The sequence below is a fragment of the Mirounga leonina genome, unplaced genomic scaffold, assembly GCF_011800145.1.
Source record: "Mirounga leonina isolate KUSES-001 unplaced genomic scaffold, KU_Mleo_1.0 Mir_201, whole genome shotgun sequence".
NCBI classification, from domain to species: domain Eukaryota; kingdom Metazoa; phylum Chordata; class Mammalia; order Carnivora; family Phocidae; genus Mirounga; species Mirounga leonina.
This window is the reverse complement of record NW_023270504.1, coordinates 25,220,847-25,292,041: the sequence shown is the minus strand read 5'-3', so window position 1 is coordinate 25,292,041 and position 71,195 is coordinate 25,220,847. Positions and strand designations below refer to the sequence as shown.

At 49.8% G+C, this 71,195-nt stretch overlaps 1 protein-coding gene across 1 annotated transcript; it reads left to right on the top strand.

Moving 5' to 3' along the window:
- Positions 1–36,641: 36,641 nt before the first annotated feature.
- On the top strand, positions 36,642–69,761 carry CD9 (CD9 molecule). Its single transcript, XM_035028417.1, has 8 exons — positions 36,642–36,880; positions 57,771–57,873; positions 64,071–64,168; positions 65,110–65,184; positions 67,002–67,100; positions 67,235–67,324; positions 67,972–68,055; positions 69,195–69,761. Exons 1-8 carry the CDS (start codon positions 36,815–36,817, stop codon positions 69,258–69,260), a joined length of 681 nt encoding a protein of 226 aa, XP_034884308.1. The 5' UTR covers positions 36,642–36,814; the 3' UTR covers positions 69,261–69,761.
- Positions 69,762–71,195: the final 1,434 nt, after the last annotated feature.

The following is a 71,195-nucleotide window of genomic DNA, read 5'->3' as shown; positions in this document are numbered from 1 at the left end:
AGTCAGTTGAGCAGCCGACTCTTGATTTCAGCTCAAGTCATAATCTCAGGGTCGTGAGATCGAGCCCTGTGCTGGGCTCCCCACTGGGCATGGAGCCTGTTTAAGATTCTCTCTCTCCCTCTGCCCCTAACCCTCATGCTCTCTTTCGCTCTCAAAAAAAAAAAAAAAAAAAAAAAAGCTGAGTTTCAAGGAAACAAGAGACCATATTTCTTTGTGGATGCTGAGAAATATTCCTCTGCATTTGGCTAGCTTCTCTTGGGGGTTCTAGCTCAGGGTCTCTCAGATGCTGTCTGGGACCCCAGTCATCTGAAGGCTTGACTGGGGCTGGAGAGTCTGCTTCCCAGGTGGCTCACCCACAAGGCTAGTAAGTTGATGCTGTTTGTTGTCTGGAGGTCTGGTACCTTGTTGTGTTAACCTCTCCATAGGGATGCTTAAATGTCCTCATGATATGGTGATTGGCTTCCTCCAGAGCAAGTGATCCAAGGGAAAGCAAAATGAAAGACACACTGTCTTTTATGACCTAACATAATAACTTTGTGATTTCCACGATATCCTAGTCACACAGGTCAGCCCCCATTCAGTGGTGTAGACTACATAAAGTGAATACTGGGGGAGAAGACTCATAAGGGGTCTATCTTGGAAGCTGGATACCACATAATTCTATGATGTTTATGAGAGACATACCTAAAATAAGGACATGGAAATATTTGAAGTTGGGGTGGCTGTATTAATATCAGACAAAATGGACCTTTGAAAAAAAAGCATTATTACAGATAGGGAATGAGATTAAATAATGATAAAAAGTTCAGTTTATTAAGAAGATATGATTATTATTAACCTAGCAAAGTAAATAATAAAATAGGTCCAAAATATATAAAATAAAAAATTAATAGAACTCAGGGAGAGATTGACAAATTCATCATCATGGGGAGATGTCAACATACCTCTCTCTATTACTGTTAGATCAAAGAGACAAAAAAAAGGGGGGGGAACCTCAGGAAATTTGAATAATACAATCAATAAGTTTGATTTATTGGACATATATAGAATTCTATACCCAACAATTAGGGATGACACATTTAGAACATTTATATAAATTGACCAAGTACTAAACTACAAAACAGGTCTCAACAAATTTTGAAAAATCAATATCAAGGTGTTTCTCAGAATAATACAATTAATTAGAAGTAAATAACAAAATATAATTATTTTTAAATTCCCATATGCCTGGAAAAATTTAAGCACACTACCAACTCATGGGTCAAAGAAGAAATCATCATGAAAAATGCAAAGTTCAGTCTATTATGCTTCAATCCATGTTAATTCATTTATTATTATTATTATTAGTTTAATACAAAAGTTGCATTGGTTCATATATTTAGGAGGAAGGTGTCTTACCACTAAAAAAAAAGTCTTTAAAGATCTTCGTAAAAGCTAAAAATGTTTCATAACTCACATCTTTTCACATGAATAATTGCTGGTTTAGTAACTTCAAGAACTGATCTTTTTTCCCCACTATGTTAAGGTATCTAGGGAAGCTGCAAATGTATATCAAGAAGCAGTGGAGATATTTATCTAGTCCTACGCTAATGTAGAAAAATACATATTAAGAAGTCTATATGCTAGGTCATGCATTTAGTTTTAATGAAACTAGTCACTATTAGAAACAAATGCCCTCAAGGACCTCAATGCAGGACATAAATCCCAGTGATCAAGGCTATAGAGAAGTGACTTACTATGGGTGTCAGTAAAGAAATAGTGACAATACTTAATCACATGGGGGACTATGAGGGAAGTTGGGAAATATAATCTTTAGTTATGTGGCCAGCTAGAAGTTGGTGCTCTGTTCAAGGACTCAATAACTACTAGAGAATCATCAGCAGACTGTTCCATGAGGAAAAGTGTCCCCATTCAGACTATGAATCTAATACGACCTTGATACCAAAACCAGACGTGAGAAATGAAAAATGAGAAAAGAAAATCACTGGCCAGATTACTCATGAACATAGCGTAAAAAGTCCTAAACAAAATATTAGCAACTGAATCCAACAGTATATAAAAAATATAATATATTATGACCAAGTTTTTTTTATTCCAGAAATTTAGGAGTGGTTTAGCATTAAAAAAAAAAATCTATAATTATGACACACCACACTAGCAACCTAAGGGATAAAAATAATAAAAGTTCTGTAACTATGTATGGTGACAGATGTTAACTAGGCTTATTGTGGTGATCATTTCACAATACATATATATATTGAATCATTTATTTTGTATACCTGAAACTAATATAATGTTGTATGTCAATTATATCTCAATATAAAATAATGAATTAATTAATTAAGATGAGCAGCTTGATTGATGCAGAAAAAGCATTTGGCAAATTTACTCAGCAAATTGGGAATAGAAGAAAATGCTTTAAGTATTTAAGTATAAATAAAGTAAAGAAAATAAGTTAACTAAGAGTAATGAAAACCTCATCATTCTAATGAGAACGTTAAGAAGTGTAAAATCGTTCCCATGAAAATAACAAACAAGATAGAATGCCCACTCTAACCACTTCTGTTTAAACTACATTGGAAATCCTGGCCAATGCAACAAAACAAGGAAAATAAATTCAAGTCATAAAGAGCAGAAATAAAGAAACAAACCTATCATTAATCACATATGATGTAATGGTCTCAAAAGTATCTAAAGACAAACTATTACAAATCAACAGAAATCTTTTGCAAGGCAACCAAATATGAGATCAATATTTGAAAATCTGCATTTATATATAGTAGCAACAGAAAATACAATTGTAAAAAAAGAAGCTCATTTAATATAATTCAGTACTATAAGAACATAATCATAGTTTCAATACATGTATGGAAAAATAACAAAATATTATTAGAAGACATTAATTAAGATCTAAATAATTTGAAAGTTATGTCATGAATATTTAGATTCAATATCACAACACTGTTAGTTCTCCCCAGTTGAGATGTAGACACAATACAATGCCAATCAAAATCTCAACAAGCTCTTTGAGAACCTCAACAAGCTGACCTATCTATCAATTGATCGATAGAGTGCAATGGGCCAAAAGTAACCAACATACTCCTCAAGAAAAAGAATAGGATGGGAGGACTTACACTACAAGATATCAAGACTAATCAATCATAAATCTATAGCATGTTAGACTGAATGGTATTAGTGTGGGTATAGCAAACTGATCAGAGGACTTAGGTTAAGAGGCAAGAAACAGACCCACAGATACATAGAAATTTTATATTTGACAAAGGTGGCATCATAGATCAATTGGGTGAAGTTGGACTGTTCAATAAATAATACTGGAATAATCAGTTATGCATGTGGGAGAGAAAATGAAATTGGATCCCTACCTCACACCATACTCAATAATCAATTCCCAGTGCATTAGGAGATTAAATAGGATAGGTGAAACTTTAAAATTTTCAGAGTAGATTTATTAAGCAAGTAAAAATACTAATCATAAGACAATTGATGTATTTAGCTACATTAAAATTTAAAATTTTTGTTTATCAAAAAAAGCAAGATAAAAACTAGGACAACATATCTGTAAAACAAATAACCAATACAGAAATGGTACCCAGAATATATGAAGACCTTCTACAAATCATTAAGATAAATAACCCAATTGCATAATGGCCAAAAGATAAGAAGTAGGTGTTTCAAAGAAAAGAAAACCCAACTGATGAATGGGAAAGATGCTCAGTTTTATTGATGATCAAGAAAATGAACTAAGTCCACAGTAAAATACCCTTTTACATTAACTAGTTTGGCAAAAAATTTAAGTCTACTATTACTAAGTGGTTGTTAGAATGTAGACAAATGTGGGGCACCTGGGTGGCTCAGTCGTTAAGCGTCTGCCTTCGGCTCAGGTCATGATCCCAGGGTCCTGGGATCGAGCCCCGCATCGGGCTCCCTGCTCAATGGGAAGCCTGCTTCTCCCTCTCCCACTCCCCCTGCTTGTGTTCCCTCTCTCGCTGTGTCTCTCTCTGTCAAATAAATAAAATCTTTAAAAAAAAAAAAAAGAATGTAGACAAATGTGAATTCATATATACTGCTTGTAGGATTGTTATTTGGCATAATCACTTCAAACACCATTTTATTTGATGAACAGCATTATTATTTATAACAGCAAAATATCTACATACAATATGACTCCATTTTTATAAGTTTCAAAAATAAGCAAAAGTAATAAGTTTGTGGATATACACATATGTGATGAACTACTCTTAAAAACAAGGAAATAATAGATGCAAAAATTCAGGATGGTGAGAGGTAGGCAGAAGCAACCATATTGATCATGTTCTAATTCTTGGATGAGGCAGTGTGTTCAAAGATGTTCATCTCATTAATATGTTTCATAACATGTATTTTATATTAATTTTTTTATACATAAAATTTTAAAACCAAAAAATTCCTTCAAAGAGAACAGCCACCACTTTCTTAAGGAACAGATAATGCCTTGTTACAAAAGGTGAAAGACTTAAGTTCTTGAAGCAAAAATCTCTAGCCAAATTTGACATGGGCTGCTAGAATGGGCTAGAAGCCTGGCCTGGCAAGACATGCAGGTGAATCAAGTCAGAGGGTGGAGGATCATTCTGTACCCTGGGAAGTGGCAAAGGCTGGAGCGAAGTTGGTGCCACACGGCTCACTGATGGAGACTCAGGGCTCAGGGACCAACAGGCAACATGTGAGGAGCTGAGAGGGAAGACATGATGAGTGACATGTAGCACCGGGCTGTCCAGCCAGGGGAGGCTTGGGCTGCAGCCAGTTCTGGACTGCATCCCAAGACGGTTCACAGTCTGATTCCTGCTAGAGCAAAGGAACAGGGACCAGCCAGAGCCACCGCACAAGTCCAGCCGAGCCTCAGGCAGGAACCAACTAGAACGTCCATCATCTTTGGAGATCAGGGTTCCTGGAAATACAGGAGCCAGGGATTAGACCTGGAGAAAAAAAGGATGGAGAGAAAACTCTCATGATAGGATGGTTGTGAAGGTTATATCCTGTGCACCAGGCACTCTGGCCTCTGGGGTTCTCTTCTCATCCCACCCTATGAAACTAAGGCTGACAGTACCACCTCATGTGTTTTATGATGCTGTTCTCGGGCCCTGGACAAATGGACACTTCCCCACTTGTTGGTCAATGCCTCTCTAATGCTACTTAGTTTCTTAATTAAGGTTTTCTCTCTCCTTCTATGTTCTTACAGCACCAAAGCTGCTGGTAACTGTCCTGTCTCGATCACAATATAGTGATATAATTAAAAATACATATTTTGTCTTCGTCCCAGTTCCTGGCAAAATCCTCAAACCCTTCTAATTTCCTGAGTGAGAGGATGATAGGAACACCTTTTGTTATAATACTTGGTCCCAGTTCTTGGTTCCTGACACAAGAGTTTCTAAGACCCTTGGATTCTCCAGAGCCTTTTGTATGCTAATGAGATGATTGTGGCTGGGGTTCCTACATAGTGGGATGGGGGGGTTGGTTACAGAAAGACCCGGGTTTGATTAGAGGGTTAGAACTTTCAGTCCCACCCCTCCACCCCCGCCCCCAGGGAGGAGAGAGGGGTCAGAGACTGACTTAACGACCAATGGTTAATGATTTAATCAGTCGTGCTCGTGTAATGGAACTTCCAAAAAAATTCTAAACAGTAGAGGTGAGAGAACCTCTGGGTTGGCGAACAAACATGTCAGGTTGTGTGGGTGGCATGCCCAGAGAGGGCATGGAAGCTCCCCCATACCTTGCCCTATGCATCTCTTCCATTTAGCTGTTCCTGAGTTATATCTTTTATAACAAATTGATAAATGCAAGGAAAGTGTTTTCCTCGATTCTGTGAAGCATTCTAGCAAATTATCAAGCCAGAGGGCAGGATTGGTCATGGGAACCTCCAATTGGTCAGAAGTACCAAAAGCCTGGGACTTGGAATTGGCATCTGAAGTAGGTCCTTTTTTGTGAGGCTGAGTCCTTTAACTTGTGAGATCTCTTGCAAACTCCATGTCAGAGTCAAATTAAACTGTAGGACACCCAAAAAAAAAAAAAAAAATTGCAGGACACTCAGCTGGTGTCAGAGAATTGGTTAATGTGGGAGGTAAAAAACCCACCTACTTGGTGTCAGACGTGTTCCCTGAGTAGAAATAGATCATAGTATATGTTCTACCTCATTTCATGATTATACATCCCCAGATTGCATTCCCTTTGCTGGGCCATCCACATTTTAAGGTTGGGCTATATCTAACTTCGTCATATTCCCTGTCAGCTTGCTTATAAACTTATGCATAAATATCTCAAGAAATATTGATAAATATTAACTAAACTTTTTAAATCTGGGGAAGAAGGCAGACACTTTAAGCTATTATTTTCAGCCTCTAACACTTTAGTATAAATTAGTTTTCAGGATTTTTTTTTTTAAAGGTAGATTTTGTTGAAGGAATTGAGACCAAGTTAAAGGGAAAAGATTTAATTAAGAGGTTTCTTGAAGCAGAAGGGGAAAACAATATGTGTCCATTCAGAGAGATGATTAAAAAAAAAAAAACACCGTTATGATTCACTCATGCACTAAACTACTGTAGAGACCTTAAAAATAACTTGATCTGTATAGACTGACATGGAAAGCTATCAGATATATTAAGTGAAAAAAAAAACTTGCAAAACCATTTAAAATGTGACTCTATTTTTATTCAAAAACAAAACAAAAAATTACATGCATCTGTTTAGAGCAACGAAACTATTCTGTATGATGCTGCAATGGAAGATACATGTTATTATAAATGTGCCCAAACCCATAGAATGTGCATACCAAGAGTGAAGCTTAATATAAATTATGGACTCTGGGTGATAATGATGTGTCAGCAGTTCATCGGTCATAACAAATGTACCACTCTGCTGGGGGATGTTGATACTGGGGAAGGCTATACCTGTGTGGGGACAGGAACTCTGTGGGAAATCTCTGTACCTCCTACTCAGTTTTGCTGTGAACCTGAAATTGCTCTAAAAAATAATGTCCATTTTAAAAAAATGTTTAAAGAAAGAGCCAGGGGCACCTGGGTGGCTCAGTCAGTTAAGCGTTTGCCTTTGGCTCGGGTCATGATCGCAGGGTCCTGGGATCAAGCCCAGCCTTAGGCTCCCTGCTCAGGGGTGAGTCTGCTTCTCCCTTTCCCTCTGCCCCTTCCCCCCTTCATGCTCTCTCTCTCTGTCTCAAATAAATAAATAAAATCTTTAAAAAGAAGAAGAAGAAAAGAAAGAGCCAGAAAAACCTCATAGAAAATTATATGCATCCTTGTTGTGAAGAAGTTCTAAAAGATACAAAATTCTAAACAGTGATTACCTCTAGGGCCACAGTTCTCAAAAAAATGTACACAAATTACCTGAGGACATTGTTAAAAGTGTTAAAATTCCTATTGTGATTCCGTCGATCTGGTGTGACATCTAAGATTTGGCATCTCGGACAAGCTCCCAGGCAGTGATAAACTGACTTACAAGAGCTGATTGTTACATTTTCGGGAATTTTGTGACTCAATTATTAAATACAGTCATTATTTAAAATTAAATTACATAAGCTTATAATTAAATTGTATTTAACACAGAGACAATAACTACTCGAAACTTGCTCCCTAATCATATTCTGGATTTTACTATTATCTGGGCTCTTGAGGTCACACAGACAGACGACGGTATCTGCATGGCAGATTTGCTATATAATCTCCTCTGGGCTACTCTGCCCAATTTTGCATTCAGTGACATCACATTGTAATTCGGTGACATCACACCAGCAACACAAAAATGTAGCCATGTGTAGCCATGGTGGGAGTATTTAGTATTTATACCATGTTAATCAACCACAGATCAGGGCTTTCTTTCCAGAGAGTCAGATGTTTTTGTTTGTTTGTTTGTTTAAGATTTTATTTATTTATTTGACAGAGAGAGACACAGCGAGAGAGGGAACACAAGCGGGGGGAGTGGGAGAGGGAGAAGCAGGCTTCCCATGCGGGGCTCGATCCCAGGACCCTGGGACCATGACCCTAGTGGAAGGCAGACACTTAACAACTGAGCCACCCAGGTGCCCCTGGAGAGTCAAATGTTAAACATTGATCAGCATACCATTGCTCCCAGGCATACAGCACTAGTCTAGGGCATGGAATTGATGTGGGGAGAAGTTTCAAGAGCGAGAGGAGGAAAAAGTACAGAACAAGGAGGCCGTGAACATTGCATACAAATTTTGGCACACTAAGGTTTCTGTATCCCCAGCCTGATGGTGGCATTTAGTGCTCACTGAGGGTTGCCAGCTACAGGAAGGAATGAATGCCATGAAGAAGGGTTTCCACTGGAAAACACGGGATGACCCACTTCGCTTCTCACAGGGCCAGGGGTGAATGAGTTGGGTGTGTGCCCCTCAGGGCCTCTGGCAGGGGAAGCCCACAAGTGGTCCTCCCACTCCCTCCCGCCTCAACATTTCCTGTATGATTTTAGTTCCCGTATCTGAGAGCCAGTATTTACTTAACTCTGCCTCTGAAGTTCAGCAATAACTATTCAGCAAGGAAAGGCCAAGGCTGCCCAAAGTACCGGCCAAGTAAACACCCAGCCAGGCCTGGAAGCGGACAGCAGGCGCCAGGGCGCACTCCAGCAGCCATGGTCCAGACAAGGCGGGCCCACGGCCCCATCCCTTCAGCCGGCCCACCCACCACCACCCCTGCCCCCCCTCTCTAATCCCAGCTATCCCTCCTGCCCCTACCTGACCCCTCCGACCACCCTGACTAATGGAATTATCTATCCCTCCAACTCCTGCCTGATGGCTCCCTCGTCACCAAACCGAACTCTCCAGAATCGAGGTCAGAGCAGTGGCCTGGCTGGCCTGGCGGGCCATCTGAGCAGACTCAGGCCGAGCACTCCCTCCTTGTCACCCTCCAAGGCCCAGGTCCAGTCACATTCTCTGGACCCCTGGAGGAGGGAGCTCTGCTTCTGTGCCCTGTTAGAGCAGTTCACCCCCCACTCTGACTCCCCATCCGGTGACCGTGCTGAGCCCCGACTATGCACTGGCATCATTGCAGGAGATGGAGATCCGGAGTGCTAGACAATCCTCTCAAAGAGCTTATACCGAGTGGCGGGAGGAAGTCAATGAACAAGGGCCATGGACTGAATGTTTGTAGGCTAACACTCATATGTTGAAACCCTAACGCTTAATGTGGTGGCATAGCCAGGAAGATAGCCCTCCCCAGGAACTCCATCTGCTGGCACCTGAAACAAATATAAGTTGGTAATAAATGCTAAGAAGCAAATAAAGTAGGGTAAGGCAGGTGGCAAGTGATGGGGCAAGTGACATTTACGGAGGGTCATCAGGAGGTCCTCTCTGAGAAGGTGATGTGGAAGCAGAGGGCTGTGTGAGGGACAAGTCTTGGACTATCCAGGAAAAAATAGCCAAGGCCAAGAGAGCTGCACACAAATGCCCCCAGGTGGAAGCAAGCCAGCTATGCTCATGGCAGCCCCATGTGAAGTGAGCAAGGGACAGCAAGGCCAGAGACTTGAGGGCCCAACCACAATAGCGTTGTATGGACCCCTGAAAGGAATGTGAAGTTTACTCGGGAAAAGATGAGCAACTACTGGAAACCTTTGAGCAGAGCAGTGACACGATCTGATTTATTGTCTAAGAGGGTCCTTCTGGATGCTCTGTTGAGAACAGACTATGGGTAAGAGGGTGAGGGTAAAAAGCATAGAAACCCCTAGGGAGCCTCGGGTGGTGACTTAGACTGGGAGAATAGGAATGCAAGGGTGGATTCTGGGTATATTTTGAGAGTTGGTCTGACAAGACGTGCTGTACAGGGTGTGAGAGAGAAGGGTTGAGGCTGACCCTGAGGTTTGTGACTTAAGTGGCTGGAGTCTGCCTCATATTATGTCTTGAAGGCAGAACTGTCTTATTCTTCCTCACTGTAGTCTCAAGGATATAGAGTGGGTACAATGCATGGCCCGTGATAAGGGAGAGAGGAAAGGAGGCAGGAAGAGAGGGAGTCTTGAGGGAATGGGTAGACGGAGGAAGAGTATTTATGCCATTGATATCTCTAAAGTCCTATCAGATGGTCGACAATTCCCAGAATGACCCAAAGATGTCTGGCAGCTTGCTGCCCCCTTCTCAAGAGTATTCTTTTTTTTTTTTTTAATAAAGATTTTATTTATTTATTTGACAGAGAGAGAGAGCACAAGCAAGGGGAGCAGGAGAGGGAAAAGCAGATTCCCGCTGAGCAGGGAGCCCAATGGAGGGCTCGATCCCAGGACCCTGAGATCATGACCTAGCGGAAGGCAGACACTTAACCAACTGAGCCACCCCTCAAGGGTATTCTTTTAGCCACCTGCCCTCCCGAACTCCCTCTTTAAACAAAAGCAATGCTTTGGCAACTAGCCTGTTGAGAACTGGTTTACCATTTTGACTTCACCATCGGGTTCACCTTCACATGGTTAAGCTACAGATCTGACTGCTATAACAAGCAATCCAAATAACCATGCTGAAAATGAGAGAACAATCCTTTCTCCCTCATGCACAACTCTGTACATAGCAGTCCAGGCCACTACAGCAGTTTAGCACGGCAGCAGAGACTCGGCACCATCCATGTTTGCTCCGCCATCCCCGGACTGGGCGGGGCGTGAGGGGGGTGGCTGGCAATATCTCATGGTCTCAGACAGCTGGTCACCACATCTGGCTCTGGAAGGAGGAGGAAGGAAGGAGCAGGATGGGGGAGGAGTGTAGAAGAGAGAGTCCTGCCCTTTAAGGACATATCCAGAAGTTGCACCCAACACTTCTTTTTTTCTTTTTTTTTCTTTTTTTAAATAAAGATTGATTGATTGATTATAGAGAAAGAGTGCCAGCAGGGGGAGGGACAGAGGGAGAAGGAGAGAGAGAACCCTCTAACAGACTCCCCGCTGAGCACGGAGCCCCTTGGGGGCTCGATCCCAAGACCTTGAGGTCATGACCTGAGACGAAACCAAGAGCCAGCTACTCAACCGGCTGAGAGAACCCAGATGCCCACATCCACCACTTCTGCTCATATCCCATTGGCCGGAACTTGGCTGAGTGGCCAAAGGGGTCTGGGCAACAAAGACTTTATTCTGGGAAGTCATGTTTCCAACTAAAATCTAATGACTGTGGAAGAAGGGAAGGAGAATGTGGGGCCAAAGGGCAGTTCTGCCGCATAAGTTATCCAAAGCAGTTCCATCTGACCTAAATGTCAAGCTCCCGCTCCCCACATGAGCCTCCTGGGATAGGATCCAGCTCAATTCTTTTCATTTTATGGACAGAATTTTTCAACATATGACCCGTGTTCACCTGTAAAACTGTACTCCATCTTTACAACACCCCGTGAGGTGTGTGGTTTTATCTGACTTTACCTATAAGAGAACTGGACTCAGAAAGGTAGGAGTATTTGCACCCAGGCATGGGCTGATGGACATCTGGGATTTGAATTCAGACCTTCTCTCCAGATTCCTGGCCCTCACTTCTCACTAACAGGGCATTTAATGGGTAATCATTGTGATGTGAGGGAGAGGTGAGCCCCGCCACTAATACCTCCACCACTAGAATTTTCCAGGAAAGGCACCTGCTAAAGATTCATGTGACTTGAGAGAACCCAAGCAATGGTACCGTTCTTGTTGAAGAAGAAAAATCCGCCCAGCTCTGCACATCCGTGTATGTGACAAGAGGAAGAGGAGGTAGAACTGAGTAGCCAGGACTGCCCCTGGGGCCCCGGCAGGATTCAGCCAGCATCCCCAGTGTGGACAGCCTCCTTGTCTACAGCAGCAACTGGGAATAATGGTTGGTGGCTGTGCTCAGAGGTTGTTGAGTATTTTTAACATCACTCTTCATGAGCTCTGTTCTTGGTCCATCCCAAGATGTCCTGTCATCTTGGAGAGCTCTCTCAGCTTCAGGTCACATTTCTATGAAAGAGAATGAGCCTATCGTAGCCCTCCCAGCCACCCCCTGTCAGTGAGGGGACAGCTCTGAAGACATTGGGACAAGGTGGGTGACAGCCAAGTTTCTCCCCAGGCTCTTCTGCGACACCACCTGAGCCCACAGCATCTTCCACCTGAGCATGCTTCTTCCCGTGCCCACAGCCTCTGCATCCCAACTTTCACTCCTGAAGCTACAGCTCCCCACTCCCTGGGCTGCAGACCCAACCCACTCCCACGATGCGGGGCAAGCTTGGAGGAACAGGCAGAAATCACAGGCCTTAGAGTATCAGAGCAGAAGGGCCTTCAGAGACCATCTAACCCCGGGGCCCCGAGTAGCAGAGCCTTGATGAGGGCACACGATGTGTGGGGCGCCGCCTCAGGCTCTCAGCACATTGCTTGAGCCGACTCAGAAGGCGTCAGCTGGCTTTGACGCCAACCCTGCCACACAGCCGGATGGCCTCAGCCAAACCGGGCAGCCTCTCTGTGCCTCCGGGGTCTCGGTGGCAAAACACTGCTTATGAGAGCTCTAGGAGCATCGTGGTGATGATGAAATGAGTTACCACAGCTCATTCTTGGTATTCAGGACCGTGCTGTTCTGTGAAGTTGCTGCACACCGAATTAGCAAAGATTAAGCGTTGCCCCTGGGGAAAAACAGGAAGGGTTAGGCTCCCCGGAGGAGTCACACTTCCATCGGCCCGGCAGTACAGAACCTGGCTTTAGGTGTGAACACACTTGATTTTACACCAATTGTAGATTCCTTCGCCTGACCTCATGGCTGACAGCACGAGACTCGCGCCCGGATGAAGCTTCTCCAACACACCTGCTCTCCCCATCAGGCACATTACAGCCTTCTGGAGCTTCTGAGCACTCGGTGGCACTTTAGTGCTATACTTGGGGGACGTTTTTGTTGTTCTTTATTGTATTGAAGTGTAATTGGCATACACTGTTATTAGTTTCGGGTTGTACTGCATATTAATTCCACAATTCCATACATAACTCAAGGCGCACCGCAAGAAGTGTGGTCACCGTGTGTCACCATACAGTGTCATTGCAACATTGTTGACTCGATTCCTTATGCTGGACTTTTCATCTCCGTGACGTTTATTTTATAACAGGAAGTTTGTACCTCTTAATCCCTCTTCTCTAGGTCACCCATCCCCCCACCCCCCTCCCCTCTGGCAAACACCACTTTGTATTTAAGAGTTTGTTTGCTTGTTCATTTGTTTTGTTTCTTAGATTCCACATAGAAGTGAAATCATGTCATATTTGTCTTCCTCTGTATGACTTAGTTCACTTAGCATCATACCCTCTAGGTCCATCCATGTTGTTGCAAACGGCAAGATCCCATTTTTTATGGCTGAGTAATATTCCATTGTATATACACACCACCTCTTTATCCATTCATCTGTCGATGGACTCTTGGGTGGCTTCCATAGCTTGGTTACTGTAAATAAAGCTGCAATGAACATAGGAGTGTATATATCCTTTGGAATTAGTGTTTTCATTTTCTTTGGGTAAATACCCAGGAGTGGAATCATTAGATCATAGGGTATTTCTATTTTTAACTTTTTAAGGAAACTCCATACTGTTTTCCACAGTGGCTGCACCAATCTACATTCCCGAACAACAGTGCTTGAGGGTTCCCCTTTCTCCACATCCTCACCAACACTGTTGTTTCTTGTCTTTTTTATTCTAGCCATTCTGACAGGTGTGAGGTGATATCTTATTATGGTTTTGGTTTGCATTTCCCTGATGCTAAGTGATAGTGAGCATCTTTTCATGTGTCTGCTGGTCATCTGGATGTCTTCTTTGAAAAATGTAGGTCCTCTGCCCATTTTTAAACCAAATTGTTTGGGATTTTGTGTGTGTGTGAGTGGATGTTGAGTTTTGTAAGTTCTTTATATATTATGGATTTTAACCCCCTTATTGGCTACATCATTTGCAAATATTTTCTCCCATTCAGCAGGTTGTCTTTTAGTTTTGTTGATTGTTTCCTGCACTGTGTGAAACCTTTTTATTTTGTAGTTTATTTGTGTTTTTGTCTCCTTTGTCTGTGAAGACCCATCTAGGAAAATGTTGCTATGGCTAATGTCAAAGGGATTAGTGCCTAAGCTTTCTTTCAAGAGTTTTATGGTTTCATGTCTCACAGTTAGGTATTTAATTCCTTTTGAGTCTATTTTTGTTTATGGTGTAAGATGGTGGTCGAGTTTCATTCTTTTGCATGTAGCTGTTCAGTTTTCCCAACATGGAGGGGCATGTGAAACCATGAAATCACCGACAAAAAGCACAAAAACAAGAACAACATGGTACCAAATAGGCCGCGAAAAGGACAGCAGGAGCTGAAACAAGAAGGCAGAACGTCACCTTGTTGGACCTCAGCTGGGAACACGCACATCAGGCAGCTCAAATGTCTCACCACCGCTGCATACATGTTCTAGAATGTCTGGGAAAACATGACGAGTATTGATTTCGGGGTTACACCTAAAATGTGAGTAAGTAGGCGAATTTGCAAATATGGAATCTACACACAGTGAGGATCAACTACATAGAGAAAGCCTTCAGAATGGTTCCTGGTGTGTAGGAAGCATTTCATAAACAGTGTTACTTTGTACGCCTTACAATGCAGATATTACTCCTCCCATTTCATAGATGAGGAGAAGAAGTGTCTGAGAGGCCGAAGGACTGGACCCAAGCCACGTAGTTGGCCAATGATGGACCCAGGTGTAGGCCCGGCCTAACTATTTTCTATGCTGCCTAGAACCCGTGACCCCTATTCCTTCCCCCCCCCACCCCCCGCCAGCCTCTGCACAAGCACAGAGACACTGACTGAATACGATACACATGCAAGGCAGGCCCCCCACACACAAACAGACCCCCCCACCGTGTTTGCACAAGAGCTTCCTTTCCCAAACCTCCTTAACTCTGAGACACCTTAGGAACAAAGAGGTTGCCAGGCTTCCTGCCCCAGGGCCCGGCATTCCTCCCTTCTGGCTGTGACTCTCCTCCTTCTGCCTCAGCACCGCCCAGCCCATGCCAGCCACCAAGGCGGCTTGGCAGAAAGGCTTGGGGACCAGCAGCTGATGACAGATCTTCTCAGCTGGCCTTACCTGACCAAGAACAGAAGTCCCAGGAGAAAGGAAAGCAAGGCAGGGTGGTGTGGAGGTGGAGAGGCCTGGGCCCAGGAACCGCTACGAGGCTCTCCACAGAATAGGGAGCAGAGGCGAGGCTGGGCAGGCAGAGGGGCAGGGGTGAGGGGCACGACTGTCCTGCAGAACAGGCAATGAGAAAGGCCCCAGAGCCTACATCCCAGTGGGTCTTCAGCAAACCATCACCCATCTGGACCAGTCAGGTAACCCCACGCTCCAGGGCCCAGGATTCTCTGAGTGGGTTTCAGATCCCCCTCTGAAACCTGGGAGGGCAAACTACTCTGCGTTTCCATCTACCTGTTACCAGGGGTCGGGAAGGCATGGCCTGTAGGCCAAATCTAGCTGGTGGCTTATTCGTGTACCACTCACAAGCTAAGAACAGTTTTTACACTCTTCAAGGGTTGAAGAGACAGGGAGGAGGAAGAGGACAGGACACCATATGTCACCCACAAAGCCTAAAATATTTACTTTTTGTAAGAGAAGTTTGCCAGCCCCAAACCCGATCGACCTGGCCGTGGAGGCCCCACACCCACCCGTCGCTAGCAAGTGGCCTTGGGTATGTTATCTCACCTCTGTAAAGCTCAGTTTCCCCCACTATATGGTGGAGGCAGTAACCCTACGTTCCAGGGCTGTGAGAATTCAATCAGGCATTATCTGTGCTATGCCCTCAGCCCAGAGTCCCCAGGCTCCCACACACGACCATGGCAGTGGTGGTGTGTGGCAAGGTGTGGTGGGAAAATGAGGGAAAGTGTCCCATCCTGACCGACGGACCATCCTCATGTCACAGACAAGTGGAGAAACTAGAGCATGGGAGAGTGACTCATCTGAGGTCAAACAGCTATAAATAGGATGTCACCAGGACAGCTTTCCACAGACTCATGAATGTCCCCAGGGCCTCCCTTCCACTGCCCTGTGTCTCCCCACCCACTGCCCCTTGCAGCCCTGCCTCCCACCTTTCTCTAGACTTCTGCCCTGGGTCCCTCTCTCACAGGACTCCACTCTTCACAGGAAGCTGGTTGACCTCTTCCTCTGCCATATTAGCTGCCCAGAGTCCCAGTGATTTCATGTTCTAGGGGTATTTTCATGTAACAGGTAACTCCTAGACCCCCAAATATCCACAGATATTTATCTCTAATCATGTAATATCAGCACAGTGACAGGCATTTAGAGCTATGCTGAAAATTATAGATGGCCACTTCCATGCAAAGCATCCTTTTATTTTCCCACTTTCCTCCCAACATCAAGATGAAAATCTGGCCAGCCAGGGCCTTGCCTCCCAGATCAACTATCCAAATTCAGTCTCACATGTTTAGCTCACGATCTGGAACAGACAGATGAATGTAAGCTTGTGACATGGCCACAGAGTTTGGTGCAGCTCTGGTCCAGCTCGCCCTCCGAGGCCTCTGAGCATGGGGCTCACTTCTCCCCAGGCCCTGGTGTTTGAAGGAGGCACGGTCTCTCCAGGGTCCCATGAGGGGGCCCAGACCAAGCTGTCTTTTGAGATTACCAGTACCTATATTTTATAAAACGAGGAAGTGCCCAAACAAGGTTATGAAATTTGTGATCTATTTAAATATTTACACTGCAAAATTTACACTTTCATCCCGAATAATGCAACCTCATGGTGCTAATGTACAAAATAATATTGTAAACAAATATTTACTTATCCCAAACTCTTACACAAAATGGTCCAATGGTAAGCTAGATGGCAGTTTAAAGTTGAACAGCATGTACCTTTTGTTGTTGTTGTTCTGTCGCTGTGTCTCTGCGTCTGATTATAGCATCACTTATTGAGAGATGAGGTCCATGAAAATGAGACCCAGGCCACCCAAGCTCTTGCCTGTTTCTCCAGGAAATGCCTAGGTGGCTCTCCTACCACTGGGCCGTGCTGAGTGACTGCTCCAGGCCTGATCCCAGACCCCGACTCCGCTCTTGCATCAAGCCTGCCTCAGAGGCCACCAGCTTCTCCTCCTGGCCAGGTGCAAATTCTTCTTCTGATGCAGGACACCTGCCATCACCCTGCTTTGCCCTCCCTCCCCTCCGCCTGCTTCTAGGAGGGTCACCAGCTTCATCTCCTCTTAGTGGAGATGAAAGTAAATCTTGAGTACAGTATTGGAAAGGGAGAGTCAGTTTACAAAGGACAAACATTACCTCAGCCAGATGACTAAGATCAACACCATAGGTCAGGTTGATAGTATATACCCTTGATATGTAATAAACCAACAGTGACAGGTCATGTTGGTTGTATGTATTCTTGATACATAATGCAAATGGCACTTTACCCCTGTGATCTTCCTCCCCAAAAGCCATAACCCCAGCCCCATCGTGAGAAAAATATCAGACAAATTCTAATCGAGGAACATTCTACAAAATTCCTGACCATACTCTTCAACGTTGTCGAGGTCATCAAAAACAAGGAAAGTCTAAGAAACAGTCACAGCCAAAAGGAGCCTAAGGAGACATGACAACTGAATGTAATGTGGCATCCTAGAGCAGAAAAGGGACGTTAGGTAAAAAATAAAGAAAGCTGAATAAACTACGGACTTTACTTAGATAATGTATGGATATTCGTTTTTGAATAGTGTGTATGTGCCCTCCTAATGCAGGAGGTCTGTAACAGAGGAAACTGGACACAGGGTACGCACACTATCTCTGCACAACAGTTTTAGAAATCTAAAAATATTCTAAAATAAAAAGCTTTAAAAAAAAAAAGACCCCTCTATGCTTCAGTTGCCTTCCTAGGAACAGGAAGGGGGCGATTGGGGTGCCTGGGTGGCTCAGCCGTTAAGCATCTGCCTTTGGCTCAGGTCATGATCCCAGGGTGCTGGGATCGAGCCCCGCATCGCATCGGGCTCCCTGCTCGGCGGGAAGCCTGCTTCTCCCTCTCCCACTCCCCCTGCTTCTGTTCCTGCTCTCGCTAACTCTCTCTCTGTCAAATAAATAAAATCTTTAAAAAAAAAAAAAAAAAAGGAAGGGGGCGATAACCAGAACATCTACTTCATGGAACCGTTGACAAAATCAGTATGTAAAGCTCTTAAGCAGAGCCTAAATCAGAAAATATTTGCTGTGATGTTAGTATTTTGTGTAGCCGGGAGATGATGTCTGGAAGGAGGGCTGCCCAACATGGGGGGAGCTGCGTGGTCAAAGGCCCTCCCACCCCCCACCCCCTCACCCCCCCCACTCCCCCACCCCCAGATCACGATGGCCATCGAGTCCTGAAGAGGATGGAGGCCCGGAGAGGAAGAGGAAGCAGGTGTCTGGGAGACCTCCCATCAGTGACCACACTCAGGAGCCTCCTTGGAATGCGGGAAGTACAGGGTGTTGCTGTGACTTCTACAAAGGCATCCTGGTCTCTGTGTTCATGACCCGGGGCACTGGTGAGCACAATGGCCGGAAGAGCTATTCACCGCCCGGCAAACAGACAGTGTCTGCCGCCTCCCCTCGTCGCCCAGGAGAGCTGCTCAACAAATCCTGCTGAAGCAACCCCACCTCCACCAGGAACGGTGGACGCGGCGGGCCCCCCAGATAAACCACCGGGTAGCCTGGGCCTCCAGCGTCCCCAGCAGCCAGGCTGTCGCAAGGCCATCCCACAGTGGCCAGACCCCCCACAAGGGACTTGCAACAAGCTGGCTTCCTCTGAGCCTTCCCTCAGCACTGATGAGCTCCACCGGTGATCAAGTCTCTAAGGGGCATGGCCTTCCCGACAGGTGACACAGAGGCCTGTGCCAGGCCTGAACCGAAAGTCACAAGAGTGGATGTGAATTCTGCCAGATCTCCGATTCGCTATCACCCAACTTCTCAGTGCCTCGGCTTCTGCTCTGTCGCTGGAAGAAACACCACCTGTCAGGGATGTCTCAGAGCCCCAGGAAAAGCACAGGAAACCGTGCAGATGAAGGTGCGCAGTGAGCCCCAAAGCACACAGCTCTCTTGCTCCCGAGGCACCTGCCAAGCAGGACCTGCAGCTTCCAAGGTCAGGCATTTTGTACTTCAAAGGACTTGCACCTAGGGGGCGCTCGGCTGGTTATGTCGGGAGAGCATGTGACTCTCAGTCTTGGGGTTATGAGCTTGAGCCCCACATTGGGTACGGAGATGACTTAAAATCTTTAAAAACAAACCAAAACACAAAAACAGAGGACTTGTACCTAGAACTCACGGAGGCTTACACGTGAGGACTGACCCTATGTGAAGGCTCACGAAATGGAAACCCAGGACTTGATTCACCCAAAGTCACCCCCCCAGGCTAGTGACACAGCGGCCACGGGACCCACTCCTCCTCCGGTGTCGTGTCGCCTCCTCTCAGAGGGATGGAGCTTCACTGTTGGCCTCAGCTGAGTTCGGAGACAGGATTCCCAAGTCTGTTCCTGGCATATGGCTTCATCATTTGTCTTTCTGTGACTCCATTTTTCCTCACCTATAGTCTTCAGAGAATAAGCAGGAAGAACATTCAGTGCCATTCAAACAAAGCCTCCGAGCCTTACCGGCCACCTGCTCTGTGTGAGGCTTCAGCAGTCTCTGTGGTATGTATAAAAACAGAAAGCACTTTAGTGCCTGCCCACAAGGAACGTATAATAAAATAGCAGTAATTAAAATTTTGAAAGCACCTTACAGTTTTTCTTTCCCTTTCTCACTTAACCTTCAAAACAGGCAGGTATGACCGGCACTATTTCACAAACATGGACCTGAGATGGAAGGAGCTCGTCCAAGTGGGGAATTGTGATGGTCTCATTACACTTGCCACAAGGCACTGTCTCAATTTTTTTTAAGATTTTATTTATTTATTTATTTGACAGAGAGAGACACAGCGAGAGAGGGAACACAAGCTGGGGGAGTGGGAGAGGGAGAAGCAGGCTTCCTGCTGAGCAGGGAGCCCGATGCGGGACTCAATCCCAGGACCCCAGGACCATGACCTGAGCCGAAGGCAGATGCTTAACAATTGAGCCACCTAGGCGCCCCTCAATTTTTTTTTAAGTAGGCTCCATGCCCAGTGTGGAGTCCAATGTGGGGCTTGAATGCATGACCCTGAGATCAAGACCTGAGCTGAGATCAAGAGCCACACGCTTCACTGTCTGAGCCGCCCAAGCGCCCCTGAGGCACTGTCTCTAAATAACTCGAATCTAAGACAAAATTTGATGATGACTACCGTTTCTTCTAGGACTCCCTCAGCTGCAAGTGACCAAAAAAGAAAAAGAAAAAGGCAGAAACCAAATATGAGCTCACAAACTGAAAAGTCCAGCAGCAGGGCTGGGCTGTTTCCAGTGTAGCCTGACTGGGGTTTACATGACCACAAAACCCTGGTTTCTCTCCGTCTCAGCTCAGCTTTGATCTCCTCCCTGAGCTGGCATCTCAGGCCCCCTATGACAAAATGGAGACAGCGCTTGCAGTGTTTATGCTTCCAGGCTCAAGGCTGTGGGGGAGGAGTCCCCACCTCTCTTCCAGAAAGTCTCATTGGCTCTGGTTGGAGCCCAGGCCCCTCCCACACTCATCACTGTGGCCTTGAAGACAGACCATGGCTTTGGCCAATCGGGCTGACTCACAGAATGGGGATCAATCCCACCCAAAGCATAAGTGCCAGAATGGGGAGGGGCTGGTTCTTAAAGCACAGGGAGGTGCTCTTTTACCCTTGAAGGGTGAATGGATGCTCAGTGGCCTGACAATGAAGGGTGAATGGATGCTCAGTGGCCTGACGATGCACATGCATAAAAGTGAACAATACATGTCATCCACCTTAACTTGACTCAGTGGCTTTGTCTCTGGTTCTTCGAACCACCTCTGGTTGGATAACAATTTTGTCCTCTTGGTATCTAAACCACAGCCTCTGAGGTACTTAGGTGTTTTCAAGACAGGAGAGGTTAAGCAAAAACTTCACAGTCCTGCATTCGGATTGGAAATAGCAGATTTTATGGCTGGTTGTGCAGCAGTTGTGGACCAATATTTTCTGTCTTCCAAGCAGGTCCTGGGGGTCCATCCTTCCCTTCTGCTCACCTCCCCCATGTACCCAGTCAGTCACCAAAACTTGACAGTTCCAATTCAGAAATGCCTCCCAGCTCTAGCCCCTTCTCTCCATCCCACGGCCACTGCCACAGTGCCAGCCCCTCATCTCTCACCCCGACATTAAAAGTGTCTTAACCAGGGGCACCTGGGTGGCTCAGTCAGGGGAGCATCCGGCTCTTGATTTTGGCTCAGGTCATGATCTCAGGGTTGTGGGATCAAGCCCCACATTGGGCTCCATGCTGAGTGTGGAGCCTGCTTGGGATTCTCTCTCTCTCCCTCTGCCCCTCCCCTCTCACACACACACGTGTGTGGGTGTGTGGGTGTGTGTGTGTGTGCACGTGCTCTCTCTCTCAAGAAAAAAGTGTCTTAACCAGCACCCTTGAGATCGTCTCTCCCCAACCCAGTCTACACCATCAGGGCTGTTTTCCCCACCAAATGCTGGCTAAGCCACACCCCATCAGGCAGGCTGCTGGAGAGAAACAGAGGGAACACCTGCAAGGGTTTTCTAAAGTGAACAGACCAGGGATGGAGATGCACCTGGGGACTAGCCCCATGGGAAGCCTCCACCTTCCTAGGCCTGAGACACAGAGAGAGGAAGCCAAGTTACCAGAGCCAAGGAAAACCAGAGGTATGGTGGCAGAGGGACGCCGCCGCTGCCTGGAATGTGACAAGGCAGCAGGGGGATAACCCCAACCCATCTCTCCTCCTGCCTTCCAACAGGGGTCAGGGAGCGTAGATGAAGCAGCCTATAGAGAAGTTGAGAAGAGGGTAGAGAGTGGGTGGGCTAGCAGGAAGCAGGGCAAAGAGAAAATAACCAGCCCACATAGTTACACGCATGCATGCACGCGCGCACAGCCAGATTTCACTCCCTCTCGCTCTCAGGAGCAAGCCCAAGTTCATGAGTCCAGTACACTCTGGCCACACTCTCTCCCTAAAACAGGGATTCCCATTAGTGCCGCCCACCACCACCACTCCCAAGCCCACTACCCCAGACCTACAAGGCCCTCTCCTGCCTTCCCGCCTTGTCAGGTGCTATTCCCTCTGCTTACATTATGCCTTCCCTACTCCCCAAGCTCTCCCCTTCTTTCCACATCAAAGTCCCATTCATCCTTCAGGGCCTTTCTCAGATGGCACCTCCTTTGTGCAGCCTTGACCAAGTCCCACACTCAGAGCATTTCCTGGGCTCCCACAGCCTCCTTCATAGACTCCATCCTAGCAGCTGTGGCCTTGTTCTGGGACGGTTTGCTGGTCTACCTCCCTGTTCGGGCTCTGAGCTCCTCGAGGTTGGGGATTGACTCTCTTCATCTCTCCATCTTTGGTCTAAACACAGTATCAGGCACATTGTCAGTCCATAAATATTCATCGAATCTATGAATCGAAGATGAAGAGAGGACTTTGGTTTCCTTCTAATTCTTGCCCCCACCCCTATTTTTTTGTTCCCACAGCAGAGAAGCAGAGCGGGGCAGGAGTAAGAAAGAGAAAGGGGAATGTGTAGTCCAACATCCACCCAGTGTTTTTCTCTCCCAATCCGGTTCCAGACTCTGCTTGACATAACACGGGAAGCCTTTCTCCTTGGCCTTCTATTACTGGACAAGTCCAGGTTTGAGTTGAGTGGACCTAAGGAAACAGCTTTGTCCATGAGGTCCCTGGCTTGCCCTCATCACTTTCTGTGGTAGCATCCTCCCCACCCAGGAGAGGTCCCAACCATCTGGCATGGTCATGAGGGGGACTCTACTGTCCCTGCTTATTATAAGCACAGACATTTTGTCAAAGCATGTCTGACTGGGCCAGGGGTGGGGGGTGGCGTGGTGGTGGGGAGACAAGACTCATTCCTTCCCCTTCTACAGAATTCATTCATTTATAATGTAAACTGAGTGCTCCAAAGGACCAGGCACTGAGGACACAGCCCTGAATGAGCACAAATGGTCCCTGCCTCCCAGACCTACAGTCTAGTGAGAGAGAAGATGCTGAACAAGTAACTGTTCACATATTGTGTGGGGACTATAGAGAAGGGGGAGGAGGCGGCAGAGGGAAGGAGCAACCAAGAGAATAGATGGAATGAAAGAAAGCCAAAAACCGAAGAATCTTCACAAACCAGCTCCTCTTCTCATTTCTGCTTAAATTCCAGAACTCGAGGGACCGGGAGAGGAAGAATTACCGGCCAGGAGAGGTACTGTATCCGTTTCCTGGGGCTGCCAGAACCTACCACAGACCAGGGGGCTGAACAACAGGAACGTATTATGTCATGGTCCCAGGGACCAGGAGTCTGAGAGGAAGATGTGTGCAGGGTTGTTTCTTGCAGAGGCTGTGAGGGACAGCATCTCATGCCTGTCCCCCAGCTTCTGGTGGTTGGTGGACCATCACTGGTGTTCCTTGGCTTATAGATGGTGTTCTCCCTGTGTCTTCACAATGTCTTCCCTTTATCCATGTCTCTTTCTCTTCACAGGGCCTTCGTGTGTGTGTGTGTGTGTGTAACATACATAACAAAAAATTTTACCATCTCAACCATTTTGAAGCAGAGTTCAGTGGCATTAAGCACATTTACTATGTTGGGCAACCATCACCACCGTCTATCTCCAGAACTTTTGCATCTTCCCAGACTGAAATTCTGTCCCCATTCAACACTAACTCCCCATTCCCCACTCTCCTAGCCTCTGGGAGCCCCTACTCTGTGTGCTGTCTCTATGAGTCTGACTATTCTATCCTGAGTGGAATCGTATATTTGTCCTTTTGTGTCTGGCTGATTGCACTTAGCATGATGTCTTCAAAATTCCTCCTTATCTGCATAGCATTCTTTTTATGAGGACACAATCATATTGGATTAGGGGACTGCTCTACTCCAGTATGATCTTATTTGAACTTGACTGATTAGATCTGCAATGACCTGATTGCCAAATGCAATCACATTCTGAGGTACTAGGAGGTGGGGACCTCAACATATGAATTCGGGGGCAACAATTCAACCCATACCAGATAGACACTGATCAAGACAGAGATGGGAAATACAGAAAAGGCACCTCCGATGGGCAGAGTGGGAGGGGTAGATGAGCAAGCTCTTGTTTTGTTGACCCCTAACCCTGCTATACTCCTGACAGGGGCCACTTCCCTGGCGCACTTCCCCGGGCTGGCTGACTCACTGCACAGGAAGGGACAGGCAGGAATGGCTGGCTGCTGAGCCAGGGACCCCTCACCTCTGGCCAGGCCTAGCATGGCTTCCTGGGGAGTCGCACTCACCGGCCCTCCCCACTCTGTGTCCTGCCTGGATAGTGGGTGACCACTTAGCCCTCAGAGGGAGGCCAAGGGGGGCCCCTTCTCCCTTGACAATGTCCTTATCCAGGGGCCCAGCTGTCCCAGCCCAGAGGCTTCCGCTGCAAGTCACATCCATCCACACATATGAAGCACTCCCTTCCTTTTCAACAAAAATGCATTAACACCCACTGAAGGCCTGGTCTAGGCCCTAGAGATAGAGCAGCAAATGAAAGGAACTGCCACTGTCCCTGTGAAGTTTACATTCAAGTGGAAGGAGACAAAGACAAAACAAATCAATGGGCAGGGCAGGTGGTGTGACAGGGTGATGGAGGGAACAAAGCCGGGGAGGAGCATAGGGAATGGGTGGGCTGGGCTGGGCTGTGTCATTTGTAAAGGGGAGAAGCCATCCAATAGCAGAGGTCCAAAAGGAGGAGGGCTCCTGGGGGAAAGGGATCCAGGCTGAGCAAAGAGCAAGTGCCCAGGGCCAGAGGGGGAGGGTGTGGGGGGAGGTGCACCACACACTGTGGGCCCCCCAGAATTGGGTTTCACCCTGAGGAAGCGGAGGACAAAAAAGGAATGACTGGGGTCTGCCAGGCCTGGAGAGACCGCGCAGGTCTCAATTCAGAAGCCCGGTTTTCTGTGTCAGTGGTGGTTTAAGACTCTTTGTTCCAAAGGGGGTTGTTTGTTTGTTCATCTTAAATTTAAATTGGGAGAAAAAGTACAGTAATCTCTGGGTTAACCACTTTTGCCTCAGAAAGCTGGCTACTCCAGCCACAGCGAACCCCATGCCATGGGAGGCAGGACACTGGGTGTGTGTGTGTGTGTGTGTGTGTGTGTGTGTGTGTGTGCTCGCATGCACGCACAGTGTCTAACACCCTCCCCAGCTGGCCTCATGGGCCAAAAAGGAAATGAGATCTCCCTCCCCCCATCTTCCCTTGTCCCCTCCAACTTTTGGTTTTCCTGGGACTGTTCCTGTCTGCTGGAGGGAGAGACAGCCCAGGTACTAGAGACAAGGAAGGAGCTGGGGAGACACTTGAGAGTGTGTGTGGCAGAAACACATGTGTACAAGCCAGCAAGGTGACGGGGACAGAGAAGTGTGGGCTGAGCTCCACTCATGTTGTGTGACCAGAGCGCATTCCCACGACTCGATGAATTTGGGAAAACAAATTTGCAGATCTGGACAAGTTCACGAGGACAGGGGCGCCGGGGGATGGTCCGGGGCCAGAGCTAAAACGAAGGAAGCATTTCCATGCCGAGTAAAAGCATCTGTGGGTTGGCATGGCAGGGAGAGGAGTTTCCGGCTGCCCCCAAGCACAGTGAGGCCAGAGAAGAGGGGAGGGCTGGGCTGGGCCTCCGTGGGTTGTCAGCAGTGAGAGAGGACAGTACTTCCCCCAGAGAGGAAAGAGGCCGCTCCTGCCGGGAAGCAAAGCAGAGAGAAGGCCCACAGTGGGATAGGAAGGGCTAAAGGCAGACTTCCCCCAGCAGAAGATTCTGGGTGATAGGGTGCCTGGGGGGCTCAGTCGTTAAGCGTCTGCCTTCGGCTCAGGTCATGATCCCAGGGTCCTAGGATCGAGCCCCGCGTTAGGCTCCCTGCTCTGCAAGAAGCCTGCTTCTCCCTCTCCCATTCCCCCTGCTTGTGTTCCCTCTCTCTGTCAAATAAATAAATAAAATCTTAAAAAAGAAGATTCTGGCCATTATGGCAGGCCCATCCCTGGAGGCCTGCCCTGGGTCAGAGCCCTACACTCCCCAGTAGCCAGAGGGGGTGGAGCAGTTAAGGAACCCAGAAGGTGTGGCCCAGAGCAGGAGAGAAGAGAAGCAGAATTTACTGGACTTTACTATGTGTGGGATAGTTTCCATAGGGTCCCAAGATGATCCTGAAACGTAGGTGGTTTTGTTCCTTTTCTACAGATTATGAAAACAGAAAAGACTCACATAACCCCAGGGCCACTCAGCAAGTAAGTGCCCCCCACCACACACACCCAGCCTACGATGCTCTTTCTGCCACCCCACACCCATCTAAAAGGCAGAAGAGCCGCTGTGTGCAAGGGAAGCAAACTCATCCCATGCAGCCCCAGAGGGCAGAACATGCACTCGGTTACAGGCAGAGTGCAAACCTTTCCAATAACCACAACTACCCCCTAGGAGGGGCCTGGCCTGAGGAGGGGGTGAGCTCACACCAAGCTGACTACTGGGTCACTGAGGGGGTCCGGGAGGTCCCCATCCCTCAGAGAAGCTATGCCATGAGGGAGCAGCACAGGAACCTGCCAGGGTCCCATCGTGCCCTTGACCCGCCTTTAGTGTGGGAAGGAGGGAACCTCAACTTTGGATAAAGGGGGAGAGCAGTGGTGGCTGCCACTCTCCTAGAGCATCCAGGGAAAGATCCCTGTTATAAATCATTCCGTTCATAGTATCATTAACAGCTGTCCTTTTTTGTGCATTTACTATTGCCAGGCTCTGTGCTCGATGTGTTGCATGCGCTATTACGATTTAACCCTCAAAGCAAGCCTATGGGACAGGCGCTCTCATTACTACCCTTTTTTTTTTAAAGATTTTCTTTATTTATTTGAGAGAGCAGGAGCAGGGTAAGGGGCAGAGGGAGAAGCCGACTTGAGCGGGGTGAGGGGCAGAGGGAGAGGGAGAAGCAGGCTCCCCGCTGAGCAAGGAGCCAGACGTGGGGCTCATCCCAGGACCCTGGGATCATGACCTGAGCCGAAGGCAGACGCTCAACCGACCGAGCACCCCAGGTGCCCTTTATTACAGACAAGGAGACCAGCTCGGGGAGGTGACAGGACTTGCCCAGAACCGCACAGCCTGTATGTGACAGAGCCCAGACTCCAGCCCAGATCCGTCAGACTTCAGAGCCAGTGTGTAATGTGAGGAGCTAATGTTGCTCTGACCTGTCCTGATACAGAGAGAGCTCTGGGACAGAAGGTAGTCGTTTTCCATTGCTGCTGTGACACATTATGACACACTTAAACACGCATTTATTATACTGCGTTTCCTAGAGGTCAGAAGTCCGACACATGGGTGTCACTGCGCTAAAATCAAGGTGTCAGCAGGGCTGCCTTCCTAGTTCTGGGGGCTTTCGGGGAGAATTCATTTCCTTGCCTTTTCCAGCTGCTAGAGGCCGTCCTCATTCCTTGGCTTGGGGCTCCTTTCCTTCAGCTTCAAAGCCAGCACTGTCCTGTCTTTCTGACCTTTTGTCACATCTCCCTCAGACGACAGCCAGGACCATAGCTCTGATTTTAAGGATTCACGTGAAGAGCCTGGGTTCCCTTGTACAATTCAGGATAATCTCCCCATCTCAAGGCTCCTAACCTTAATCACATCTGCAAAGTCCCTTTTGCCATGTAAAGTAACATACGTACTGGTTCTAGGGATTAGGATGTGGACATTTGTGGGGGGAGGCATTATTCTGCCTACTGCATACAATAAAAATGGGAAAAGGTGAATGTACCAGTAGCAAGGTGCCAAAAAATGGTGGGGGAAGGGAATGAGACATAATATATATTAGTATTTGCATACAGAGTCATGCATAAAAACCAATATTCGTTACTGGGGGAGGGCTAGACTGGTAGGGGATGAGAGGTCGGATGGAGATGTATTTTGTCATTATTGGAGTGTTCAAATATACACAAGAGTACAGAGAGTAGTATAATGAATCCCATGTACCCATCACCGTGCATCAACAATTACCACCATATCCCCATTCTTATGTCATTTGCCTCCCCACTTTTGGGGAAGGGGCTGAGAAGTTTAAAGCCAGTCCCAGACACCAGATCATTCTAGCCTTAAAAATTTCAAGATGAATCTCTAAGAGATAGGGTTTTTCAAAAATATTCCACAATACCATCATCCTCCTAAAAAAATTAACAGCATGTCCTTAATATCATCTGATACTTAGACAATATTTAAATTTCCCCATTGCCTACAGAAAACATTTTTTTTAGTAATTGATATGGTTGAAGGAGGATTCCAACCAGGCCCACATGTTGCCCTTGGTTGATAGGACTCCTTAATCTTAATCTAGAATAATTTCCAGAAGGGACACTTCTCCCTCCCTACTCTTTTATATGTTTATCTTTCAATCATCTAAATGTTAAACTTTAGATGTTAAATCATCTAAAGTTAAATTTAGAGGAAAATATAAACCTAATGCTTCAGGGAGAGTTAGCATGCCCCAAAGGCGGGGGGGTGTAAGAAAGCCCCCCAAGAAGTGGAGAATCAAGGGTGGAGAGGATGGTGAGGGTGGCAGAAGGCCCACCAAAGTTCCAGGTGGTAGACGGAGTCAGGGAGCCCAGGGGTCTGGCATTCTGGAGTGTTTCCTGGCCTGCTCCGCAGAGGTGGGTAGAAGGATGGCGGGGATACCAGCCACAATCTGGCTTGAAGTAACCTGAGGAAAACCCCCAAAGCCAAGGATGATACAATCATTCTAAATATGCATGGTAGTGAGAAACCACAGGAAGCCCACCATCCACCAAACTGAGCCAAGTGTCGTACCAAAGCATACACAGATTAGGCCACCAGGGACAGTGGAGACAGGCAAAGCACAGAGGACAGAGACAGCCCGAAGAAACTAGAATTCGGCCACTTGAGTTCAGGTCCTCCCTCTGCCACCAGCCGCCTGCACTGTCCTGGGAAAGTCACCTGTGGACCTTGAGGAACCATGGCTGGGCGAGGCGGGAGTGAGTAGTAATATATGCTAGTATTTGCTTGCATTTGCGTAAAGGAGACAGAAAACCCAACCGAGAATCAAATGAGATCCTGGGTGTGGGTGTGGAAGTGGCAATTTCCCTGCTTAATATTGTGGAACGGCCAGATCCCCAAATCCCACTCCTACCAAGTTCCCCACATTATTTCTGACCCAACAGAAGGGTTGCTGCAGGATGTATAAGAGTTTGCAGTGAATAGGAAAGTTACTGTAAACCAAGGAAATGACAGGCTCAAAGGCAAATGGACGGGAGTGAGCCCAGTGAAGTCAGAGAATTAAAAGGCATGCAAAATACTAAATCACTGTGGGCTCTTGGATTGGATACTGGAACAGGAAATGGACATTAGTGGAAAAACCAGTGAGTTCAGAATAAAATCTGCAGTTCAGTTAATAGTACTGTACCTGTGTTAACTTCTTAGTTTTGACAAATATCCCATGGTTATGTAAGATGTTAACGTTAGAGGGAAGCTGAACTATTTTGGCAAATATTCTGTAAACCTAAAGTCATTTCAAAAAAAATTTTTTTAAAAAGCTATTAAGAAAGAGAGAGAAAGAAAAGTAGTACAAAATAGCTCCAACATATAAGGTGCTGGAAGTGGGGAAATGGGTGACAGACATCAGCCCAGGCCAGATGGCCAGGGGCCTCCTATATGGTGCAATCTGCTGGCAGTGACTCTGAGACAACATTCTCCCTCTCTGAAACTTTCCCACAGGTCTCAGGGGGACAGTAGTGACAGCTTCTTTTTTTTTTAAGATTTTTATTTACTTGACAGAGAGAGCAAGAGTAAGCACAAGCAGGGGGAGGGGCAGAGGGAGAGGGAGAAGCAGGCTCCCCAATGAGCAGGGAGCCCTATGCAGGATGCGATCCCAGGACCCTGGGATCATGACTCGAGCTGAAGCAGACACTCAACCGACTGAGCCACCCAGGCACCCCTAGTGACAGCTTCTTAACCCCCAGGTTCTCCTTAACTATAATTCACCTGTCCATACTTGCCTGAACCCACACACTAAGGTCCCAGGTCTCTCTCTCTCTCTCTCTCTCTCTCTCTCTCTCTCACACACGCACACACACACACACACACAAACACACACTGCCCCTCCAGGAGGAGCCTGTGACCAACCTCCGATCCTCCTCCTGAATCCAGAACCACCACCCAGAACAGAAGTCAGCAGCCATCCCCACTCAGTGAGGTAGAGAAAAAGCAGTAAGTCTGCTGTCCCCACAGCTGTGGAAAGGGAGGCTCAGAAAGACAAGGCAAGGTGCAACTACCACCTGCGGTCAGCCCCTGACACTCAAGAGAGTCGGCTTGCTGGCTTGCTCGGTGGCACCTTCAGGATGACACCACCCTTGTGGCGTCACCTGCAGCCCTTTCACCCTCCTCGATGATCGGAGGCAAAAAAAAAAAAAGCAAAGAACAGTGCCAATGTTAACACATCCACTTATTGAGCCCCTGGTCCTGGAACTGGACAATCCTGGCTCTGCTGCTTCCTAGCAAGTTCATTAACCTCCTGTGCCTCAGTTTACCCATTTGTAAAATAAAGATCATAAGACTATCAACCTCATGGGGCCATTTGTGGGCTCAATGAGCTTATCTAGCAACTAGAACAGTCCCTAGCACATCATATGTGCCCATCCAAGTGTTATTCTTTGGACTATTTTTTCACTGAGTATCTCTGGAGTACCTACAGTGGGTACCTCAGGAGCTGATAATCTAGTTGGGGAGATTTTTTTTTTAAGACGCATGAAATGTCATATTACCATCCAGGACAATGTCTGAATAGAGTCTAGCAGGTAATTCAGAAAGAAATTCCTACAAGAGTACAGGGAGGGGGCAGAGCAGACTGAGGTGACCAAGGGTACTGGGGCAGGGGTAGGGCCCCCGCTGGCCTCAAAGCCAGGTCAGCTGCATACAGGGGAAGAGAGGATGGTCCTGGGCCGGGAGCCGGGGCTGAGGACAGAGGAGGTGGGAACTTAGGCGTAGACACGGGAGGGCACACAGTCTCCCAAGAGTAAGGACAGAATTGTAAATACGGTAAAGGGCTTTTGTGATGATTTTAGAATTGGAACATTAGCTTTTCGTATGTTCAATAAATACATATTTATTGAGCACCTACTGTGTGTCAGGTTCAAGGCACTTGGGACACATCTCCGAACAGGACAGTCCAAACCACCCACTCTAGTGGAGTTTAAATTCCAGCAGGAGGAGGCAGACCATAAACAGGACACATCCTAGGAAAAGTCTCCACTTGGGCACCTGGGTGGCTCAGTCGGTTAAGCATCTGCCTTAGGCTCAGGTCATGATCCCAGGGTCCTGGGACCGAGTCCCACATCGGGCTCCCTGCTCAGTGGGGAGCCTGCCTCTCCCTCTGCCCCTCCCCCCTGCTTGCTCTCTCTCTCTCCCTCTCTCTCCCAAATAAATGAATGAAATCTTTAAAAAAAAGAAAAGCCTCCACTCTGTTAGAAGGTGAAAGTGCTCAGGAAAACAGTGTCGATGAAGGGGGAGTTAGGAGGTTTTCAAGCAGGAACACTGAGTAGGAAGGAACAAAGCAAAGCTTTAGGAGTAGGACAAAAGTATATTAAATATTCATTACCTCCGGCCCCCTCCCCACCCCCAGTCTCCTAAAGAGGACAGATCCTGAGAAATATGACTTGCTTTGCTGAGCTGGGGGAGTGGGAGTGGAGAATACAAACTGGAAACACGGAGTGAGTGCTCCACCACTCCATGGGGACAGAAGGCTGGCTGGTGGAGGCTGAGCTGGGGCGGCGTGGGGGGGGGGGGGGGGGGGGGGGGGGCGCGGCAGGCGACTAGGCAAGAGTAGCTGCCACAGAATGGGAGCCTGCAGAAAGAGACACCCAGAAAGGGTTTTTAGAAGGGTGTTCTCTGGCCTGTGAGCTGTCTGTCATCCCTCCTCCAGCCCTCCATGGCATCTTCATGAACTGCCCACTATCCGTGGGCAGCCCACGATGACTGGGTGTGTGTTTACTGCAGTGCAAAGGTGTGGCTGGGAGGAGAGCAGCCCAGCACAGCTCAAGCCCGTCGATGGTGCAAGACAATGGGTGGAGCGATGTGTGCAGACTGAACAAGTGACAACAGGGGGTCAGGAGGAGGGTAGGACAGTTGTTTGGCCTGAGGAAGAGCTTTGAGGGCCTGGCCTACAGGAGGCAGGAGGAATGAAGTCCAAGAAACGCACCCGGAGCTGGAAGCAGAAGGCCCAAGGCCTGATCTCGGGCCATAAATCACCATCTCCTGCCTTAGGCTTGCTTCCTTATCTCTGAATTGGGCAGCCTGGTGGTAACTGCCAGAAGTGGTGGGAGAGATTCTGGAAGCAAGAGCCACATTCAAGAGGCAGGTGTGGGGCTGGAGGGCGAAGCAGTCACAGGTGCTGTGAATCTCGGGGCTGACGGGGACGGGCCTCCAGGGCAGGGAGGCTCTCAAGTTCATGAACTCTGATCTGGATATTTGTTTTGAGATTCCTATTGCTTCTGTAACAAATTACCACCCACTTAGTGGCTTACCATAACACACATCATTTTACAGTCCTAAAGGACTGAAGTCTAAAATGAGTTGTTCCTTCACGGGCAGCTTTACAGGAGAATCGGCTTCCTTGCTGCGGCCAGCTTCTGGAAGCAGCTGCCTGCATTCCTCGGCACGTGCCCCCACATCACCCGGACCTCTGCTTCTGCCTTCACGTCTCCTTCTCTGGCTCTGGCCCTCCTGTTTCTTCTCATAAGGACTCCCGCTGATCCCACCTGGCCCACCCGTGTAATCCAGGATAACCTCCCCATCCCGAGATCCTTAACTTAATCCCGGGGGCGAAACGCCCTCTGGCACGCAAGGTGACCTCCTCACAGATTTGGGGGGTTCAGGCGTGAGGGGCCATTGAAGTGAAACTGCCCAACAGGCCCTTGGATACCAGGACGAGTTTAGGGAGAGGTCAGCTCCAAAGAGAAATGGCGAGAGGGGGTGAGTGCTCAGTGAGAGCTGAGAGAGGGTCAGAGGCCCAAAGCCTGAGGAAGGCCCACTCCTCCGCAGTGTCTCCACACACGTTGCAGGGTGCCCGACCGGCCAGCAAGGGACTGGGTGCTACGGAGAACACAGAAATTAATCAGGTGAAGTTTACTTTAGAGGAGCTCACCACCAAAATGTGTACCCACAAGAGAACATGATGAAGGTCAATGAGTCAGTGTGAGGGAGATTCAAACAAGGTAATCCATGGAGGAGAAGACTGGGGTGTTCTTCATGAAGTGGTGGCATTTGAGGTTAGTAAGAGGAGCAGGAAAGAAGTTTCTGGAAGTGAAGGAAGGGCGTGAACCAAAATGGTACAGCACCAGAGACACCGAGGGAGAAATGTCCAGAAAGAAGGTATGGTCAGCAGGGTGAAATGCTGCAGTAGCAGCAGCAGGGAGAAAACAGGCCCCAAAATGATCCCTGGTGGGGTAGCCAGGAGGGCAGTGAGCAGCCAGGGAGAGTGTGGGTCCTGCCTGTGGCCTCCCAGAGCGGCAGCAAGGAGCAGTCCCCAGGATATGGGTGTGGCAGGTCAGTAGCTCGCCTGGCCCCGAGGGTTCAAATCTTACCAGCAGAGGGCGCACACAAGCCAAAGTGGACCTTCAGCCTGAACCCAGGTTTTTCCAGAAACAGGATGCCCTGAGGCAAGGGAGGGAAAGTTTCCCCACTCCCCGCACCACAAAGCCTGGAAGCCGTCTCTGCCTCCATGTGATCTCTGACTCAGGGGCTTACCCAGATTTTCCCCTTCCAGCTAAAGCAAACCATATTTTTTCCATCTCTCCCTTTCCTGGTTGCCTGTAGAACTAACTGCCTGTAATAAACACACTTTGGCCCAGAGGCTTTTTGCAACATAGATTGTCAGAATGGAGGGGACCCCGCCATCTCCTAATCCAAAATGCGCATTCTACAGGTGAGGAGCTTGACGCCCAGAGACAGGAAGGACTTGTCCAAAATAAACCAAAGGGTCGGACCAAGAATTCAGATCGCCACACTCACATTATAAGGACCCCTTTGATTGTATGTAATTTGGAGCTTCACCATATCCCCCTCCATTGCTTCTGTAACAGTAACAGTGACAACAGCTAACATTTCTTGGCGCAGGTGTGTGACAGGCACTGTACTTAGCCCTCCTAGGGGATTACCTCATTCAATATGCACATTACCCTAAGTAGTTTCTCTTATAAGCTTAAATATTTACTGAACTCTCCTCCCACCTGCGCTGGTTAACGGGTGGGGGTGAGGGGAGGAGAGACGAATATCAAAAGATAAAATCCTCTTTCCCTCCACCTGTTCTCCCTCCACCGGGGGACACCCACCTGAGAGCGGCACAATGGGACATTGTCTGATTTTCTACCGCCCCCACATACTGCCCTGCCCCAACCATCCTCAGTGGACACTAGATTAGGGTGAGTGACGAAGGTGAAGCATTACCAAAATTCCTCCACTCAGCCGCTCTTGGTATTATGCAACACTGAAGGGAGCCCTGGTCTTTCTGCTTCCGGTGCCTCCTCTCAGTAGGTTCCCAAGAAGCATTAGAACACGTGAATGGAGTTCCCCATAATCTGACTCCAGCTATTCTGGCTGGGATCTCCCCCACCCCTCCCGCCTACACACGCATACACACACACACACACACACACACACGGTCCTCTCTTCTGGTTTTGCTGCACTGTCTAGCCTACACCCCATCGCCCCATCTTGTTCACTTCTCTCTCACCTGACCTATTCTAGAGCCTCCTAACTGCTCTCCACATGTCCTCACCTCATCTTCTGTGTCCCATGCTCCCCTCATACTACCCAGTTGCAGGGCCCCTGATACAACACGTCACCTGTCACCTTCCTCATAATCCCCCAAAAGCTCTGAGCCAAGGTCAGGACAGACAAACAATAGTCCTTATCCTCAAAGGGCTTGCTGCCTACACCTCCTGCCCTCCTCCACCCAACTGCCTAAAATACAGGTAGCCATCAACCTAAATCACACAGCAAGGGGAGGCCCCCCCTCAACTCACCAGCTGGGTCTCCAGCTTTACCTACCCAGTACCTCCCCCAGCTATGAGCTCCAACCCAGACCCCAGACAGCTCCGGGCCCCAGACTTTGATTCTCCTGTGAAACAACTGTTCCTTTGGTTCTGCAGCATCACTTCCCAGTCTGTGTCAGAGGCTCCTCCTTTGAGCTCCCTCAGCCCCCAACCCTATCTCTGTATCCCCAAACCGTACTCTCCCCCATCATCTGGCTGCCTGAATCCCTCCACCGGGGGACACCCAGCTCCTGCCCCTAATGATTCCCTTATGAGTAGATCCTGAAAAATGTTTTTGAATGAATCAACGAGACAACTGAGAGTGATAATAAGCAGCAAAATAAGAGCTACAAAGGGCAACACCCTCTGTTTCTAGTGGGTGAAATTTGACTTATGTTCTTTTTTTCCTTGTTGGTATTTTCTGATGTTTCTTGCTTTTGTAAAGGAAACTTCATTTTGAAAAAAAAAAATACAAAGGGGTTTGGGGACTTCAAAAGAAGAGGGAATCTCCTCATTCTCTGGTGAGCAACAGTAGAGGAATGTTTGAGGAGACTCGGAGTTTCTACAACTGAAGAAGGTAGGGCCAGGCAGCCAGAAGGCACATACCACATGCCAAAGGCAGGGCTAGGCCACGCGGAGGTGGGGAGCTGAGTAGGGCAGCGTTCAGCACAGACACAAGAGGAACAGAATGCAAGACGGGGACTTTCAACTTGGGTCATTGCATGTGGGGAGCTACAGAAAGTTGTCGAGCAGAGGAGAAAGGGGCTCAGACCTCAGCATCTGGAGGTCAAAGTGCAAGAGGGAAGGTGGAGGCAAGAACAGAAGCCTGGCTACGAACTCTGTCTTCTCTCAGGGCATCTAACCCCAAGGCCAGGAAGCACTGCAGGACCACCTGACTCTCAGCCATATTACTGTTCGGAGATCGTATTTGAAACTTACTCCCATAAGCCTCCAACCTCTCTTCCCACCTGGACTGCCAGCTATGCCAAATACAGAGTGTCCTCCATGAAGGAGCAAGGAGCCGCCTCAAGGAGAAATAAAGCCAGGCAGCTTCCCTTCAAATCGAGCCCAGCGCAAGAAGAGCCCTCATTCCGCGGGCAGGCTGCCTTGAGTAAGGGGACTCGACCCCAACCCCCAACGACCCGAGAAAGGTCTCCCAAAGCAGAGGGCTCAGGCAGGAAGACCAGAATCAACAAAGCGAGAACTGAAGGGCAAGGCCTCCACAGAACTCTTAGGTAGAAGCGGGGGGATGGGGAGGGGGTAGTCTGGAAAGATCCCAGGACGGTTGAGAGGAAAGGGGGAGGTCCGCGGCGGGAAGGAGGGTATAGCCAACTCGGTGGGGGAGAGGGCTGTGCCGGAGGCAGGAGCGGAGAGGGGAGTGCGGGCTCCAGGACTGCTGAGCCCCGCGTCCCCCCGGAAGCTGGGCTGGAGCCCGCCTCGGGGCATGGGCGGGGCAGGTGGGGCCAGGGGCCGGGTCGGCCGGGGGCGGGGTCGGCCGGGGGCGGGGTCGGCCGGGGGCGGGGTCGGCCGGGGGCGGGGTCGGCCGGGGGCGGGGTCCGCGGCACATGCGCACCGCAGCCGCCGCGCGCAGTAAGGAGTGGCACTTTTTAAAAGTGCAGCCCGGAGGCCCACCCGCAGCCGCCGAAGCCTCGGTCTGAAGTGCGGTGCCCCCCGTCCCGGCCGCGCGTCCTCCACTGCCACACCAGCCCGGCCCAGGCCAGTCTAGCCCGCACCATGCCGGTCAAAGGAGGCACCAAGTGCGTCAAATACCTGCTCTTCGGATTTAACTTCATCTTCTGGGTGAGTGAGCGCGGCCGCCGCGCGCTCCTCTCCGGAGCCACCTGTTCGTCCCGGGGACCCTGTCTGCGGTCGGGGCTGCCGGTAACTGGCACTGCCCGCGCCGGGTGGACTCCCCGCGGGAGGAGACGAGGCACCGCGGCCGCCAGCTGGCTCCTCGACCGGGGCCGGAGACGAGCGGGGCGGGCACGATCGTAGGGGGCTCCTCCGAAGCCGAGCCGGCGGCGGGACGCGGGGGGTCGTGGGGAGCTGGGGGGTGGAGACCGGCCCCGGCCCTCTTTTTCGCCGAGGGTTTGGGGTGGGAGTCGTGTCTGCTCCCTTCCCCTCAGCCCCTCCGAGTGAAGGAGGAGAAGGCGGCAGGGAGAAACGGAGCACCCCTCTTCTGGGAACTTCAGGCCCTGGCCGAGGAGGACTGTGGCGGGCAGTGCAGGTCGCGATCTGGGTGGGGTCTCACGAGTGGCGGGGGCCGCGAGGAGGGGGGGATGCGGGCGCTTTGCGGACTTCAGTGGAGCGGGGAGAGCTCAGCCCAGAGCTGTTGACACTTTTACACTGGAAAGGGAGAGGGAGGGAGGACTGGGACCCCGTCCCTGAGTGAGAGTGGGAGACCCCCTCCACCCTCGAGGTACCTGCAGGCTTGATTCTGAGCCCGCCGTGGGAAAGTCGGAACTCCCTCGAAACTACCTGAAAGACTAGCTTCTCTTGATTTTTTTTTTCCTCCCAAAGGCGATAAGTATCAGAACTGGAGAGAACTCTGGGAGAGTTGGGGAGAGGTGGGGCACATGCCTGCTGGCCCTTTTAGTCCTGTGTTTCTCCATTTCCGGGGGAAGATGAGGTGCCATCCGCCCACTGCCAGCCCGGGTCCTCCCGCCTCGCCTACACCCCTGTGCCGGCCCACCCAGTGGCTAGGCGAGGCCACGGAGAGTGGTTCACCTGGAGAGGACGCCGGGCGGGGCCGGGAGCCGCAGGACTCCCACTGCTGGCCGCACTCAGCCTTTAGGCAAATGGAAAGCCAGAGGCAGGCAGCGGAAAGGCGGATGTCCCCTCCACATCTTCTCTTGGGGGATTAAGGGACCACCCAGAGGCAGAAAGAAGCAAGGAATAGGGAACCTTGGGGTCCTGAGTCTGTGTCCTGAGTCTGCACACAGATGGACAGAAGGGGTTTGGAAAGGCAGCCCCTGTACTACTAGAGAGATGGCTGTAGAAACAGGCTTGCCACCAGAGCCTTGTAACAAAAAATATACTGTACTTACTCCCCGGGAGCTGGTCACTGGGGTCCCCACGAACCTTGGGGCAAACCTCTTGAGATTTTAATCCTCCCTCCGGAGCTGAAGGTAAGAGACTGACCTGCCCTTGCAAGAGTCAACATACCCAACACATGTTCTAGTGAGGATGGCACATAGATGTGCCCCTGCCCAACACTTGGCCTGTTTTAGGGAGACCCCTCCCCGGCAGTGGGCAGTTCTTCCTCCTGGTGTTCCCACCAGCCCCCAACAGCCAGCCAGCTCTCTCCCAGGCTTGGTTTCCTCCTCACCAACCTCTGGCACCAGAAAAGAATGTGAGAAGGCAGGCTAGCCCCACCCCACCCCACCCCTGTCCTTGGGGGGAGTCTTCCTCTTCCCTCCCCAGCACAATCTCCCCTGTCAGGCTGTTGCTTGGTCCTCAGCTATCTGCCTAGGCTGCATCAGGGTTTCAGGCCAGGAAGGAACCACAGACTGCCATGTGCCTTCATTACACACACACACACACACACCCTTACCCTTCTGCCGTGTGGCACATGCAGGAGCCTGATGGGAGGCTCCAGGTCTCCTCTGGTATCTGCTCAGTCTCTTATTGTCTCCAGCCCATCACCCCACCCATATTCAGAGCTGCCCCTGCCTGGACCAGCGCTGCTGGTCAGCTATGTCATTTGAAACAGACATGACTGAATCTGGAAATATTTGGGTCCAGAATTAGGAATGACTTTAGTGGTCATCCAGTCCAGCCCTGGTAGTCACAGTGAGGAATCAGAGAACAAGAGAGGGGTGATGGCCCAGGATCCCAGAGACCAAACCAATACCACAAGCCCTGGGTCCCTGACTTGAGTCCCATCCTCTTCTGTCTCCGTCACAAAATCAACAAGGGGACCTGGTAATGAGTGGGGGGGGGGGGGGGGGGGCGGAGAATAAGCTACGTTTTCCTGAATTAACAATTGTTCAGTAGTCCTGTATTAAGGTCCCTGTAGAGATGATAGAATAAGGGAGTATCAGGATCCACTTGTGCAGCGTTTTACAGTCTGCAGAGGCTTTTTCCAAGTCCCATGACATAAGCCAGAGCAGGAAGCATTATCCCCATGGTACCAATGACCAGGAAACCAGTCCCCAGAGAGGTGAAGTGACTTACCTAGGGTCATGTGTAGCATCAGAAGTAAGTTTGAAGGCAGGTCTGGTTAGCTTAAAGTGCAGCTACTTTCCATCCCAACCTGGTGCCATGCCCAGCTGGGCAGAAGCAAGCTCTCAGAAATACCTTTAAAGGGAACGGCTCAGATTGTTATGATAGCACCAGTTACCTTTTTCTCTTGAGACCAGAAATTTATAAACTTGGCGTTTGGGATCTGATGTGGGCCTTGGAAGACAGGAGTTGTGAGGCCAGGAGCCACCAGCACCTCATGAACAAAGGATGCTGAGAGGGGTGGCCTAGCAGGGACCCAGAGAGAAGACACCCACCTCAGTGGCAGTGGGATGATCAGGGTGGGGAGAAGGTACACCTCTGCGCGGGCCCCGGCGTCAGCCCCGTGGGACCCTGGGTGACAGCTGAGCCTGCCCTCCCCGAGTAGGGCCTCTGATGCTCACAGCCAGACCAGCTACCAGTCTGTTCATCCAACACCCCCACAACGCTAACTTCTTGGCTCTCCGTTGTGTCTCTGTTTTCCTCTAGACCGCCCTGCCTTCCCCCCCACCAAAAAAATAGTGGAAATCTGGACAGGGACCTGGGTATTAGTCTAGCTCTGTCCTTACGTCACTTTGACACCTTGGGGAGGTGGCTTTTGTGTTCCAGACCTCAGTTTGCTCATCTGTAAAACCAGTGGGTTGAAATAAATGGTCACCAAAGGTCCCTTTTGCTCAGTCTGTGAGCCCAGCCCCACCCCCAGTGCCTGCAGAAACAGCACTTTCCCACACAACCCAAAACCCAAGTCAGGAGATGGAAATGCACAGGGGCTACTAAGGCTTGTCCTCGGAGCCTGGCTTCATTGGGTCTTTACCTCTGAGGCCCGATTCTTGGTCTCTTTCCTTTTAACCTCACACTTCCCTCTATTGCCCTGGGTGGGGTCCCTCTGTTTGGGGGTTTTCTGTTTTCCTGGCCCTCAGCTATCTGTGGTAGTCCTGTGCACTGGTCAGTGCACGGCTCTGGATTCAGCACCCCCGCCGCCATGAGCAGACGGAGCTGGTGTCTACCCCATAGAGTTGCCATGGGTTCAACGAGACAATGTATGGGATGCCCTTGGCATAGTAGCTAACCCCAGACACAGTAAACTTCCAACCCAAGCTGTTGTTACGCCACAGTTGAGAAAGTAGATTGAGGCAGTGGAGAGGGTGGGAGCCCTTCCCCAAGAAGTGTGGAAATTGAAACCAGGGATGTAGGCAGGCATCCACACTCCACACATTCCGCCCCCCTTCTCTTCCTGCATCCTCGTGATCCACCCCACCTCTGTGATTCCTGCTTCAGGACACCCACTCCACTGCATGTGCGGCTCCACATTTGACTTTGGGGTGGCCCCACTCCTGAAAATAAACTACACGGCAGAGAACCCCTAAGACCTCAGGCTTCTGGGTCTGGGCAGGGTACGGACCTAGCGGGGCAGGCAGAGGCAAAAGCCCCTCCCACCCAACTTGCTGCTTCCCCCAGAAGCTGTTGGCCTTCAGCATCGGGCTGAGCAAGCAGCTGGGACTGTTGCCTAAAATGGCTCCCCACCTTTGGCACACAGACAGCGGGAGCTCTGGTAAGGCTGGCAGTGTTTGTACTGAGGCTGGCAGGTTTGGGGAGAGGTGAGGTGAGGCCAGGTGTCTGCATCTGCTAAGGAAAAGAGGACTTCTCCCCTGCCCGGAATCTTGATGGCTTGCCCCTCGCTTTTCCCTGCAATGGTTGTCAGTAGCAAAGCTCCAGCTCCTGATTTTGGGGGGATGGAGGATTCCTCTACACACACACACACACACCCTACCCCTTTCCTTTCAAAGTGCCCCATGGCCCCATTCCAGACCTTACTCTTTTGTACTCAAAGGAAGAGGTTTTGGGATTTGGAACCACTTTGATAAGCAGCCCCATGGAGGGCTGTCCTTGCCAGAGCACCTAACTAACTCTGCTAACTGAGTCCTCTGTGACTTCAGATGTCACAAGTCTGCGTTCTCACACCCTTTTGTATTAGAGGTGAATCTTCCCTGTTAAACACAGTGCTGGGTGTCCCATGTTTGATTTGCGTGTTTGTTTTCCGGTTCAAGTCCGTTTTATAAGGAGGTGTGGCTTTGGGTCGCACAGTTTGGAACTTAATAATACACCTTGAGCTGGCAAAAGCACCTTTTCTTCTAAAGAACCCAAGCCTTGACAGTTCTTTCCTGGGTGTGCCTGGCTGTGGGTGAGGGCAGGGGACCTGAGGTCATGGGTCATCGTGGCTTCTGTGACCTGTTGTCTCCTTAGTAGACCAGGAGTATTCTCGATAGACCTGTGTCCAGCTGGGGAGAAGAGAGTGAAGTTTGAGGAGGTGCATGTTTATATTCTGCATTCCCCCCCACCAGTTCTGGGGGGGGCGGGGGGTTCAGTGGGACTGCCTCTGGGCCTGCCACAGGTCTTTTCAACCAAAGCTGTGCAGAAACCGCCTCTCCATCTCTTCCATACGGGAGAGCAATGACTTACTTGTTCTGGGGTTTTGAAACTCGGCAAGAGCCTGTTGGCCCCGTGTTCTCAACTACTCGGAAATGTCCTCTGCAACTGAGGGAATTCAGGAGACCAGAAGGGCTAATCTTAACGATACATTTTTTCTTTAATTTATGTTTTTGAAGTCTGATGGGAGATCACTTGCCTGTTTCATTCTGTGGAAAAAGTAATGCTGGTCCAGGGACATTTTCATTTTCCATCAAGTGATGGCATGCAGCTGTGAAAAGCAGCATCCTGTCTCCAGATGAGATAATTTTATAATAATTACATCCATCCGGTAATTCCAACTGCCCCCCCACCCCCAACCACCACCCCCACCCCCAACCACCACCACCACCCCAAAAAAGTACTTTGTTCTGAATCGTTTTTAAGTACTGTGTGCCATCATCCTAGACTCATGGACCTTAACCTTTTTAGGGAATTCCACAAAATCAATGAGACCTGCCTCCACAAAAAATGCTTTTGCTTCTTTTTTTTTTTTTTTGGCTTTTTTTCTGGAGGCCAATGAACACCTCATATTGGTTTTTCTCTCTTGGTTTCCAAGCAACCTCTTCTCTGTTCTGAAATCCCATGCTTCAGCCATGAGCAGGGAGTTGCCTTGCCACTACCCAGGGACTGTGTGGCAGAATACGGGGTGATTTGAGAAAGGCTAAGTTCCCTGATGATCAAGAGCAGCCTAGACTGGAGAGCTAGACTCCCCACCCATACTTGCTCTGACTCTCAGCTTAATCATTGCCCAAGGAGTGGCTTTGACTCTCGATTAATTTAATGAGTATTCTGTATTTCTAGTCCACATGAAGAATCCAACTTTATGAGCTTCTAGCTAAGTTTTGCTTCTTCGGTTAGGTTTTCCCGTAGCTTGGGTAATTTGTATTTGTTTAGGAAGAACTGAGTTCTGTCTTTCCCTCTGCCTCCTTCCCACCAAATGGAGACTAAGATCAGCCAACCTTCGCCGGCCTTGTCCTTGAGGACTTTGGAAAGGGAGGAGTTTGGCGGGGGCGGTAGTACGTTGTTTGGGGATTTGGACTCCTGAGGAGATGATACTCAGCTTGGTTGAATAGCAGGGGAGGGTGAAGCCCTTTGATGGAGAGGGGCCTGGATTCATTTGATTCTAGCAAAGATCCCTGGGTGGAGAGGTGTGGGGACTATTGACTTGGAGAAAATAAGAAATCTGGTTTTGAAAGGTCCTTCTTGTTCAGTCCTCTTGCCAGGCATTGCGCAGGGATGCTGAAACAGTGACTCTTGCTGGCCTTGTTAAGAGTCACCCTTCAAAGCTTAATCCTGTTACTATTATGATCAACGTCCATTCCAGGTTCCAGTGTACACCTCTCAGGCCAGGAAGGCCAATGGCCCATGACCTCTACCAATCCCTCACCTCCAAATTGCTCATGACATAGCCCTTTGCTTCTGTTCCCAGTATGAGCTGCATGTCAGTGTCCAAGTATAAAAACAATACAGCACATGGATCATAGCAGAAAATCCTTGACTGGGACTTAAAAATACAATAAAGTAAATCAGACAGTTTTACTGAAATCAAAACAGGTTTCTATAACATTCTAGTTTTATCTTTAAACCTACATTGATTGAAGCAATAGCAAGATAAATGATAAACTGATTTATTAAAACTTGATATAGAAAGATCAGCAAAGGGACATCTGGGTGGCTCATTCGGTTGGGCATCTGCCTTCAGCTCAGGTCATGATCCCAGGTTCTGGGATCAAGTCCCATATCAGGCTCCTTGCTCAGCGGGGAGCCTCCTCCTCTCTCTGCCTGCTGTCCCCCCTGCTTGTGCTCTCTCTCTGTGACAAATAAATAAATAAAATCTTTAAAAAGAAAAAAAAAAGCAAAATCATACTTATGAACTCATTGCTTTGCAAGTCAATGGAAGTTTGGTGTTTTTAAAAGACAGTTTGCTATAGACTGGAATGTTTGTATTCCCCCCAAATTCATACATTAAATCCTAAAACCCAGTGTGATGGTATTTGGAGGTGGGACCTGTGGGGGTGATTAGGTCGCGCGGATAGAGCTCTCGGTGAATGGGATTAGTACCCTTATAAAAGAAGAGGCCCCAGAGAACACCCTCCTCCCTTCCACGATGTGAGATTATAGCAAGAAGACAGCCCTCTGTGAACCAGGAAACAACCCCTCACCAGACACCAGGTCTGTTGGTGCCTCGATCTCAGACTTCCCAGCCTCCAGAACTGTGAGAAACAATTTTTGTTGTTAAGCCGCCCGATCGATGGTCGTTGGTTACAGCAGCCTGAACGGACTAAGACATAGTTATTTACAGGTTTGAATTGACATGCCCTCTCCCCGTCTAGGGGAGTAGTTGCAGTGCGCCGTTTTTCACGCCCAGCTCACATCGGTGTCCCCCTGTAGTGGGCGGCAGGCCCCCTCACCCCCACAGCAGCCCTGCTCCAGTCCAGAGAGACAAGAAACCCTTCCCACTAAGACTCTCTCCCCGCTCGCCCCGATGCAATGTGAAGGCCTCACATTGCTTCTCATGATACAGGGCTATGGATTTAAATCCGTTATTATGCTCGGGCTTTCTAAAGCTTCCTTTCTCCCAGCCTCAGAACCTCTTCTCATCCTCTACTTTCCCCCACTCCCACCATAGTCTAGTCGCTCTGACTCCCTAAGACAGATAACCCTTAAGAGACCCCGAAAGCTTGTTTCAAATGGAAATTAGCTTCTCTCCCAGTGCTGGGGAGGGCCCATTAGGATGAGAAGCTGGCATTATCCTCCTCCTGTGGCAGGTGCTTCCCAGGACCCCATAGCCAGGGCTGTAACACAGGCCTGTGGTCATGCCCGCTCGTGCCCTTTGGTGGCAGGATGGTGCTGTGGGGAAAGGGTAGGGTTCTGGGCCTCCCCTTGGGGCCATTCCTATAGGGGCCGCAAGGACGGTGGCCGGTGGGCAGCTGCAGTGCAGTGTCTGCACTGTGAGGCTTGCAGCAGTAGCAAAGCTGGGGTGAGAAGAAAACACGCCAAGTTACTCTGGGGAATCTATTTTCCAGAGCAGTGCTGTGTCCACGCTGACTTTCTGGCCAGTTCAGCAAGGGCATGGATGAAGTTCTCGGGCCAGAGGCCAGCAGGAAGAAGCGCATTCTCTCTCTCTCTCTCTCTCTCTCTCTCTCTCTCTCTCTCTCTCTCTCTCTCGACTCCGTCCATCAGGCAGTTGGCCTCAGACAGAGGCCAGGGTCAGGTGGCACCTCCAGGCCAGGTGGCTGAGGCAGGTGCCTTCCCATCCTGAGAAGGTAGGGCCCTCTGCTAGTTCAGGTGGGCTCCCCTGGGATCCTTTATGGCTAGAAAGTGCACTTTTGAAATGGGATCAGTTATATGGCTGGGAGGGAGACAGGACAAAAGTGAAAAATTCTGAAATTAATGACACTGATGGAAAAGACAGTTCCACAAAACAATTGAGAATCTGGGCTTTGCAGTCAGACTGTCCAGGGTTCGAGTTCTCACTCAGCGGCTTATTTGCTATGTGATCTCCAACGAGCTGCTTCTGTGCCCAAGTCTTCTCAGCTAAAAAATGAAAGTAAATATTACCTACTTGGTGGGTCTGTTGTGAAAATTAAAGAGGACAGGTGAAGTGCTGCAGGCGGGGTGTAGCACATAGCGAGTGTTACAGGCTAGCTGGTCAGGAGCATACAGTTGACCCTTGAAGAGTGTGGGGGGTTAGGGGCACCAACCCCCATGCAATCAAAAATCTCTTTAGAACATTTGCCTTCCCCAAAACTTTACTACTAATAGCCTACTGTTGACCAGAAGCCTTACCAATAACGTCGTCAATTAACGCATACTCTGTATGTTATATGTGTTATATGCTGCATTCTCACAACAAAATAATCAAGAGAAATGAAAATATTATTAAGAAAATCATAAGGAAGAGAGAACACACTTATAGAACTGTACTGTATTTATCCCAAAAATCTGCATATAAGCTGAAACCCGTGTTGTGCAAATGGCAGCTATAATTAAGAGACCCGAAACGAAGGCAGAGATCATGGCAAAGGGATAGGATAGATGATAGGTTGGATGCAGCAGTTGGAGACCTCAGCTTCTGCCCCTCCCCTGGCTTTGTGTTCAGAACGCCCCATGATGGGGAAGGAGGGCCATTTAACGGAGCGGTGCTGGGTGTGCCTGTTGCCAGCACCGCCAGTCCACACACCACATGGCATTGCTTCAAAGGTATAAACAGAGGGGCATCTCCCACCACTCAGGGCCCTGCAGGCAAGTGGTAACTGGTCCCGCAGATGGAATGAAAGCTAGCTGGTCCACATGGCTGAAGTGTGTAAACAAGAGTGGAGTGTGTGTGTGTCTAATCACCAGGCATCTTAGTGAGGCATACACAATGGAAAACAAATGTGTGGTATTCTGGAATTTAAAGTAAAACATCCCCAAAACAATCCCCCACATCAGATGATTTTGGTTAAGATCAGAATGCCTGCTTTCAGCAGTAACCAGATTTATGGGCTGGCTGATGTATGCTCCAGGTCTGGCAAATGGGCCATGGAAACTTGCAGTGAGGTTCCTTGTTTAGAAAGAGGTTATCTTGGGCAGAGGCCCTCCCTCTGGAGCCTTCATCCCCAAACTACTTAATATTAACACACCATATTAGCTAAAACTCTTCTTCTCTTTTGGGCCGAATAGGGCTCTGGTTTTTAAATGATGCTGACTTTGTTCTTGGAAGGGAGGATTTGTCATCTCTTGAACTTGTTCAGACCAGGTCGCTGCCTAATTACCATAAAGGTGTGCTGACAAAAAGCCTACAAGGCCCTTCATCCCCTGCCACACCCCAGAGAGGGGACCTCGCTAGCTCCCTTCCACCAGGGATGAGCCAGGCAGTCAAGTACCCGACCTCTGCATGGCCCGAGCTATGCATGTGACAGAGGGAGAGAGCTGATGGCTAAGTTGCTCCATACCTGCTCTGTGACCTTGGGCAAGTTACTTTACCTCTCTGAGCCCGTTTCCTCATCTCCAGCTAGGATGTTCCTAACTACTTCAAAGGGTATAAGGCAGTCCTACCAGCCCTCTTATATTCAGAAGGGGCAGCAGGGCCTTACCGTAGAAATCTAGCTCCCTCATATTCCTCTTCTCCCTGGGAAATACCACTGTTGCTCCCATAGGTCATGTTCCCCTGAGGCCAGGCTGGAATACACCATGGCCCCAAAGAGCCATGCTTAGCAAACTGAGGGCACCCGTAGGCTGGTAGCTGTTGAGCCCCTCCGTCCAGGAGACCCCCCCCACAACCAAGTGCACAGAATCCCCAGAAAGTGAACCCCTGCAAGGTCAGAGAACAGGCTAAGCAGGTGCTTAGGACATCAGCAATGCAGGTAAGCCCGAGGAATCATGGGGAAACCAAGCACTTTTTTGAACTTCATTATATTTATTTTATAACTCCAATTTTTAAAATATTGAATTATATAGGTGATGGGATAGGTGTCATCATTTTTTATACTGCCCGTATTTATACATTTTTTATACTGCCTGTATTTAGGGCAGTAAATGGTCACAAGAGGCAGAAGTGTGCCTCCCCAGGGGCCTGGCTTCTCAGGGATGCTTGGGTTTGTCGTTGACCTCCCGGTGTGCCCGCCCGACGTGCCCCCGACGTGCGGTCAGGGAGCAGTACACAGTGGTTGGGGTGGGAGGAGTTGTCAAAAATGCAGATTCCTGCTGGGAAAGCAGCAAATCAGAGACTCTCCCTATGCCTCACTTTCCTTATTTGAGTCACGAAGGTAATACCGCCAAAGTCTTAGGGTTGTTAGAAATGATGGCGTATTTAACATAAAGCGTATCGAGGTGCCTGGCTCAGAGCAAGAGCTCAGGTACTGGTTTGGGCAGCTATGGCTACAGTGACTGTTACCACGGCCTCTCAGAACGTTTCAGAGATTGAAGTTGTCCTAAGCACTCACACTCCTCTATGTCTTCTTGCTTCAATTCTGTAAAGCCACCTCACACAGGATTGTTCCGGCCTGAAACTTTACCACGAAAGGCATCCGTTTCAGAAGGTGAATTCGAGAACTCCTCCTTCCAGCTGTCCACAAAATGCCCATTTCAGAGATTTCCCCAGTGTGGGAAAGGTGGGTGAGGAGAGGGCCCAGTTTTTGAACAATTAGCTGGCTGTGGCCCCGGCATCAGGGCCATTTGGCAACCCCCCCCCCCCGGTGTGCCCTCCCGGTGTGCTCTGTCCATCAGGCAGTTGGCCTCAGACAGAGGCCAGGGTCAGGTGGCACCTCCAGGTAGACTCCACAAGGTTTGTGGAGTCTACCTAAAGCCATAGGGAAGAAGAAATCTGCTCTGCCTCCAAACCAGGAAGGGTAGCCTCGGCACCTCTCCTGTTCACTTCTCATGCTTCCCAAAAAGAGGTCGATTGCTCTTATCTAGAACTCTCTTGACACCTTGAAGCCAGGTCCCAGAGCGGGGCAGGGCCAAAGTCGCCAGGGCTTCTATGTGGACACCACAGGGAGGAAAAAGAAGATAGAGCTGGCCCCAGGGGGTGCCTTTTCACACCCGGTGATGGTGGGCTTGAGACCACCACCTTTCCCAGCCTCAGCAGAGGGGGAGGGGAAGAAGAGCGAGAGAACAAACCCCAAGAAGTTAGTGGTCAGCACTCCGGCCCTCTTGGCTTTCCCCTCGGCGGGGGCCGGTGCCCTGAGTCTGAATCGCCTCGGCGTAGCAGGCAAGGCAAGGTTTAGGTCAGAGCATTTTGTCAAATTCAGCATGTCCGGAGGACCTTCTTGTCCCCCAGGAATAGTTCTTAGGGGTTCCCAGTCTTCCCATTCCCCAGCTGGGCAGGGAGAGAGCACAGTGTCAAGAGGAGGGGAGCTTTGAGTCGTCTACGTGGATCAGGTTCAGTGTGAACGCAGCCCCTTGCAGGCTGTCTCTCTTCAAGCAAGTTGTTACTTAACCTCTTGGAACCTGTTTCATCTCTAAAATAAAGGTGATGAGATGATTAAATGAGATGATGTACGTTGGTCACCGCCTGTAATGTGGGACGCACATGGATACTCATAGAGAATAACTGCTCCTATTATTATATGATTGAGTTTCCTTTGTCTAGCCTCTGAAGGAGTTGCTCATGACAGAAAGGCTGCCAAAAGTCAACTCAACACTAGCCTACAACGTCATTACCCATCAGCCTCTGCGTGTATTCTTTAAAAAAAAAAAAAAATTTCCCCCTAGGATTTAGGGTTGGCTGAGGAAAAGAATCCACTCACACGTAATGGTAGCCCAGCCTGGGGAGAATGCGGGTTGCAGAAATCAGGAAGAAGTTTTTACCAAGAGTGCCCTGCTACGGAGGCTGTGGGAATCATTTTGGCTTCTTGGGGAGGAGAGTTCACAGGGCTGAGCCTGTGTAATGAATGTACTTCTTTGGAAGCCAAATGCAGGTTCTAACTTGACCCATTTACTATGAATGCCCAAGCTCAGTGGGTTCAAGATGGAGTTGTCCAGCTATTATCTCTTTCATACCTCTTGCTTCCTTCCTGTTTACCTGCCCTGTATCCTCCCCCTTAACTGTCACCATGCAGCAGTTCAAGGTGGACTGAGGCCCAGTCCCATGGCTCTACAGCACAAGGTGGGACGGTTGAGCCCCCACTCTCCGGATTGCAGTGTAAATTGGAATGGCGAAATTCTGCCCCATGTTGGGCGGCGCCCAGTGAGAGCTCATACCACCCCCCCACCCACCCCCTCCATGGCTTCCTGCCCTTCAGCACTGGCATTTAGAAAGCTAGTTTCTGGGTTCAGAACCCCCAGAGAAAGCTTCTTTCTCCATGTGGTTCCGGTTGTTCGGTGCTTACATAAAGGCCTGGAGCATTGGTTCTCAGACGTGAGGGAGCATCAGAATCATCTGGGGGGATTGCTGGGCCCCACCCCACTCGCCTCTAATTCAGTAAGTCTAGGATGGGGACAGTGAATTTTCCTGTCTAGTAAATTCCCAGGTGATAGTGCTGGTCTGGGGACCACATGTTTCCCAATGGCCCAGCTTCTGCCCTCGGTGGCTCGGTAAAAGCCCCAGAGCAGAAGGGGTCCAGAGGGCCGAGATGACCCCCAGGATGACCGTACTCACAGAGGGACTTACTCTCCAGGACCGTCACCTCCAGGGTTTTTTCCGACTCGTCTCTACAAAACTAAAGTTAACGTTGATATCTTCAAATTCTGTGAGGAAGTAACATTTTACTTGGGATCCTCAGCGAAGGCAGGGCATGGCAGTTTTTCCTGTTCAGTAGAGCAAAATTGGGTTTTTGGTGGTGTTTCTCTCTGCGGTGGGACTGGGTCCTGGAGGACTCCAGCCTCGGCTCCCGCAGGGTGCCCATGCCCTTCCAAAGATGACAGCTTCAGCCTTCGTCAGGAGGTGGGAGAGGAGGGTGCCAGCAGAGGATCCGAAGAGGTGGTAGGGACTGGGCTCCTGTTTGTGCTTGTCGCCAGGGCCCGGCCCGGCCTCCTGACGAGTGAATCAGCCCATCCGAGGCTTGGCAGTCCACCGTGAGCCAGGGTTTCCATGGAGATGGGTGAGGCCCGAGCCCACAGGTCTGGGTGGCCTGACTTGTTTTTAAATGCTGAAGCCTGTGTGAACATAGAGGTCCTTATCTCCACTTCTGAGGTTTTCTTAAAGTGTGACTGGTATTTTGGGGCCCGGAAAAGGCTGATAGGGGAAACTCACATCCTTGGTATTCGGTCTGTTACTGATTTCCTGGGTGCCATGGGCAACTATGCCTACAGGTCTCCCAGGCTTGGTACCTTTTAAAAAATAAATAATAACAACCGGGGCTGGTACATATCTTTCTGAAGGAGGGAAGTGAAGAGGTAACATCCCCTCCATTTCTGCTCCACAAATACCTCCTTCCCACGGAGGTAATTCGCATTACCATTCCTGCCGCATCCTCACAGAGCTCCCGGGAGGCGTTATGGGTGTGGGGAAGGTAAATTTATCCATCGTCCCTCCACCGCAGGGCACTCGTGCAGACCCACAGAAACCAGAACCCCAGTGTCCTAAATCGCCCTGCTCCCTCCTGCCCGGCCGCCGCCTCAGGTCGTAGAGGGACACAACCGACAGCCACCGACTGCCGTGAATTGCCGCCCTATTGTCTTGTGTCTTTCTCCAGGTTTATTCTTCTCATTCCTGGCATTATTTTCCCTACAGAATCCCGCCGGCTGTGCCACATCGTGGCTTTCAGAGTGTTGTGTGTGCCTCACCTCGCTCAGTCATCCCCTCCCAGCTAGGTGAAAGGGAGGGCAGGCGCCATGCGATCTCTTTTCACAAATGAGACCTCTGAGGTGCGGAGAAGCCAAGGAAAGTGCTTAGTGTCAAACAGCACTGAGGTGGCAGAGCAGAGTGAGACCCAGAGTCCACGGCCGGCCACAAATCCAGGGCTTCTAGGCAGAAGTGTGCCAGAGGGGCGCCTGGGTGGCTCAGTCGTTAAGCGCCTGCCTTCAGCTCAGGTCATGATCCCAGGGTCCTGGGATCGAGCCCCACATCGGGCTCCCTGCTCGGCGGGAAGCCTGCTTCTCCCTCTGCCTGCAGCTCCCCCTGCTTGTGCTCTCTCTCTCTCTCTCTCACTCTCTGACAAATGAATAAATAAAATCTTAAAAAAAAAAAAAAAAAAAAAGTATGCCAGAGACTCCCCTAGTGGGATGGGGGACTCTATGGACGCACGTATGGCATCCCCTCAGGGGCCTCTGACACCTGGCGCACGTAGACCAGGCCCTGGGTGGCACAGATGGCGGAGCCGGGGACGCCGCCTCCTTGCTTTGTCCTTCTTTCTGTGAGGCCGCCTGCCCCTCACTGAAGAATATTACAGCATCACCTTGACCACAGGTTCACCAGAGCAACAAAATGGCCATTGCTTTTCCAGAAGGACAATGGGAAGCAGGAAAGCAAGCAACCCATTTCCCCTACCCCTAGCCCCTTAACTGCTGCCTGCCTCCAACCCCAACAAAGTGCCAATGGGACTACCTAAAGTCTGAGGCCGACCTCGGAGAAACGGCATGTGGAGAATGAGCCACTCTGCCCCTTCTGGGCTTTCTAAGGCAGTTGGATAGAGACATCATAATGAATATTTTGTCCTTTAAAAACAAATGTATGTCCAGTGAGGTCATATTACAGAAGAAAAGAGGGCACCAGGAGGAAAGGGGGCGCCTAGCCAAGACCACCCAATTTGTTCACCATGAGAAGATTTTTCTTTGAAGTGGGATTTGTCCGAGGCAAACAGGGCTCTTTCCACCTGAGGGGGTGGGCTGCCGGGCCACATGCACGCACATGCACGCACGCGCACACACACACACACACACACACAGCTGCTCTTTTCCTTCTTGTCACATCTGTCTGCAGGCTTTCTTCAAGTGCTTCCGTCAGGGTGGCTGCCTGTCTGTAAACACTTCCTCAGGCGCTAACTAGAGCCAGCTTTGCAAACTAGGCATAGGGTCCGGAGCAATGAGGTGCCCCTAACTGACATTACACTTCAATTTGTTTTCAATCTGCCTTCGGCATTAAAGCCATTGCCTCTAACTCCAGGCGTGTTTTAGCATAAGATTTCCGGGCCTGACCGTCCAGCCAGGTTTGTGGGGTGACTCACTGAAGTACTCATCTTCCCGTGGGTGCCTTTAGTGAGGTGTGCGTTCAGTGGTGGCAGAGGGGATGACCAGGAAACAGTTCGCCATGGGCCTGAGCAGGCGCACTGCTGGGTTCTCGTGTCCCCTGGAACCGGCATAAGCCCCAGGTGACGGGGTTACCTGTGCGCTCATCAAAGACCGGATGTCGAACTGGACTTCTTTGTGGGGTGAGGACAGTGACTCATGGGCTCTTCATAAAGTCTCATTTTCAAAAGACTTTATATGGATTTGTCCCTAAGTCTCACTGCGATATTCGTCACATGCCCTCGTGGGTCTTTCTCAATATTTTCTCTGGACAAGTTACTGTTCTTGGCAGTTTCTGACTTTTATAGTGAGATCTGGATGAAAAGCCAGGTGGGAAAGGAGGCTTGTTGAAGGGAAGAGGGGAGAGAGAGAGAGGAGCTTCTGGTGGGAGTTTCAGAGATTCTGTCCCCTTGAAGTAATCCTCTTATTGATGGGATAATTATTTGTTGATTGACTGATAATTTATTCACTGTTATGCCCGAGGTATGGACAGGGCAAGGGACTAGAAAGCCTGAGAAACAGCCCTGCCCGGAAGGAGCTTGTGCTCCAGCGAGACCCAAGCCCAGCACACCCGCGAGAGGAAAGGCGCGTGTGAGGGCGCTGGAGAGAACATGCGCGAAGCTCGCGGGTTTGTGTTTCCTTGGGAGGAGGCTGAGGACATCTTGGTGGGGAAGCAGCAGGCCTCGGTGGTCAGAACGGCTTTGCAGGGGGAAGGGCTGGTATGAGCAGAGGCGAGAACGCAGGGGACTTATTTGGGAACCTGAGTGATTCCATCTAAGGGGCAGCTGAGGAGGAGGTGGGCTCAGGGTTCAATTGTGTCATGCTGCTGAGAGATCAGAAAAGGTGAACCACAGCTAACGCCTTAAAACTTAAAACTGAGGGGCACCTGGGTGGCACAGTCTGTTAAGCATCTGCCTTCAGCTTGGGTCATGATCCCAGGGTCCTGGGATCGAGCCCCACCTTGGGCTCCCTGCTCAGCGGGGAGCCTGCTTCTCCTGCTGCTCCCCCTGCTTGTGCTCTTGCTCTCTGACAAATAAATAAAATCTTAAAAATATTAAAAAAAAAAAAAAAAAAAACCTTACAGCTGAGCAACTAAGCCACGTGAGCCTTTCAGGGAATTGGCTGCTGCCGCACATGGAAGGCAGGAGGCATGGAGGGCAGGAGACAGGCTGGGTTATATAGTGACAACTTTCTGGGGACCTGGAGGTGGATAAGCCACCAGCTCAGGTGTCAGAGCACCAGGCAACCAGAAGGGAGCAGTGAGCCTGGAGGGAGAGAGGGTTTGTTTCTGTTTCGAAATTTAGGATAGACCTAGGATAGGCTTTGAAAGAAAAAAACCCAGCTTAGTTTTAGAACCGTTTCAGATGTACAGAAAGGTTGCAAAGAGAGTATAGAGAGCCCCCTACTCCCCCATCAGTTCCCCCTATGGTTAACATCTCTAGGACCACATTGCATGTGTCACAACTAAGAAAGAACCAATGTGGTACATTACTATTACCTAAACCAGGCTCCCTCGGGCCTCACTTGTTTCACCAGTAAGACCCTTTTCCTGTGACACTTTCGGGTCTTCCCTGGTTTCTCAGAGATGACCTTAGCACTTTCTGGGAAGTGCTGGCCAAGTATTTTGTAGAATGTCCTCAATTTAGGTTTTTCTCCTGGCTATCTTCTAAGAAAAACAAACATGCATGAGGAATTCAAGCATTTCCAACACAACAGTGGGGAAAAGCTCTCCTTTTTCTGTCTGCACTGTCAGATAGATGGGCCCATTTGGGGGCAAAGAAGCTTTTCTTGGCAAAACTTAAATGTTTCCCTTTGGCTTCCTTTGGGAACGAGGTAACCAGGTAGACTCTGCGGTGCCTCGGGCTGGGAGTCGAGGCTCTGGACTTTTCACTTCCATCCCTACCACACAGTTGGTGATCTTCGACAGATTGCTGTCCTTTTCGGGGGGGGGGGGGGGGCTGTGAGCAGGAATTGGCTCACTGAGCGTCTACATCAGACCTGCTCAGATCCTGCATTGTTGCAAAAGCAAGATGGCAGCCATGGTAACGGTGTGGCCCACGTTCCTGCCACAAGTCAGCTCATTCACCCGGGTGGAAACCAGCAACTTCTTGGCCTCCCGGACCCCTGTTTTCGTAGTTTATGGAGTCCTTTCATAATTGACTCCATGCCCTTTTTTCAAAGTTAAAGCTCCCTCTGGTTCTTGCCATTTGTTTTCTCCTAGTATTCCAAGTAGCTAGGGGTGAGAGCCAGGTGGGGGGACTGGGGCACCCCCCAGTGCCACACCAAAAAGTGAATTCTTCTAGAAAGTACTCCAGAGCTCCTTAGATCGTGCCACCTGCACACCTAGGAGGCATTATTAGGTGGTGCCAATTATATGTGGCCCTGTGACCCCCAGCCATCCATCATGACCCTGCCGACTGAAGCAATTTCTCCAATAGCATTCCAGAAAATAGGGCAGCTAATGGCTTACATATCTTCCCCTCAGGCCAATTAACTCCAGTAATTGAATCCAAAAAGGCTGTAAGACTCACTCCTCTGATTTGTGTGAACCATGTGCTCCCAGTCCTACCCCTGACCCTCCCTTCCACCTGGGTGTTTTGAACCTTCCTCCTCCTCCTCTCTTTCGGTGAGTTTATAGGCATAAGAAACTGAGATCAAGCACTGCTTTTTCCATTTGTCCAGAGCCAGCCGCTTTTTCTTCCTCATTTTAGTGAAACGCTGTAGCTTTGACAACCAAGCAGCATGATGCTAGGTTTTGGGTGGGGTCCACATGTGTGGGACCCCCAACTCTCTCTGGCCATGTCCTTGGCCGGGGTGAGACCTGAAGTCTGTCTTCTCCTAGTTCCAATTCTCCAGCATGATGTCCTTCTCACCACCAGTGTGTGTAGACCAGGTAAACGATCGGACTTCTACAGATTTGGCTCAGGCTCCTTGATATGGTAAAATGGAAGAGGCCTGACCATTGCAGGTGTTTTTTGGGTACCACTGTTGTTATCCGTGGAATCATTCCCAAAGAGAAATAATTGAGCATAATGGAGAAATAATTGCGCATAATTGAGAAAGCATAGAGCAGAAAGGACAATAAATGACACAGGCCTTTCTTCGGTCCCAGGCGTTCTCAGCAATAGCACCAGCAAGATGAGGGCAAGAGGGAGGACTGAGGACAAGGTTTGTGTCCAAGCGCTGACTGAAATTGAGACCTCCCTCCGGTGCATGGGAAGTCCCTGCCTACAGCATTCTCAGGTTAACACGGTCATGTCCACAGGGAGGCCAGCAGCCTCAGTCTCCCATTGTTCAGGGCTCTCATTGGGCCTCCATATGTTGTGGGGAGACAAGAAAGCATTGCCTTCTTTCCTTTAACTCTCCAGGGCCCCAGGGGAGCTAAGGCCAGGGCCTGACCACCACAGTCAGGACCCACTTAGTGTGTGCTTGTCCTGGACTCAGAGCATGGGCATGTCCCAGCTGGGCCCCACCGTGTCCCTGCCCCAACGGTGGCACTCCTGAGTCAGGAGAACCCAGTCTGAACCAAGGTACCCAGGCTAGAAATGGGGGAGAGACTCCTACATCTCCCCGCCTTCCCAGAGCCATGTCTGCTGTCTTTGGATTAGGCCAGGAGCCCCTCACTCACCTGCAAGTCTTTTGTGAATAAGAAGGAAAGCCTGGCATCCATGAGTTTTTCTTCTCTGCATTGTGTAGCTATGGGGCACCTTATGTTCCATACTTACTGATGTGTGGTGTTGCCTTCCATCAGATGAGAGCTAAGAGGTCTGGGGAGATGCTGAATGACTGTCCTCCTCGGGGAGGAGTGCGACCTGGTGACCTGAGTGCTGATCGAGTTATTCTCACAAAGCCCACTTGGTGGTACCTCCTTCGGAAGGACTTCTAGTATCATCTCCTTTATTTCTAGCCATACTTAAATAGCAAGGAGGGGCCACATGTCACCATTCACGTTCTACAGATGGGAAAACTGAGGCAATAGAACTCTGAGCCAGGAATTCCTGAGCCTTGCTGTGGAAACGCAGCACTGGAGGCGTGGGCAAGGGTTTGACCCTACTGCAGGCCGCGGCCCTGGGTTGTCATGTCCGCCGTCGCCACCTCCACTCATCACATCTGCACCCATGGCCGAGCCCTGGGGGGGAGAGGAGCAAACAATTACAGAGGGAGAGGCCTGGCCACACCGCACCGCGGCTGTCCCAGCTCCCAGGGCAGAGTCAAGCTCCCTCAGGAGCAGGGCTCTGACACAGGGCGCCTCTGTCGAGGAGGGTGAGCCACTGTCCCTCAGGCCCTGCACTGCAGCCTGGGAGTCCCTCCCGTGCAAGCCCCGGGCCAGATGAGAGACGGGGAGCTCAGCTCAGCACTGGGGGTCGAGGACCACTTTGCCGGGGGCCTCCTGCACAGGCCTCTAGTTCCACAATGCCGGGCCGGGATTTGGCAACTCGGTTGTATTCCTTAGTGGGAAAGTCTGCCCTTCAGGGTCCAGTATCTCAACTTGCCCACCTATAAAACAGGATTTTTGGAAGATTGGGAGATTACTCAGACGTGTCTTACCTGATGTTTATAAGGATTACTCGTTCAGAAGCATGCGCCTAAAACCTGGAATGGGGCAGGTCAGCCTGTCAGGTTTGCCAGCGTGAAAAGAAAAGGACAAATGTGGGCCACTCAGGGGAGACTCTGCTCTGTCACTTACTGAGCCGTGTGATTTCGTGAGGCATCACGGCTGCCCTTGTGGGTGCTAGACTGCCCACTGAGCAACTGTCTTCTTTTTTATCGTATGGTACATATACAGAGTAGTGCATGAAACACCAACAGTGTAAAGCCTAATTATGATGTAAATATCCATGGCACCACCACCCAAGTCCAAAGCTAGACTATTACCAGTGCCCTACACCCTCCCCCTGCAGAGCACTGCACACTTGACTTCAGGATAATCGCTTTCTTTTTCTTTTCCTTTGTCATTTACACGCACCCCTAAGCAGTAGAGCACTTTCTAACTGTAAGGGATCACACTGTATGTGTTTTTGTGTGCCTTGCTTCTTTTGTTTGGCATCATGAGATGCACTCACGGTACGCGCGTAGCTGACAGTGGTCCGTTGTCACTGCTGTGTAGTATTCCAGTGTCCGTAAAGGGCCCGTTCTGCCGCTGGGCTGCTGGGAGGTGATTGTTCCCAGCCGGCTGATATTTTTAGCAAATGGATTGATCCCCGCACTGGCTGTTGTTACTAGCAGGTGCACAGTGAGAGGCAGAGATGGAGGCGGCTCCCAGAGCCCTTTGCAAGTCTCCCCTCCGGTGTCGTGGCACGGTGCCCCCCTGGCAGCCAGGACTAATGCCCATATCCGGGATATCTTGCAGCTTGCCGGCATTGCAGTCCTTGCCGTTGGACTATGGCTCCGATTCGACTCTCAGACCAAGAGCATCTTCGAGCAAGACAGTCAGCCTTCCAGCTTCTACACAGGTGAGGGGGACGGGGGCACTGAGTACCTCCTCAAACTGTGGAGATTGTGCTGATCCAGGGACTGGCCTTGGGAAAGATTTTTGCTCTGGCCCCGTTGACCTGTCGGGTCCCTTTCAAGCCACACTTGGTGCAGTCCAGCCCACGAATTTGCATTTGACTGATGCGGGTTCTTTAACATGCTGACTAAGTCTGGCATCCTGACCATGCCCCCAATAGGAAGTTGGCTCTGCCCAAGGTGCAGACCCTCTCTTAATGCCGTGTCTTCGTAGTCTTGCTCAGTTCCTTAATTCAGAAAACTTTGTCCTGGGGACCCAGAGTGCCAGGAGTAGGAGAGGTGAGTCCTCCCCACTGTGCAGATAGATAGGGGCTCTGAGACCCCAAAACATCTGCCTCCTGGATCATACAGTCAAAATGAATAAGAGACTAGCAGAGATGCCAGTCTGGCAGACCCCGGGTGCTGGTAAATGCCCTGGGTATTGGGTTTTATTTGTTTGTTTCCTAAAGTGCTTTTGCTTTGGGGCAAAGGTGTGCAACTTAGACACAAATAGACTTGCCAGCTTACATGTGGCTCCTGGGCATCTTTTCATCTTTTCTAGCATTTTTCTGTCCTTTCCGCCCACCACTGAGGCTTGTCAAATGCAATTCCCCGGTTTCTAGTCAACTCACGAAATCCGAAATCCACAGCTGTTTCTGTATGGGGGGATAGGAAACACTTCATTTACGAGAAACAAGAGCAGCCCCCTATTTTTAGGACGATGCTGCCATGTCATCAGGCTCAAAGTGTAAGTTTGGTCATTTCCTTCCCACCCACCAAAGAAGTTATTTTAAAAAAAAGATGGAGAACACAGCCTGAAGAGAGTCATACCCCAGGCCTTCTGGAAGGACGCGGCAGCTGGTGGGCACACAGACCCCCTTCCCGCCTCCCAGACGCCACCTGAGCCAGGCCTGCATGGGCCACTTGGCTGCACGCACCCAGCCCCATGGACGTTTCCCTGCTTGTGTTGCCCGTTGCTATTGTTTTGGGGATTTTTTAGGGTGTGTCTCCCTATTTCCGGAAAGAAAGTGAGGGAAAGAAAAGCACAAGTATGTTTTTTGAAAGAAACTATGTGCACGCGCATGCGCACACACACTCACACGTGGAGTTTTTAGGGAGTAGGTCTCTAGAGTGCCCTGACTTGTTTTAGCAACAGCATTTTTGCAGGGTGGCGGGGGAGGGGGGCCTGGAATGCTGCCCTGTGGAGAGGGAGCAGCACAGGGGTGCTGTGCCGAGGGGGACCTGGCGCCCTCCTGCCCCACTCGTTGTCACGTTGTCACGCCAGGGAGCTGCGGGCCCTCTGGGGGAGAGAGGAGAGCAGATCTGCACAGGAATGTGGAAGGGGGTGGCAGCCGATGGGGCCGGTGTCCTGAGGAGAGGCTGGCCTCCTGCTTGGCTGCCATTGCGCTCTGCAGAGTGCCTGGCTGGCTTCCATCTTTTGTTTTCTAGGACTCTGGCTAATTCCCCGTGTTTTTAGATGTAGGAGGCAAGGATCTCATTGGCGAGTGGAGGAATCGGGAGGAAGACAACCCCTTCTTCGTGTGTTGCTCACTGTCTCACACGTGTTGTTACGTGATTTAATCCTCATAACTCTTTAGGGTACATGGAATGATTTCCATCTTACCAACGAAGGAACCAAGGCCTAGAGGTTAAAGAGCTTGCCTGAGCTCGTACCTGTCAAGAGGCAGGGCTAGGATTTGAACCCAGGCCTACGAAAGCTGCTGCTTGGATTGTCCGTGCTAGGTTGTGGGGAGCACTCCCCATGGAGGAAGAGGCGGTATCTCTACCAACCGGATGTTCCCCATTGGGGGTGCTGGGCGGGGTGGAGGCTCCTTTGGCCTTTGACCTCACCCAGATTGTAGTTGGGGGGAGGGAAGCCTGCAGCGCTGGTAGCCCTGGCCGGCAGATGACAGGTGGGAAGGGACGCAGGGTGGCCGGAGAGTGATGAGCCCGTGGTCGGAGGATCCACAGCTTGCCTGGGAATCACAGGATGCAGGATGGCCAGTGGTCCTAGCCGGAGTGACCAGAGGCACGGTCCCAGAGAGAGACACACAGGGATCCCTAGTTGGAGGCCAGCGGCCCCTGCCCTCAGCTGCAGCAGAGGAATATCGACATTTTGCTTCCCTGGGAAAGGGCTCAGCTCTGGGATTGTTCTCCACCTGCAGAAGCCCAAGCAAAGGAGAGCAATGCAGGTGACACTAGAGCATCAGTCAGACAAGTGACCACTGGGGTCTGGCTGGGCCTTGCCCTCCACCGAGTGCGCTGGGAAATGGAGTCATCGTCATTCATGGGCAGAGGGCCAAAGAGGCTTCATTCTCTGGATCCCCTTCCCCCTTGAGCTGTGACACCAGCCTTTGTATTGGCCGTGCCCCATCTTCTGGCAGACTACCAGCTCCACCCCTGCCATTATTCTGGGCATCATGGGGTGACTGTACCTTGCACGGGGGCCCTCACCCTCTGCCAGGCAGCCCACCGGCCAGCCTGACCACACAACCGACCCTTCAGAAAACCTGAAGGACCCAGGGGTGTATTTTCTCCAGGAGGGCAACAACGGCTTTTAAAATAGAAAAAGAATGCATAACCAGGCCGAAAAGCAAGTGAAAAAAGAAACCTCCCAACATTCACAACAGTCAGTAGTGAATCCAGAACGTCTGACAGCCTTATATGGGCCTTCTCTCCAATTCAGGTCCTGGGAGATTCAGCCTGTCAGCAGTATCCATAATCCCAGGCCGCAAACGTGTTGGGGAACTTCATTTTCTTGGTCCCAGGCCAGCAGCCCTTCTTAACTCCTTGGTGTCCTTCCAGAACCATAGCCACTGAGTGAGGGCATCTGGGGGCTCCAGCCAGAGGCCGTGGGTGTCCATCCACCCCTCCCTGGGACCATTCCTCTTTTTATAACAAGGTGCCTGACAGTTTCCAGGATACATGGCTTTTGCCCTCAGTGAGCTTGCGGCCTCGGGCACTTTGTTTTGTTGCTCTGCACCCCATTCTCCCCAGCCTGAGACGGGCAGAGCTCACACACCCACACCTCTCCAAGATAGAGAAGTACCATGCTTGGCAAATGGAGTACCACTGTGGTGCTTATCAGTGTCAACGGCCATCTACGGGAGGGAGTGGGACCAAGAGAGAGCCATTGGGGAGCAGCATAGGGTTCCTTTGAACCCCTGATCGAGTATTTGGAGACCAGAAACTGTTGTTGTAAGCTGCACACCGGGGCTGGGGCGATGGCCGGAGGCTGATGTGTCTCTCTGGAGCTAAAGCCCAGAGCCCTGATACACAGGTGAAAAGAATGCTCAGTTTTGTGTATAAAGGACACCCTGACATATGCTTCTGCTCTACCAAAGGCTTTTTTTCTCTGACCGTATAATGTCAACCTGAAAAAAGAAGAAACAGCCTTCAAGCAAATTAATACAGTAATCCTGGAGAAGGCTCCGTGACGAATAACTTTTTCCATGAGTCAGACAGAAAGCTAACATTCACTTGTTTTGTAAAGGGGAACGCTTTGTCATTTCTCATTGGCAGCCTTTGCCAACAAGCTCAGGGTGTAGGCTAGGAGCCTGTCCAGAGGGAAGCCCAGCATGGCCCTGCTGAGAAGCAGCCAAGCCCTCCAGTTGCCCCACGGCTTCCGGGGGGCTGGGGGTTGCTGTTGCAAAGGAGCCACCCTCTAGTTTCATGGCCACTGCTAAAGTGCCTGTAAATAGCTCCCAGGGAATTGCTTATCTTCCTCCCCAACCGGAGAGGGTGAAGCCAAGACACCCCACATCTGCAGCTGTCCGAGCAAGATGTAACACCAACAACCTTTGTCCTGCCATCTTCATCTGCTGAGCCCAAGAATGAGTATTTACCACTAACCAAGAAACCATTAGGAAGAGAATCAATTGCATTCTCTCTTTCTCTCTCTCTCTCTCTCTCTCATATGGGGAAATGCTTTTTCCTTTAGTAGCTCACCACTGCTGCCAGCCCAACTCGCCTCGGTTTACAAACCGGGATCTGGACTTAGAGAAGACATGTCCATCTGTCCATTCCCACTCGACTCTATTCCATGTGCTTGCAGATCCTTTTGATCTCTTAATACCCCCTATGTATTCAGACCCTGCTATGGAGCTCAGAGGAGTGACCTCATCCTTCGTTGCCTTGCCCCGATGAGATGGGGAGAAACCGGGGCCATTTGACTGCTGCAGCTCGGCTCGCTGGTGTCCCCATGGCAGAGCCTAGAGCCGAGCAGGGCCGCCCCTCCCGTGACACCCATGCAGTGCGTGGGGCCGCACTGCCTGTCCGAGTCCGGCCCACCACCTCACACTATCGGACAGCCCAGGAGGCCAGGACTTGACTCGAGGACAAGCTACATTTGTCCCCATGCCCAGTCTGGGCCGGGCATGCAGGGGAACAATACCCATATTCATACGACATAGGGGTTTGCCAGTAAACCCACGTGACTTGACATCACGACAGATGGGGGGGAAAGGGGAGAGACACAAATGCTCCCTTGTGTGCGCTCCACTCGGGGCTGCCCGGGAGCCTCAGCTGCAGGCGGGCTGCATGGTTTGTTGCCTGCAAAGCCTCGGCTCTGGACTAGGGGTGCAGATGTGGGACGGTGAAGTCACTGTAACACCTGCCAAGGTTCTCACTGCACTATCCTGTTGTGCATTGTGTGGAAACATCACAAACACTCTCTCTCAGCTTCGGCCAGCACTTTGGGGAAGTCTCTTTAGTCCCAGTGAGTAGGGAGGGATCAGCAAGTATATAAAAATGCATCACTGTGGTTCTGAGTGATTGTCATCCATCCCTCGTATTATTCAGAATGACAGCAGCTAGCATTTGTTGGGCACGTTTGGATCCTGTCCCTTCGTCTGCACAGCGAGCCCTGAGGTAGGCATCATTAGCGCCCCCGTTTCGCAGCTAGAAAATTGTCGCACGGAGAGGTGAAGTGGCTGTCCCAGGGTCACAGCTAGCTTGCAAACCCAAACGTGCTCTCGCCACGTGACAGGAGCCCCTCCCCAGGTTGAACAGAACTCGCCTGCCAGACAGGAAGGCCCGGGACCTCTGCCAGTTTCCCCACGGGGCCTGTGCGCTGGCGAGCTGGACGGCTGTGGCTTCTGCAGAGTAGAACTGCAAGACCCCTCTGGGCATTCCCGGGGGGGTGGTGGAAGGACAAGGGCCCGGCTCCACTGCGTTCCCCTCCCAGGGTTTTGCACTGCGTTGGGTCTGGGAAGAAGTCACTGCCCTTCTCACTCAGATTGAGGACTTAGAAACTGTGTCCTCACCCTCCCTTTAAAGGAGGATCCTTTTCACCCTTCACCTGGAACAAATGAACTGCAACTGTAAGACCTCTTCACCAGTGCGCTCTAAGGGATGTTTTGAAATTTCCTAGCCACCAGGCTCTCATTTTACTGATAAAGACACCGAGGCCCAGAGGGGGAAAGCGTCTTAGCCAAGATCACACAGCAGTTAAGTCTCAGCCAAGATCACACAGCAGTTAATAGCAGAGTCGGGATCAAAGCGAGGGTCTTCTGACACCAGGCCGGTGTTCTGTGCACTAAAGCACTTATACCTCTGCTGACACATGGCCTCGGTCTTCCTGACCGCGCGGGCCTCACTGCCCCCGGGAAGCAGGGCAGGGAGGCATCCCTTCTGGGAATGAGGCAGAGCTGGCCCACCCTGAGCATGGCTGGCTGAGTGCACACAACCCCTTCCTGCTGAAGGCTTGCGCTGACACACTCTTCTGTCCAGGGAGAGGCCAGCCCGGGGCTCATCCGAGTCCCAGGAAGTCAGCCCCGGCCTGGAGGGTCTATTTTAATTAGTGTGAGTGGATTCATCTTGCTGGAAACAGCTGACAGACTGGATCAGTTTGTGTCCTGAGCCGAATCTGGGGATTTCTGTGGATCTCTTTGTCCTGGTTAGGGGGTTGTGAGTACCTTCCAGGAAGGTGAGGGTAAGATGGGAGTGAGGGCTTGATGGGGCCGGGTCCTAGAAGAGAGATTGGCGGGAAGAGATGGAGGAGGCAGTTTTTAAGGACGGGACACTTCTGTCCTGAGGGAGGGGCAATAAGGATGGGGCACGGCCCAGAATCTTACAGAGGGAAAAAAGGAATTGCAGGACATATCTGGGCCTCCACACCGGTGACTCCATGCCTTGCCCTCTGTCCTCTCCCTTCTCCCCACAGGAGTTTATATTCTGATTGGAGCCGGTGCCCTCATGATGCTGGTGGGTTTCCTGGGCTGCTGTGGGGCCGTGCAAGAGTCCCAGTGCATGCTGGGATTGGTGAGTACCCCTTCCGCTCCCCGCGGCCACTCTGATCCCCAGGCCCCCGCCCCCAAGAGCTCATAGAACACATGGGGTGGGATGGGGTGCAGAGGGTACCCCAAGGGCTTGAGCTCTCCTCAGCTCCTCCACTGCAGGCCCCGCCCCAGCCTCCGAGCCAGGCAGCTATCTCGTCCTCCTCCCCTGCAAGGATGCCTTGCTCCTCTTCCTTTCTCTCTCTGTCTTATCACTTCCCTTAGGCAACTAAATGCCAGGACTTTGTTTTCCCCTTTTTCGAGGACCGCGCGTTTGCTTTTTTTCCCTGAATCCACAGGTACCTTTGCTTTCTCTTATTTTAAAATTTGTTACCGTTTCCTTCAAATTCCGAAGTGTATTCACTTTTTTTATTTCCTCAAATCCCTGTAGTTTTTGTGAGTGCACGATGGTATTTTATCACTGACTCTTCATTAACACCTTAGAAATACCAATTTTGGTGTCGGCTGTGCCCCGTTCTTTTCCTCCTGAGGAATCTCTTCCTACTACGGCTTTCGCTCCTCGCCTCGGCTTAACGCTCACAGTTCCCTAAACTTCTTCCCCGTCCTTTCCAGGCTGTTCATTTGTTGCCCAGATTCCTGACTCATAGAGACTTGTTGTTCTCCCTCGTTCTCCAGAAAACCCTTTGGTTGCTCTCATTGGCTGGCTGGGATTTCTTTTTTTTTTTTTTTTTTTTACTTTTATTTATTTATTTGACAGAGAGAGGCACAGCGAGAGAGGGAACACAAGCAGGGGGAGTGGGAGAGGGAGAAGCAGGCTTCCTGCCAAGCAGGGAGCCCAAGGTGGGGCTCAATCCCAGGACCCTGAGATCATGACCCGAGCCGAAGGCAGACGCTTAACCACTGAGCCACCCAGGTGCCCCGGCTGGCTGGGATTTCTCCTCATCCTACCCCTTCTTTGCCTTCTAGTTCTTTGGCTTCCTCTTGGTGATATTTGCCATTGAGATAGCTGCGGCCATCTGGGGATATTCCCACAAAGATGAGGTAGGTTTCTCCCATAAGATCTCTTGGGGGTGATACAGGTTTGGGAATTTGGGGGTGGGAGTGATGAGGGCGGAAGGGTGTCCCAGCTGGCCACTTGGGTCAGCTTTCAGCCATCACACATGCCTCTTACTTCACTACGTTCCCACGTGCCCATCAGAGCGTGAGCTCCCCCTGGGGCAGGGGACGTGGGTGTCATGCCAACCACTGCTTCCAGTTCCCTGGATGGTTCTGGCACATAATAGCTGTTCAGGAAAGATTCACTGGGTCCGTGTATGTGTATGTGTGTCTCACAACTCAGCAGCCCTACCCCATCTCCTCTGGAAAGATGGCTTAGGAAAACAAGTCTTTGTGTGGGCTGAACCCCCCTGCCCCTTCACCTAGTCTCTGAATATGTGTCACTATAAGCCAAGTGCTGGCCAGGCCCCATGTAGGTCCAGAGATGCGCAAGCTGTGGGCCCCTCTTGAAGCAACTGCCACCTACATGTGGGAGAAGGATACGCATTTGATAAGTGTCACAGAAGTCATTTATATCCAGAAGTTCCATGGGGTTGGAGAAGGTAGCATGCCAAAGGGAAACCTCTTCTGGCTTTGTGGAGAAGCAGGCATCGACCTGAGCTTTGGATGAGAGGATTTCAGGAGGAAAGTTGGTGGGAGATTGAGTACTTTCCTTTATTTTATTCTTTTTTAAGATTTTATTTATTTATCTATTTATTTGAGAGACACAGAGAGAGAGAGAAAGAGAGCATGAGTGGGGCAGGGGTGGCAGAGGGAGAGGGAAAGGAAGAAGCAGACTCCCCGCTGAGCAGAGAGCGCGACATTGAGCTCAGTCCCAGGACCCTGAGATGATGATCTGAGCTGAAGGCAGATTCTTAACCAACTGAGCCACCCAGGTGCCCCCCTGAGTACTTTCCTTTAAAGAGAGCTAAATGTGGGCCTCCACGGAGAGCCACTGAAGAGTTGTGGGCCAGGACGGGCCACGTCAGAACACTGTTTTAGAAAGGGCCGTCTTGGCATGTTCAGCAGCAGGGAGTGCAGGGAGACTGGGCGCTGAAACCCTGTTTAAAGAGAGAGAGAGAGATTTAACTATCCAGATATAAATGCTGCAACCGTAGAAATAGGAAGGGATACTAGTGGAAGCTGCTGAAGGAGAGATTCTGGATGTTGGTCAGTTAACTGATTGGGGGTGGGGGGGGGCGGCGAGGGACAGGCGTTTGTTAAACTAGGGTATACCCAGATACCCAGGTACAGGAGAACAATTGTCCATCATATTATAATAGCTAGTACTTATTCCAAATTTACTCTGTACCAGACACTGTGCTAGGGCTTAACATGCAATATCTCATGTAAATCCTCACCATAACCTCTGAGGCACAGACTGCTGTAATCTCCATTCCATGTACACAGAAACGGAGGTACAGAGAGGTTTAGTAATTTGCCAAAACTCACACAGCCTCTAAATGAAGAAGAAAAAAATGGAAGCCTGAGGAACTAGTAGGGTCAGGAGTAGGATTTTTTTTTTTCTTTCTTTTTTTTTTTTTTTTTGTTATTACTGTTCCTTAGATTGAGGAGAGTCCATTTTGTTCACAAGTGGAAGGGAAGGCGCCAAGTGGGGTGGAAGGGACCCGCCAAAGGTACAAGGGAAGAAGGGAAAATGGCCGGAGTGGGTTAGGGATGTGGGAGGAGACGAGAAGGGCCCCAGAGGCCCTGGGAGAGGCAGGACAGTTTGGTGGCTTCAGTCAGGAATCTTGTTGGCTGAGCATGAACAAGATGGAACGGGTGACATTTGTCCAAGAAAATGCCCTGTCTGTCCATCGCAGGTGATTAAGGAAGTCCAGGAGTTTTACAAGGACACCTACAACAAGCTGAAGTCCAAGGATGAGCCCCAGCGGGACACCCTGAAAGCCATCCACTTCGCGGTACGTCACCTCCGCAAATGCTCCGTCGGGACGCGGGTGCGCACGGGGGGCTGGGCGCACCAGCCCCCGGGTCTGTGTTCCGGTCACCTGCATCATTCGTCTCTCCCACCCCATCCCTGCCCTGCCCTCTGCAGTTGAACTGCTGTGGTCTGGCTGGTGGAGTGGAACAGTTTATCTCCGACATCTGCCCCCAGAAGGATGTTCTGTCAACCATCACAGTGAAGGTAAACTCGTGTGCCCCCCGCCTGGCTGCTCTGGACAAATCCCAGCAGCGTTGTCGTGAAATCTCACCCCCTCGTTCTGGGAGGACAGGCATCTGAGTGATCCAGAACTACTTCTCGCCCCTGTGAAAGGGGCCCACGGTGGGGCCATCTCTTTCCTCCCTGGCCTGGGGCAGCAGAACAAGGACCAGTCCAGAGAAATAACAGAGTATCCTAGCTGCCTGCAATGATTGGGCCCCAGAGCTGCTCGCTGCTGCCTCACTTTCTGCCTCCCCCAGTCCTCAAGCCAGCGGGTCGGGTGTGCTCTGACTTCTGGACACTTCGCTTTTTAGGTATATCGACAGCTCTTGATTGGAAGTGGGAGCTAACGTCCACACTTCAGAATAATCAGATGGCCTGATATGAGCTAGACCCCAAAGCAGGGCCTTACCCTTCTTCCTTCCCTTATTTCTTACCGGGACTTTAGGGACCCACCTCCATATCCCTCAGTTCTCCCTTCTGTCCACCAGCCAGGACACCTGGGCACTCCCGTCCCCAGCCCTTTCTCTGGGACCCGCAGCACTCCTGGCATGAGATGGGTGCTGTGGGTGGGAGGAGGTGTGCCGGAGCAGGGATTGTATGTGACCTGAGTCTTGGTTTGCCCTCCTCAGCCCTGCCCTGAGGCCATAAAAGAGGTCTTCCACAACAAATTCCACATCATCGGCGCGGTGGGCATCGGGATTGCCGTGGTGATGGTGAGTATTGAGGGCACCGGGAGGGAATGAGCATCTTAGTGGTTAACATCTATTAAACACACGCTCTGGCCAGGCGCTGTGTTAATACATCAATTCATTTATCAACTAATTTAATCCTCACCACACCTATGAGGTGGGAGACTAGGGAGTGGAGAGATGCAGAGGTTGAGTTGATCAAAGCCTCTGAGCTCATGAGTGAAGCATCTGGGATTTGAGCTCTGTGTGTCTCCAGAATGCGTTGTCTTAACCATTAAGGTTCAGGGGTGAATGTAAGGTGATGCGGGTGCTGCTGGTCCACGGACCACACTTTGAGTAGCGAGGGTGTAGGTCACCCAGACCTGTTAGTTATCCTGGGATCATCTTCAGGACGTGTTTTTGTTATGTGCCTGCTTTTCCTTTCCCCAAGAAAGCAGTTCAGTAAAAGTTACATGGATGGGAATTGTTTCTCTCATACACACACACACACACACAAACACACACCATAGTCTGAAAGGCATCCAAAGGTGGACAGCCAGAAGGAAGATTCCAGGCTTCAGATAATCTACTGCCCTGCTAATCGGCCCCTAGAAACCATTAAGGGCAACCAAGGTTCCCTTGGGTCACCACCCCCCTTGCCCCAAGAGGAAGTGATAAGAACCGTGTAGGGGACTTAGCCCTCCTCTGCCCCAGCAAGACTATCCCAAAAATGAGAATTGCTTCCTTTTCTTGGTGGTTATTTGCACCTAAGAAAGGCTTGAGGCCGCTTTCAGTAAAAGCCATAACAATACTTTTTAAAATGGAATATAAAACACAGACCCACACATAGATGGAAAGTATAGGCCTGTGTGGATCATTGGAATATCTGGCCTTTGAGCATTAAATTTAGCTCTGAGCTTATTTGTCACACTCTGGAAGTTTCTTCAGGGAAGTGGCTTGTGCAGTTTACACGAGCAAGTGGCCACAGACCTGCAGAATCCCAGCAGTTAGTGACTCTTCCCATTACCCAGCCCCCGTCTCTCCTCCTCTGGCACCCTTCAGCGTGCCTGGCCCTGTGGTCACTATTCTTGTTTGCCTTGGCCCAAATGACTCACATCTTTCCTCTCCCTCACCCTTCCCTCCGGAAAGCCGCCCTGTTCCTCATGTTCCTTTCTGTCTTCTAGATATTTGGCATGATCTTCAGTATGATCCTGTGCTGTGCTATCCGCAGGAGCCGAGAGATGGTCTAGAGTCAGCTTGCCCCCTTTGAGCAGGAAGGTCCACCCCTAAAGATTGTTGGTTATTTTCTTGCAGTTTTGGTTTTTTTGTGTTTTGGGGGGTTTGGGGGGTTTTGTGGGGTTTTTTGGTGTTGTGTTGTTTTTGTTTTTTGACTCTTTTTTTTTTGCCACTAACGTTAGTATTCATTCTGCATTTCTAAACAAAAAAGTTATTCCATGTTTGTCTTTTTAATGCTTTATTCAATATTGGTATTTGTAGTTGAGAAATTTGGGGATTTGGTTTGCTTTGGTTTATATTTTTTTCGTTGGTTGTTTTTGCTTATTATGTTAAGCAGAAATCCTGCAATGAAAGGTACTATATTTGCTAGACTCTAGACAAAAGATATTGTACATAAAGAGAATTTTTTTGTCTTTAAAGAGATAAAAAAAAATGTCTATCAAACTTAATCAGGTTGTAACTTATGTTGAAGACAATTTGATACATAATAAATAAATGATGATGACAATATCCTGGACCGGTTTTTGTTTTTTGCTTCCTTTATATTTTTAAAGATATTTATTTTTCAAATGTCTTCTAACCACATTTATATGAGAAATAGGTTGGAAAGTTGGTCTCCCTCTTTTGACTAATGAAGAAAGCAAGAGAGGAAGGGATTTTGATCACAAGATCACTCAGTTGTTAATAGAGTCCACACCAGAACCTAGCCCATGACTCTTTCCTGTAACATCAGGTTGTATCTCGGGAAGAGAACAGTAAATGTGACCTCCCTGATGGCGGGGGATTTGTTTTATTCACTGCTCTACTCCCAGCACCTGGAACCTACTGTCTCTAGTGCGTAGTAGGTGCTCAATAAATATTTGTCGGCAATTAATATTGGTTGGTTGAATAAATGAGGGCTTTTGATCAGGGAGGCAGAATAATTATTAAATGTTAAATATTATATTATAATTTACATTTTATGTGTGTGTGTATAATTTGCTGCATAGATTTGACCTTGTACAATCATTAGGGTTGGTTCAGCAGTCTCTTTAAGACCATTGCCTTTGCATCAGACATGAACTTGAAGCCCTGTGGTCACAGGTCAGATAGGAAGGACAGCTGGATGTAGTTGGGGAGAGCAAGAACAGGCCAGAACTCAAGCAGGAGCTAACACCCGTGAAGACAGACAAATCTGTGTCAATTCTTGTTCCTCTCATGGGGGGTGTGGGTCCTGCAGAGGCCAGGACCCTATGTGTTGGAGCTAAACACACACAGGCCAGGAGCTGGAGGAGCTGATAGGAGCCAGCAAAAAAAGCAGCTGCAAAATGCCTCATTGCCTTTCAGGCCTCCCACGCGAGGAGGGGAAAAATCCAGGGTTAGCACGCTTGCATCTCATTGCTATTCTGTGGCCCCATGAGCCTTATTAATCTGAGCATTTGAGGGCTAATTGTACTGTTTCAATGTTGAAATTGCAGGTCAACTATTCTTTTTATGAAAGTGTGAATGAGCCTGTCTTAAGTCAGCATCACAATCCCTGATTAATTCTAATATCTGCCAGTGCCCTCTAGGAAAAGCAGGTTCCACTCTGCGTCTGTGCTGAAGAGTGGATGGGGTCAGATTATACCAGGCTTGCTACTACTTAAATCGAGGAATACCTTGGAGTCATACCCTGTCTTCTCAGTTTGTCATAAATAATGGGCCCACTGCCTAGCTTAAGCGACAGCTTAGGAACACAAGTGGTGACTCCCGGAACCCAAAAGTGGAAACACAGTTGAGCCATAGGAAGTTTCTAGAACCATGGACTAGGAACTCTTGGAGCTCTACACTTCTGAGTGCTGTGTTCTGCTCGCCAAAGAGACCACTTGTCTCCACTACTCAGTCCACATGGGTTGGGAAAAGGGCTGGTGTTCAACCCCCAAGTTTATGCAGACAACCTCCAGTAGCCTCACTTGAAATTTCCGGAGAGA

What these genes read in the sequence shown, in the direction of transcription:
- CD9 (XM_035028417.1), top strand. Translation starts at nt 36,815, where the DNA reads ATGCCGGTCAAAGGAGGCACCAAGTGCGTCAAATACCTGCTCTTCGGA. An exon ending in CCCAGTGCATGCTGGGATTG is followed by an intron (nt 64,169 to 65,109) that starts GTGAGTACCCCT and finishes TTTGCCTTCTAG; the next exon opens with TTCTTTGGCTTCCTCTTGGT. An exon ending in TGAAAGCCATCCACTTCGCG is followed by an intron (nt 67,101 to 67,234) that starts GTACGTCACCTC and finishes TGCCCTCTGCAG; the next exon opens with TTGAACTGCTGTGGTCTGGC.